The sequence below is a fragment of the Rosa chinensis genome, chromosome 7, assembly GCF_002994745.2.
Source record: "Rosa chinensis cultivar Old Blush chromosome 7, RchiOBHm-V2, whole genome shotgun sequence".
NCBI classification, from domain to species: Eukaryota; Viridiplantae; Streptophyta; class Magnoliopsida; order Rosales; family Rosaceae; genus Rosa; species Rosa chinensis.
In genome coordinates, this window is record NC_037094.1 from 47,001,543 (window position 1) to 47,062,490 (window position 60,948).

The 60,948-nt window shown below is 39.4% G+C and overlaps 3 protein-coding genes and 2 long non-coding RNA genes across 7 annotated transcripts; 2 read left to right on the top strand and 3 right to left on the bottom strand.

Moving 5' to 3' along the window:
* Positions 1 to 9,721: 9,721 nt before the first annotated feature.
* On the bottom strand, positions 9,722 to 10,169 carry LOC112177109. The gene is made up of 3 exons (XR_002927291.2): positions 10,087 to 10,169; positions 9,918 to 9,995; positions 9,722 to 9,791 (listed from the first exon to the last, which is right to left on the bottom strand). It is a non-coding gene; the product is annotated as an uncharacterized LOC112177109 (long non-coding RNA).
* Positions 10,170 to 13,336: 3,167 nt separating this feature from the next.
* LOC112177106 ((+)-neomenthol dehydrogenase) lies at positions 13,337 to 15,435 on the top strand. Of its 2 annotated transcripts, none has more exons than XM_024315309.2 (5): positions 13,337 to 13,495; positions 13,568 to 13,814; positions 14,071 to 14,136; positions 14,535 to 14,711; positions 14,877 to 15,435. In XM_024315309.2, the coding sequence occupies exons 1-5, from the start codon at positions 13,476 to 13,478 to the stop codon at positions 15,252 to 15,254; spliced, it is 888 nt and encodes a 295-aa protein (XP_024171077.1). In that variant the 5' UTR covers positions 13,337 to 13,475; the 3' UTR covers positions 15,255 to 15,435. The 2 variants fall into 2 exon arrangements, with proteins under 2 accessions (XP_024171077.1, XP_024171079.1); XM_024315311.2 differs by having other exon boundaries at positions 14,538 to 14,711.
* Positions 15,436 to 31,237: 15,802 nt separating this feature from the next.
* Positions 31,238 to 33,394, top strand: LOC112177105 ((+)-neomenthol dehydrogenase). 2 transcript variants are annotated; one of them, XM_024315308.2, is made up of 5 exons: positions 31,238 to 31,413; positions 31,486 to 31,732; positions 31,955 to 32,020; positions 32,422 to 32,595; positions 32,761 to 33,394. In XM_024315308.2, exons 1-5 carry the CDS (start codon positions 31,394 to 31,396, stop codon positions 33,136 to 33,138), a joined length of 885 nt encoding a protein of 294 aa, XP_024171076.1. In that variant the 5' UTR covers positions 31,238 to 31,393; the 3' UTR covers positions 33,139 to 33,394. The 2 variants fall into 2 exon arrangements, with proteins under 2 accessions (XP_024171076.1, XP_024171075.1); XM_024315307.2 differs by having other exon boundaries at positions 31,252 to 31,413; positions 32,419 to 32,595.
* Positions 33,395 to 33,583: 189 nt separating this feature from the next.
* On the bottom strand, positions 33,584 to 36,777 carry LOC112177104 (glycerate dehydrogenase). Its single transcript, XM_024315306.2, has 13 exons — positions 36,610 to 36,777; positions 36,436 to 36,519; positions 36,201 to 36,341; positions 35,643 to 35,764; positions 35,424 to 35,505; positions 35,107 to 35,179; positions 34,942 to 35,033; positions 34,743 to 34,817; positions 34,525 to 34,632; positions 34,356 to 34,433; positions 34,184 to 34,228; positions 33,914 to 34,028; positions 33,584 to 33,838 (listed from the first exon to the last, which is right to left on the bottom strand). The coding sequence occupies exons 1-13, from the start codon at positions 36,730 to 36,732 to the stop codon at positions 33,816 to 33,818; spliced, it is 1,161 nt and encodes a 386-aa protein (XP_024171074.1). The 5' UTR covers positions 36,733 to 36,777; the 3' UTR covers positions 33,584 to 33,815.
* A 7,979-nt stretch (positions 36,778 to 44,756) lies between these two features.
* Positions 44,757 to 45,353, bottom strand: LOC121050381. The gene is made up of 2 exons (XR_005802801.1): positions 45,187 to 45,353; positions 44,757 to 44,993 (listed from the first exon to the last, which is right to left on the bottom strand). It is a non-coding gene; the product is annotated as an uncharacterized LOC121050381 (long non-coding RNA).
* Positions 45,354 to 60,948: the final 15,595 nt, after the last annotated feature.

Genomic DNA, 60,948 nt, shown 5'->3' on the forward strand with positions numbered 1-60,948 from the left:
CCTGACGATGAGTTACAGGAGGTAAAAAATAACACGCATCTTTATTGAATGTAACATCTATGGTGACATAAAAATTTTGGGATTGGGGATGATAACATTTGTAGCCTTTTTGATGAGACCCATACCCCATAAACACACATTTAAGGGCTCTAGCATCCAACTTTGACCTCTGATTCTTATACAGATGAACATAAGCCACACAACCAAAGACACGAGCAGGGAGGGTGTTAGACGATGGAATAGAAACATAGTGAGACAGAACCTCAAGTGGAACACGACCTTGAAGAGGGCAGATGGAAGACGATTGATAAGATGAGAAGCACACAAAATGGCCTCTCCCCAAAGATACTTAGGCATGTTAGCACTAAGTAGAAGAGACCGAGCCATGTCCAAAAGGTGATGATTTTTCCGTTCAGACACCCCATTTTGCTCAGGAGTTTGTGGACATGAGGTCTGATGTATGATGCCATAGTGTTGGAAATAATCATGAAAAGAATGATTAACAAACTCTCCCCCGTTATGGGAATGAAAAATCTTAACATGCGCATCATATTGAGTACAAACAAGATTATGGAATGTTGTAAAAGTAGAGAAAACAGAATCTTTGGATTTAAGGAAAACCACCTAAGACAATCGAGTAAAGTCATCAATGAATAACACAAAATATCGCATTTCAGAAAGGGGAGAATGTTTAGAAGGACCCCACACATTTGAATGAATTAACTCAAAAGGCATAGTACTAGAATGAAAACTAGAAGGATAACTAGACATATGACTCTTGGCCAAAGCATAAGTTTCACAATGCAGGCTAGACTCACTAACTCCCAGAAATAATGAAGGCATGGACTTTTTCATAACTCCAAAAGATGGATGACCCAACCGCCAGTGCCACAACCATAGCTCATTTAATCGATCAGAATTCAATGTCAGGGCCAAAGGCAGCTCCGATGCTTGTGCTGGCTTTGCGTACATGCAATCCAAGTGAAACAGTCTTCCCTTCAGGTCTCCCTTGCCCATAATCACCCTGGTGCACAGATTCTGAAAAATAACATACATTGGGTAAAAGGTTACATAGCACTTATTTTGTGACCCCAACTGGGATACAGATAAAAGATGATGACATAACGAAGGTACATAAAGCACATTATGCAATACAATGTGTTTGAACCCAAAATTAACATTTTTTCCCGATAAGGGGGACTCGAAGAAAACCGGGCCAATATCGGTGGCCCAAGTTATATATTTCCTACAAGTTCGGAATATATTGTTTAGAGGCTAAATAAAGCCTACTTGGAGGCCAAGCAATTTTGAAGCAAATCTAAATATTCCTTGATTTACTAGTAATTATCAAGATATTTGATAATTAATGGTGATTTGCTTGGTTGTCAAGACTGTGCAAAATGGGAAGATAAAATATGCAAGCTGTATATATGGCCGAGATTACTCGAGCCATGCAAGGTAATTAGCAGGGTCCTCTCAATCAAAGACGCGAGCGAGAGCAAGTTGGGTTGATATATAATTGCCCATGTAATTAAGGTGGACGTACAAAAGGTCAAAAGTCATGCATGAATCAAGGTTATGTGGGGCTACACACACAATATATATATATATATATATATATATATATATGGGCAATTAAGGTGGGCCACCAGCCAATCAATGCTTTCCCATGCAAATAGTTAGTATATGGAAGGATGCAATTATCCTTAATTGCAACAAACAAGGGATACATGATTGCATGCCACGAGCTACGTAGTGCTCACGATATCCAAGAATCAGTCCTTGAGGCAATTCCGTTGCTAAGAGGAAGATTACGTTCAAGACTCCAAGAGGCAATTAATCTTTGCCTATATTCTAGCAGTGACAGAGAATAATTATTATGATATCAAAACTATTAAGAGTTTTGATTTGATTCAAGACCAATAACTGTGGCCTAAAATATAGTATTTCATTCCTATTTGGAAAGAGTATCTGCAGCAACCTATATATAGAGACTAAAGACGATACAAAACAGACAACTCTAAAATCAATCGATCCCTCAGATTATCAAGCCTCTCCAGAGCAAACCCTCAACCTCGTTGAAACCAGGCGACCGTACTTCCAACCCTAGTTTTCTAAGAGCCGACTGTTAGTGCTACTGCCACCGATACTACCATTGAAGCAAGGGTAACGCCCTCGCAAACCTCGTGAAGCTAAAGTCACGCTTTAGCAAACCCTGTGGTTTCTCCAAACTTCCCAGTGATTTCCCGGCTCAACCTACAACGTTGAGTATCGATTCGGTGACGCGAAGAGATCCCAACCAAAGTCCTTACCAGTAAGGCGAGAAGTCCTTTTCCGAAAGGCAAGAAAAGAACCTTGTGACGAGGTTGGTGCTCTCCTCGTCCACAACGCTTGATCAAGAAGTCAGGTCAATGGACGCCCCGACGACTGCACCCCACGGTGCTGGCACGCTCGGGCATTCAAAAGAGACAGTTTGTACCGCACTGATTTCCGTGCCAAACATTTTGGCACGCCCAGTGGGACCACACTAGAGTCTTTGTATTCACCATCATTAGGATGCTAGGGGAAAATCTTTACCAAAGGAGATTCCTAAAGTGAAAAGATGGCCAATGTTACCACCGATGGCGACACTACGACAAGAGAGGCTTTCGTTCCGAAGCATATTCCAGAGGAAGCGACCTTCGAGGAAAAACTCGCGATCATCATGGAGAATATTGAGAACCATCGTGCGAAGGTAGCTCTGACTTTGACAAGGAAACAGCAAAAACAGATCAGCTCATACGCGAACTGGACTAGCGTATCGCCCAACGGACTAAGGATACCAAGCGACAAAAGAAAATCATGGAGGCCATCGCGACCCAAAACAAGCAGACCTCATCGGAGTTCGCGACCTTGCGCAAGGAAGGTCCTAGCTTGACTACTCAAGTCGGTTCACAGCAAGGCGAATTGGAAAGTCAAGAATCTACACACGAGGAAGTTGTGCCTGAGGTTGGATTGCTATAGGTGGCGATAAACCTGAATGCCTCACTGATGAGTCACAGCCTTACATAGAGGCTGTGCATGGAGAAGATGATCAACAAAATTGTTCTTCTGACAATACAATTGTCTCTGAACAAATAGTTGATTTATCCACTGATCAAGCCAAATACGTGGCTATTGATCAGATGCATGGGGGGGGAATGATATTGCCCAGGTTCACCCCCTGATAACTAGAAGCAGGTGTATGATCAATTTAATTATGATGTTGCTACTAGATGTCATGACCATGCAAAGGATCAAGAGCATGGCGTACTTAATTATCAATTAAGGCATGGTCCACTTTACTATTATCAATTTGACCTTGGCCATGCTACTGGACGTCATGGTGAAGGTGGCCACAATCATGGCCAACTTAACTATCAATTAAGTTGTGGTCTAGAGAAGCCAATCTGTGGCTCTATTAATCAATTCAAGCTGAAGTTCTTCATATATGCTTCAAGGCCAGGCAAAGGCTTTGATATATGTGGAGGATACATATGCGACCCACCTTGCAAGAATGGCCAGAATAATTATTCTAGTGGCCAATTTGTTCTTCGCGACTGTAAGTTTGAATATCATCAATACAAGTTAACTCTTGTTTACAGTTATTCAAATTTCTTGCAAACGGAATTTGTTTATGATACTATACAGTCCATAGAGGCATCTCAATTTAATGCCTGGAAAGACTATGGAGGCAAACAAATATTTGATGTGCCTATTTTCTAAGAAGAGATCAATTCACCAAATTTCGGTGATTCTAAATATGATCTCGATGGCGAGCCAATATATTATGAATATGATGATAATTATAATTTGATTATTGGTTCCAAAAATCATATGCAGGAGTACATGTCTTTTGAAGCTCTTGATCATGAGAATTTTGACCAACAAGTGGTCAAATATAATAGCCAATTTGTGGCTTATTTTAAAGACACCATGTTCTATGACATGGTCGTTGGCGACATAACCGATCTTGGAACACCATCATCTCCAAAATTGTAATTGAAGATCATGCTTCATCAACCAACAAAGATACTTGGGGGGCAATATTACTCCTTCTACGAGCCAAATTTCTTCCAAATTTTTGACGTGAAGTATCTTTGTTGCTTTCCTGCAAGCTCTCATAAGAGAAATTTTCATGCTATAAGTTTTGATGCATCAGAGCTTGGAGTGAAGAATAGATGGCCTCCCCCGTGGCCTTCTAGAGGTTAGCCAAATGCACTGCTGCTAGCTTCTTTCTTTGCTTTTAATTTTCAGTCAATTTTCAGTTTGCATCTTTCTTTTAGTTAGTTAAAAAAAAAAAAACAAAAAAAAGTTCCAAGTTTGTGCATCGCGGAGGATGTAAAAAATTGTGTTCTTGCCTAACAGTGGCTTGAACTTTCTGATATACTTAGAGCAACTCCAACAGTTTCTCCATATTTTAGTTTTTCTCTATTTTAGGGAAAAACAAGCCTCTTTTGCTCTAACAGATTCCCTATAACTTTCTCCATTTTAGGGAAAGTGAGGAGAGAGAAAACAAAATTCCCTAAATTTACAGCAATCTCTAAAATTTTAAGGAAGAATTTGGAGATTTTAGAGATTGCTGTAAACTAGGGAATCTGTTGGAGTTGAAGAAGAAAAATTGCTTAAAGTTTTGACTTTTGCTTCCCTATAATACAAAAATTATAGAGAAGCTGTTGGAGTTGCTCGAGGCCATTGATTTTGGCCTGGGCACATATACAAGAGGCATTTAATATGCCTAATATGGTATCAGCAATGGAACAGGTCGAGTCAATATTTTCTGCCAATAAAAGCCAGCGAAGTGGCTTTAATTACATGGCCTCGCAAAAAATGGTTTGCGAAGGAAAGCTGGTGATTAATATATGTGTGCTCATTATTCACATATATATAATTAAGAGGTAGAGAGGCCATCCAACAGATGTACTTGCAGCAAAAGTATGCATGGGCCATGATTTTTGACGGTACGTGTCATTCCAAGAGGCAGCGAAGGGAAGCAAATAGGCATTCAGTTAAGATGGCGCGAAGGCTACATATTCGATGCCACAAGTGCCCCTTTCGTGTGGGGAAGCAACATATGGGACAGGCATGCACGTGATCATCAGATTGTTCAACATAACCTCTTGCTCTTTAATTGAATGATGGCAAAGTTCCTACAGATGTAGGGCCAGCAAAGTGGTGGCTTTGATAGCATGGGTTTAATTGGCTTAATTGTTCCAACATGGGTACATGTAGCATTATAGGTGCATGCATGATAATTCTTGGGTTGCTTAGTTGGTGGAGCCATACGTGTTTCTTTGCTTTGGCATAAATAAGTATACAATGATGCTCGGATTGGCTCAATGGAACACAGCGCTCAACCTCAGATCTTCCTCCTCACAAGGATCTTCCTCAAGAAGATTTCTCCACAAAGAATTTATGGACAAGATTTCTCAAGTGTTCGCAGTTCGCAACAAGAGTTGAAGTGGCTATTATATTACATGGCCTTGCAATTAATCATGATATATAACAAGTGTTTGCGAAGGCCAATTTGTGGCTTTGTAGAAGTTCAAATGCAAAGGCAGGAGTTTGATGTTTCGATATGCAAAAACCTTCACGAGGAACAGTATTTCACGCAGAACTTTCATCAAGCTCACTCAGATTTCGTCCTCACCAAGATCTTCCCCAAAGGTATTTGCTCCTTACTAGGATCCTCCTTAAGGAGATTTTCGCAAGCTTAAGGAGAGCTTAAGGAGATTTTCGCAAGCTGATAGTCACCAAATCTTCGCGAGGTCTTCCAAATATTCGCGAGGTCTTACAAATCTTCGAGAGGTCTTGCATATCTTCACGAGGTCTTCCAAATCTTCGCGAGGTCTTCCATTTGTTTCTGAGCTCAAGGCAAATATCAGAGAAACCTTCGCGAGGAATGTGTGTTCGCGAAGCACATTTACATCAAGCTTACTGAGATTTCTCCTCAAGGACATTTGCTCCTCACTTAGAGCTTCCTTGAGAAGATTTCTATCTTCCTCGAGGAGATTTCTCCTTATTGAGATCTTCCTCGAGGGGATTTCCTCCTTACTGAGATTTCTCTTCAAAGAAGTTTTGGAGAAGGTATCATTGTTAAGGCCCACACCTGGGGCTTTTAAGTTTTTACCAAAATTTTATTTTGTCATGTGGTGAATTTATTCTGCCAATATTCTTGCTCTAGACTTATGTGTTTTAAGCTCTTTAAGGCCAATTCTAGTGGCCTAAAATTAAAAATTTTCATCCAAGTTGATGATGCTTTATGGAGCAATTCAAAAACTTATGGCGAGTACATCATCCGCAAGTCTTTGTCTATCGAGATTAACATGACTTCAAGCTTCATGGCCTATTCAGAGGCTTATCTTAATCAGTCAAGTGATTTCAAATTATCAATTTTCATTTAAGCTAATGCAAGTGGCTTTAATGCGACATTATTGCAAGACTAGTGTTGACTCAAGACCTCTTCAGTCAAGACGGAGACTTGGACTTGGAGGTCTGAGGGGTAATGTTTGAACCCAAAATTAACATTTTTTCCGGATAAGGGTGACTCGAAGAAAACCTTGCCAATATCGGTGGCCCAAGTTATATATTTCCTACAAGTTCGGAATATATTGTTTAGAGGCTAAATAAAGCTTACTTGGAGGCCAAGCAATTTTGAAGCAAATCTAAATATTCCTTAATTTACTAGTAATTATCAAGATATTTGATAATTAATGGTGATTTGCTTGGTTGTCAAGACTGTGCAAAACGGGAAGATAAAATATGCAGGCTGTATATATGGCCGAGATTACGCGAGCCATGCAAGGTAATTAGCAGGGCCCTCTCAATCAAAGACGCGAGCGCGAGAAAGTTGGGTTGACATATAATTGCCCATGTAATTAAGGTGGACGTACAAAAGGTCAAAAGCCATGCATGAATCAAGGTTATGTGGGGCTACACACACACACACACACACACATATATATATATATATATATGCAATTAAGGTGGGCCACTAGCCAATCAATGATTTCCCATGCAAATAGTCAGTATATGGAAGGATGCAATTATCATTAATTGCAAAAAATAAGGGATGCAGGATTGCATGCTGCGAGCTACGTAGTGCTCGCGAAGGCAATATCCAAGAATCAGTCCTTGAGGCAATTCCGTTGCTAAGAGGAAGATTACGTTCAAGACTCCAAGAGGCAATTAATCTTTGCCTATATTCTAGCAGTGACAGAGGATAATTATTATGATATCAAAACTATTAAGAGTTTTAATTTGATTCAAGACTAATAACTGTGGCCTAAAATATAGTATTTCATTCCTATTTGGAAAGAGAATCTGCAGCAGCCTATATATAGAGACTAAAGACGATACAAAACAGACAACTCTAAAATCAATCGATCCCTTAGATTATCAAGCCTCCCCGAAGCAAACCCTCAACCTCGTTGAAACCCCGCGACCGTACTTCCAATCCTAGTCTCTCCAAGAGCCGACTGTTAGTGCTACTGCCACCGATACTACCAGCAAAGCAAGGGTAACACCCTCACAACCCCCGCGAAGCTAAAGTCACGCTTTAGCAAACCCTGTGCTTTCTCCAAATTTCCCAGTGATTGCTCTGCTCAACCTACAACGTTGAGTATCGATTCGGTGATGCGAAAAGATCACAACCAAAGTCCTTACCAGTAAGGCAAGAAGTCCTTTTCCGAAAGGCAAGAAAAGAACCTTGTGACGAGGTTGGTGCTCTCCTCGTCCATAACACTTGATCAAGAAGTCAGGTCAAGGGACTCCCCGATGACTGTACCCCACGGTGCTGGCACGCTCGCGCATTCAAAAGAGACAGTTTGTACTGCACTGATTTCCTTGTCAAACACAATGGATGGTGTAACCTGAACAGACCCAACACCTAAGACAGGAAAAGACTCACCATTCGCATTAGAAACATGGGATATAGAAGGGGATGACATAGACAGAAAGAATGACTTATCATAGGTCATATGGTCAGACGCACCAGAATCAATTATCCATGTATCACTACCAGTAAAGTCAGAAACATGTAAAGTAACACCAATCTTACCTCGAGTTTCCTTAGTCAAGGAAACATTACCCTTTGAGGGATCTTGTCCCTCAATGCTGTAGAAGTCAAGTTCTGGCACTAATTGGATTGCAGCTTTGCCTCTTTGACCACCACCGCATCCTCCACGACCTCCAATATTATTATTGTTGCCTCTCCAACCAGAGTTGTTGTTGTAATTAAACCTTCGCAACTTAGGGCATTGATTCTTGAAATGGCCAACTTCCTTGCAATAGTTGCAAGTTAATTGGTTATAATTCTGATTCTACTGATATCCCTGTGTCCGTGGTTGATACTGGTTCTGAGATGGAACTAGGGTAGAATTCCCAATCTGAGGTTGAGATAGAGGTGTAGCATGGATTGCTAAACCAGAAATTTCAGTATGAAGATTCTGATAAGCAACCTTGTTACCTTCATCTCTTCGGATATACGCAAAAGCTTGCTCCAACGTAGGTGGAGTGGCAAGACGCAATAACTCATTTTTTGCCCCTTCAAAGTGAGGGTCCAGGCCAGCAAAAAAAATATGAACACGCATCTTGTCCTGCTCACTCCGATAAGAATTAATATCAGCTTCACAAGTCATAGGATTAGGGTTTCTTTGGTCAAACTCCTGCCAAATTGTCTTCAAATTCGCATAAAAGGTTGCAACAGGCTGTCCACTCTGAGTTATTTTGAAAGCTTTGACATTCAACTCATGAACACGAGCAAAATCACTCCCATCATAATATATAGCAGCAATAGAATCCCAAATTGCTTTGGGAGAATCATAGTGAGCAAAGAGTCTCATCACCTCCGGAGTCATAGCTTTGAGAAGAATTCCCATCACATTATTATTTGCCGTATCCCATTCATCAACTTTTTTGGACCTGCAGCAGGTCTTGCTGTACTACTGGTAACATAACTTCACTTCCCAATCCCCTGAATATGGATCTTCATGAGTCTCTGCCATAATTGATAATTGGTACCATCGAGTTTGAAACCAAAACTGGAGTTATCCTTGACATTCTGAACAATTACGACTTCACGAGTCAAAGAACTCGTCTCTCCAGACTCCTGGGATCCCCCACTATTCCCGTCAGTGATCTTCAAATCCACCATCTTCTTTCTTCTTCAAATATTCAATTTAATAACCAAAAATCACAAAGGAACTAATGAAGCCGAAAGGGACCAGTGACTAGCAATGAAACAACAAAGGACCAGCAACAATTGTATGAAAAACAAAAAGCCACGAAATAGGTGGACCACCAATAAACAAAGGCACCGATTGAACCAAAAAAGGGACTAGCAAAGAGACAAAGGGATCGGCAACAAACAAAGAGCTTAAGTCTAGGGTTTAATTGTGTTCAAACCAAAAAACAAAAGGACAAAGAACAAGATCGAATTGATTTTCTCGCAGCGGAAAAACCAATAGCACAACCCAAATGGATCTCAGCTCTGATACCAAGTCACAAATGAACAAAGAAACAAGGGATTTGACGTTCTTCTTATATGTTCTTTATCTTCTCCAAGAATGGAGTATATATACAAGATAAAACATGTCCTATTAGGAAACAAAACATAAGAGAATATTCCTAATAATATACAAGATACACAATCCTAATAATACACGGAATGACAGATCTTAATCTTGATTTTCTTTTTACATTATCCAAAAGTCATATTAGTGACGTACCAGGACATTGAGAGCAGCCAATGTTGCCATTCCTTCTCGAGTCCACTACATAAACAAGTAAGGGAACATCGGGACACAGTTATTTTCAAAATACTAAGCTTGATGAAATGAAAGAAAATAAGTCTTGATCTCTTAACCTTTCAAACTTTAAACAATGCAGATCCATAATACCTTGGAAGCAGAAGCAATGTGAGGTACCACAATGGCATTCTTCAGGTCGGCAAGCCCAGGTTTCATGTAAGGCTCATCCTGATACAGCACCATTGGTGAACCAATCAGATGTTAGACATGGTGTCTGTATTAATAACAGAATTCAACTGAGAACGTGAGTTTTTTGTACCTCAAAGATGTCAAGACCAACTCGAAACATGGGATTTTGTTTCAAATGCTCCACAAGAGCAACCTCATCAAGCACAGGCCCTCTGCTACAGTTAACAAGGACTGCTTCCTGTAGACATATATTACATATTACTAAACACGTAGATACATATAACTTTTCACTTGTGTATATATTCACATGAGAGTTAGAAATAAAATTTTAAAAAAATTATATATATATATATATATATATATTGTTGTAGGAGAATGGAATTGTGTATATTATTGATAATAGGAGCCCTTTAAATAGGGAGTTACAAGGTACCCAAAAAGGTGATAGAATCTGATTACAATTGAATACCTAGAACACATTCCTATTACAACTCCAAAAACCATAGTTTGTAGAGGCACACATTATGTCGATATCCTTCAACACTCCCCCTTGTGCCGCTCAAACTTGGTGATGATGCTTTGATTGTTGCCTCGTTAAAAACCTTGCCAGGTAACAAAAACCCTATGGGACAAAAATAAACCTGGTCGAAGGACAAAAAGAGCACAACACGTCCTTCACTCTTCGAGATCGAACATGTAGACATCATGCCTCCCCTTGATGTCAATATCTCCCCCTGATTGCTACAATCATGGGAGTTCGGATAACTTTCTCAATCCGATGCTCTTCACATGTTTCTCGAAGGTGGATTTTGGTAACGACTTAGTAAATAAGTTCGCTACATTATCTTCTGATCGGATTTGGTTCACTTCAATATTTAGAAATGCTTGTTGTCATTTTGATGGAGGGGAGGAGGAGCACGGAAGGTGGCATTTTGCCTTGTGGGGTCTGATCCCACACTTCCGTCATCTCTTTTCTCTGTAGGGATAGAACAAGCCCATATCAATCGTACCTCTCAAATATCATATCGAAAGATTGTCTTTATACCAATCTAATGGCGTTGCGTTGGCGCGGGGCTATGTCTAGCCAACAAGTTCATAATAATTGAGGTGTCCGGTCTTGTATTGTGCTAAGTACAATAATGCGTCTATTGTACATAAGTAAGCAATTTCGCTATTAACACGTCTTCGTCATCATCCCTGGGACGAAACGGATCCCTTTTAGGGCCAAGACTACAGACGACCATGGGAGTGCATTTTTGACTTTATCAAAATGCCTAAGCATCTATTGACACGGTATACAAGTTTTGAATCTAGACAAACCGTGTTCTCCCAAGGTCCTTCCTCTCAAACTTGGATTTCAGGTGTTCAGCGGTTTCCCTTAACTCTCAAGGGTTCCAATTATGTTTATCAACATAAACCGCGACAATTGCAAATCCGGAACTTGTCATGAAAACGCGTGGGCATAGTTCATCATATCCCTTCCCAATCAAGTAGTCATTTTAGTGAGCATTTCAACCTCATTGCAAATACGCTCCATGGTCTAAAGCCACTTGACTTGGGTAAATGAAGTCCACAAGAACCTTCATTATATTCCGTATCTAGATCCCCATAGACATACGTAGTGACCACATTTGTAAGCTGCATGTTCAGTTATTTGGAAACTACCAAACTGATAAGGTAGTGGAGTGCAATGACATCCATTACGAGAGAATATGTCTTCTCGTAGTCGATTCTAGGGCGTTGTGAGAAACCTTGCTCCATAAGGCGAGATTACCATCTCTTTTTCTCATCACGCTATCTAACGAAAACCTATTAATGTTAATAGGTTTTATGTTAGGAGGTGTTGGCATCTCAGGCCCGAAATCATTCCTCTTCGTTAGTGAATCCAATTCAACTTGGATCGCATCTTTCCATTTAGGCCAATTTTCTCTACGTTGGCATTCTTCAACGGGAGTAAGGTTCGATGTCATTGGTCTCAATAATTCCACGTCCTCATGTACACTAGTGTAGTTCATAGAGATCTCTATATTCTCAGGAATTGGTTCTAACATTGAGGCGTCCCCCAACGATGTCTCTTGGACATAACCACAATCCAAAATATTCTCATGAGACGGATTTTGAGTATCAATGATCAATGGATCAAGTTGTGCCAAACTCGCTCTCTTCTTAGGGCGAGAATCCATTGAACTTATGGGTGTCCTACTCTGTCTAGCGGAAAGGCCATGGGATGACGCCATTATGCCACCTTTGTGGCGTCACCATACCACCATCCATGGTGGTGTTGCCGTACCCATCTTCTCTGGGTGGCACCATGTCCTCTTGTGGGGACATCAATCGTTGCAGGCATGTTTGCAGCAAGTATATGTCTAGGTATTCAATTGTAATCAGATTCTATTACCTTTTTAGGTGCCTTGTAACTCCCTATTTAAAGGGCTCCTATTATCAATAATATACACAATTCCAGTCTACTACAACATATATATATATATATATATATATGTTAAATTCACAGACTCAATCCATTATTGTCATTTGTAAACGTATGCGTAATGTGTTAGTATTAGCCAATTTATGATTTTTTTGTCTGTCTCTATTTGTTAAGTTAAAAACTTAAGAAGTTGTTAGATATGAATGTGTGATATATGATCTGATTCTATGTTGTTCTTCGCATGCTTTCTAGTGAACGGAAGTTTTCGTGCTTTCGTTACAAACTTTTTGGTTGATTTTAGCTTGTAAACATAGCATATATATATGTTATATAATGCTTTTCCCAGTTCAAGACAACATGAAGAGCCAGATGTGGGAAAAGTGCTGTAGTCAAAGGCTCAGATGATAGTAAGAGGGGGTGTCCCTATACCCCAGTAATCTAGCTAATGTGAGGCTTAAAGCATTGGACAGTGTTGAGGAGAATTTGAAGAGTTGAAGTCTGTTTTGAAATACGTAGAAGAGGAGGAAGCTCAAGGGAAAATTATACTGCTCTATGTTCTAAGGGAAAGGTATTCTAGATTGAATTGTGACAATAAGAAATAACTGTTGTTGAAGGAAATCGACTTTTGTGTGCCTAATCAAATTAGGATTAGTTCTATGATTGTAATAGGAGAGAAGGTTCTAGATTCCTAGCCCTATTTGGAATAGTTTTCCTTGTATCATTAGAACATGTACTTTGTAATCCCTATGTTCTAAGGGAAAGGTATTCTAGATTGAATTGTGACCATCAGAAACAACATAGTACTTATTTCTTTTGCTTGGATTAAAAGAAAGGTCCATTTTAAAGTTTATCCCCAAACATGGTATTGCCAAAAGGTAGAGAGAATAGTCAGAGGGGCCAAAAGCAGAAAAAACTGGGTTTGGTAACCTTTAACGACAATATTAGATATTCCCAAATTGATGACCTCATTGCGTGCATAACCAGAAGACAATGGTAATACGTCTAGTAAGCTGAATCTGGCTATAAAGCCCAGCTGTTTGTCTGTGGTTTCTCCACTAAAAAGCTAGTAATAAGCTGAAAGAACATCAACAATGGCAGAAGCCAAAAAGAGGTAATTCTTGGTTCTTATGTAAAGCGACTTTCACATTTCTCGTTGTGTAATAGAGGTTTATTATTCCATCAGGTATGCAGTTGTCACAGGGGCTAATAAAGGAGTTGGGTTCGGAGTAGTAAGACAATTGGCTTCAAATGGGATCATGACAGTGTTAACAGCTAGAGATGAAAAGAGGGGTCTTGAAGCTGTTGAAAAATTGAAAGAGTCCGGCCTCTCTGAGCTTGTGGTATTTCATCAGCTTGATGTGACAAACCCAGATAGCATTGCTTCCCTTGCACATTTTGTCAAAACCCAATTTGGGAAACTAGATATCTTGGTATGATAAGACCCTAATTTCTCAAACTCAGTTTTCTTATGTCTATAAGACAGTCTTAAAATCTGAAGTTGAATTTTATTGCTCAGTATTTTTATTGTGATGCTCTCCATTAGAATTTAACTGAGAGTTTTTTTGTGGTTAATCAGATGAAAGGGACTGAAAAGTTCATGAAATATCGAGCATACATGCCTGAATTTGTTTTGGAAGTTGATTTAACCATAACATAGATGTAAATTGTGGATTCTGGACTCTGTAGGTAAACAATGCAGGAGTGTTTGGATGCATACTAAACCCTGAAGCTTTTAGAGAAGTATCCAGTAAGGTAAGATTCCATATACCCTATTTATCTTCTTCACAGTATATTGAGGACTTTGTTTGATGCAACATTAATTTTGATAATCACTGTCTTTTTTGGCTTCTAAAAGTAAATGTTTTTTTTAAACATATGTATGTAGTTCACTGCCATGTACTCCCCTTGTTACGAAAAAGAACTTGTTCCCTAAGAACCTAAGACCATTCTAGCAGCTATTATATGATACGAGCTGAAGTTGAAACTTAATTTGTTGTAATCTATGCTTTTGATATGAATCTTTCAAATTTGGATGCTGCTGAGTTTATTATTATAGGTTCTCAAAGAAAATCATGCCATATCTAACAATACAGTTTCAAATTTGGAACACAAGTTGTCTTCCATTAGTAACTTTCTTCACCTTGATGCAGAAGCTTGAAGAAGTCAATTGGAATGAACTTGCAGCACCAAACTTCGAGTTATCGGAAGAATGCCTGAAAACAAACTATTATGGCACGAAAGGAATCACAGAGGCACTTTTGCCCCTCCTCAAGCTGTCCGATTCACCCAGACTAGTTATTGTTTCTGCGGCTGTTGCTAAGTTATCGGTATGAACAACGAAAGCTACTTTTATTTTTCACATTCTCCTAAGAAAATCAAACTTTCTACTAGTTGTGAATAAGGTTGCTGAAATTTATTTGTGAATAGGTAAATGCAATTATTCTTAAAAGTCAAATCAATTTAAAGCTCTTCTGTTTTTCATGTTGTTTCAGGATTTTCCAGATGGATGGCCTAAAGATGTATTAAGTAATGCTGAGACCCTAACAGAACAGAGAATAGATGCAGTACTGAGTCAGTCACTAGAAGATCTGAAACAAGGTTTGGTGGAAACCAAAGGCTGGCCTCGATACTTTTCAGCCTATTCAGTCTCAAAAGCTGCCTTGAATGCATACACTAGAATTCTTGCAAAGAAATATCCAAGTTTCTACATCAATTGTGTCTGCCCTGGTTACACCAAAACAGATTTCAACTGCAATTCTGGCTTCTTAACCATCGACGAAGGTGCTGAAAGCATTGTCAGGCTGGCGCTGCTCCCCAATGACAGTCCTACTGGCCAGTTCTTCATACGGAAGGAACCGTCACCATTTTAAGCACATAAATTTATAGAGGCCCTTTCTGCTTTCATGAATAACGATCCTACTTATGATCATTTACAAACTATTTGGATTATCCAGTTTTATGAGACTACTTGAAAATTGAGATATATAGGTTGAGGTTGAGACTTGAGAGACCTACGTTTTTGGACTTGGTCTTTGTAGTTTGTTTCCCTTATTGTTGGAGTCATTGTGTAATATGTGCTGAGTCATTGTGTAATATGTGCTGAGTCATTGTGTAATATTGTTGCATAACTTAGCTTGTATGACCATTTTGGTAATTATACCCAGTTAAAGCACTTTTGCCTTGCAACTTACCAAACACCTAGAAATTGCTTTTCGTTCTCACAGCACTTTTAAAAACAGTTTACCAAACACCTCAGCTGCTTCCTCTCACAGCAAGTTAGGAAGTGCTTCCTCTCACAGCAAGTGCGGAAGTGCTTTCTCTCACAGCACAGCAATCCCAAACTAAGCCTTAGACAGGAAGGAAGAGTACACTGCTACTATGGCTTTTCTTAATTTTTGACTCTAGAACTGATCTAGAATTTTTCGAATCCGACCTATTCCGAATGCCTTCTAAGAGAAGCTAAAGCTCATTATATAGGGAGCGGAACTCAAATTACAATTATAAACAACAAAATGTACAGGACGACTTCATGATTTTCTGCTTTCCTGAGTGCTCCTGCTGGTGGAGGTCGGACGGGGAAAAGCAGATTCCTTTAGGTGAAATGTTTTTCACATGTCTTTTTGAAAAGCTAAAGCATCTTTTGGGAAAAGTCCAAAAGTACTTTCGGTGCTTTCTACACCTGCTGCTTCACATGTTCTTGTCTGTTTCTGAATTGTGACCAAGGACAAATGAGTCGTTATCTGCCTGGGCCATTCGAGCGGTTGTAGCATTATCTTCGACATCTGTATCAACATACATCTTGTAGTGGTTGTCTGTTTCAAGTTTTTCCACCCACTGTAAGCATGCCAGTGTCGAATCAATCTCTTTTCTGGTAAGAGATAAGAATAGGTCACTGCTGACTACGTCAGGATGATCGTAAGCAGTGATAATAGTTTTTTCTCCTGCTGCCAGGAAAGTATTGTTGATATCTTCAGAGATGATCTTCTTGATGTATTCTAGAGCCATGGCTTTCATCCATGGGATGCTTGAGTTTGGCTGGCCGTTGTAACCAACACAGGCAGGTTGTAGATATTTTCTTTGAATAATTCTCACATAATGATATGGAGAAATATACTCAACCTCGCCGTTTGTCTTCTGGATCCATTCTGGAGGAGAGGATCTGAACTTCAGACGAAGCATGCAGTCATTTTTTCTAATATTTTTGACTGTGTTGACAATGATAGGGGGCAAGCCTTTGAGATCATCATTTGTTTTAGTCCATAAATTATGGACAAAACCATTTTCAACAAACCAGAGCTTGTGTTCTTGAGGATGCTCACTCTGAACATGAACTAAGTATCTTCCAACATATGGTCCTGCAATAATGAAGAGAGTTGGAGGAATACGGTCCTCAGAATTATGACTTCCTATCAGACTATGGAATTCATGCCAGTCTCATTCATTGAGTGCCATGATAGGGACCTTAGCACTTTCTGGATCTTCGAGGAAGTGAATTTTTTCTTTTCTAACAGCACTTTGTTGTGTATGGATTTCTTCAAGTTGTGGCCTAGCATTTTCATAGAGTTCTTCAGCTAGCGCAAAGAGAGCTGGGAACATTAGACCACTGCTTCTTTCTTGAAAGGCAAATAAAAGGTTATCCAGGATTGCCTTCTGGTGATAAGCTAGTCTCCTGCCAGTTCTGAACACAGGAGCATCAAAGGTTCTTAATTCATAATTAAAAACATTTATAACTCTAGTTGGAGTTGGTCTGCTTTTTGGCAAAGTAGCAGCCGTCAAAGGTCTTGATGAGTCTTTACCGTCTGCCGTTTGAGACGGGCTAGCCAATCCTTTACCCTGGGATTGATCAGTTGAGGCCAAGCCTTTCGGCCTTAGCAGGAATCTTTTGAGGATTTTTTCTTTAGGATCCTCAGCAGGTTCATGTTCTTTCCCAGTTCTTCTACTTCTGGGATTACGACCTTCATTGTCATCTCTTTGGCTGAACATCGCCAGTTCTCTGGTTAAGGCGTCCAGAAGATAGTTCTTGTTTCCTGCAATTAATTTGACAATATAATCATATTGGTTAAGAAACAATTGCCAGTTAGCTAATCTTCCTCTATCAGCAGCTTTATCAAGTTTAAAATTTTTGAAATTCTTTACTCTTGCACAATCGGTGCGGACAGTAAAGGGTTTTCCAAGAAAAGCTGGAGAATTTAAAATTGTTTTTTTGACAGCCAAAATTTCTTTTTCCCCTGTGGGATAATTCAGTTATGCAGGGCTGAACTTGCCACTACAAAATTTACAGATCTTTTCAATGTTAGTTTCAGGCGTTTTTGCCAGAACAACACCGGACCTTATCACTTGCATCTGTTTGGAGGATAATTTCATCATTTTCCTCTGGTTGTTGTAGAGGAGGGAGGTTTTTGCAGAGATTTTTTATCTGCTTCACAATTTTTTCATCATCTTCTGTGAAGTTCCATTTTCTTTTGGAACTTGTCTTAGGAGATAACATTGCTGTTAATCCTGAGATTTTGGGAATGAAATCTCTCCCATAATTTATGACTCCTAAGAATCTCTCTAGACTCTTGGCATCAGGAATTCTATCTGGGAATTTCCAGATCTTTTCAAGGATATGAGGTTGGAGTTTTTTCACTCCATTCTTGATATTTATTCCTAGGAAATCAACTTCATCGAGGATAAAGAAGATTTTCTTTTCACCTAAGATAATTTCATGCTGAACTATCAGCTTTACAACCTCATGGAGGTGTTTCATGTGTTCTTCTCTGTTTTTGGAGAAGACGAGGATGTCATCAATGTAGACGACGCAGAACTCCGCAACATGTTTGAAGATGTTGTCCATCTTTCTTTGGAAGATTGAGGGAGCTTGCTTTAGACCAAAAGGCATTATTAACCATTCGTAATGTCCTTGTGGTGTTCCAAATGCAGTGAGAGGTACACTCTCAAGATGCATCTTGACTTGCCAAAAACCCGACTTTGCATCGAATTTTGAAAAGACTTTAGCTCCTCTGAGCTGGTTGATCAGTACTCTTACTTGAGCAATTTGATAACTGTCTTTGACAGTCTTCTTGTTGACATCTCTGTAGTCAATCACCATTCTAGTTTTTCCTCTTAGAGTTTCTGCATGATTTTTTACTTAGAATGCTGGAGCATGATGAGGGCTAGTGGACGGTTGAATTAATCTCTTGTTCAGGAGATCTTCAATATCTTTTCTGAATTTTTTTATCTTCCTCTTTGTACTGAGGAATGGCTTTGACATGCAATCTTAATTCACAGACCACTGGGTCTTTTTCCCAAAACTTTGAGGATCTACATCGATATTCTGTTCGAGTAGTTTCTTGATTTTTTCAAGAGTGGGAATTTTCTGAGACTCAAGCTTATTCTGAAAGTGCTTGAGGTTATGCTCATGGATGAAACTAGCTTCTTCTTCTTCACTAGTTTCTTCTTCTTCTTCTTCTTCAGAATATTCTTCAACAAGTAATTCTTCTTGTTGTTTGATTTGGAGTATGGGTTCAAATTTGGGTTTGTAGGGGGTAAGATCACCACTATTCTGTTTCGATCTCTGATACTGAGTAGTAAAACCAGGACCTACTACACTTTTTGCTTGTCTAAGTCGGTCTGCCCAGAACACCCGTTCTCCTTTTCTGAAGCCTATTGCTTCTTCATCCTGAATAAATCTCTGTTGGAGGATAAAATCATTGCCCAACAGGAAATCTGATCCTTGGCCTTCAGATTGCCAAACATTGTGGATGATAAATGTTCCTCCACCAATGGTGATATGAACATTTTTTGCTACTTTATTCATGGTAAGGTGGATTCCATCAAATGTGACACCAGTAATAGTTCTGTACATACCTCCAATAATATGGAGTATTTACTACATCACCAAGCATAAGTAACACCTACTTTGGGACATCCACAAGACATGGCAAGGCCCAACCGAGACATGCATCGTGTAGCCCTATGTTCAGGCTACGCGGCGGTATCCGGAAGTCGCAAATCCGCCACCGGGAAGCCACCTTTCCGCCCTTGCCAAGATGCCCCCATAACATAGCTTTCTACATGTTAAATAGACTAGAATAGTAACTTTGCTTGTCCCACATCGAAGAACAAGTAAATGAGAAGCATTCCTTCATCTATAAAAGGAATGCCTCCTCCCACAACTCAGGACACTCCATTACAACACACTTTGTAATCTTGTTAGGCCGCAAGGCTAGACACACTAGTATAAGCTTTCAAGTGGACGTAGTCTCCCGCTAAGGCGGGAGACGAACCACTATACATCTCGTGTCACTCTCTCTCTCTCTCTCTTAAGCTAACTAGAGATCCCCAACGGATCCAAACGTTAACATTGGCGCCGTCTGTGGGAAGCCGACACACAAAGGCTTCGTCACCTACCACGAACTTTGACCCAAAAATATCGAGTCAACGCTCATTCAACATCAAATTGGAGCCGGTCAACGCCCAGCGGAGCCGGTCAACGCCGGGCTAGCTTGGTCAACGCCCGGCGGGGCAAGTCAACGCCCAACATAGCTCGGTCAACGCCCGGCGGAATTAGTCAACGCCTGGCGGAGTTAGTCAACGCTCGGCGGGGTCGGTCAACGCCCAACTCACAAAAGTCAACGCTGACTGCAAAAAAAAAAAAAAAACTGGGCGGCCAAATTTTCTCTGGACACCCAGAAATCTTCTCTGGGCACCCCTCCAATTTTCAAAGTTCCCGCCAGCCACAAGCAGCGCTCCTGCTCGGCAACTCCGAGTTCCGCCAAACTGCGGTCGCCCACGCCGGGGACTTCCGCTCACCAGCCCCGAGCTCTGCAGCTCCGGTGCTCCTCCGGGAATAGCTCCGCCCAACCTAGCTCCAGTTCCCCGCTGAGCTCCGTGGTTTCCGCCAGACGACAACCACCGTTGCGAACCAGGTCCTCCGCTGAGTTCCAAACACCACAGGAGGCCACCGCCGGACTTCTTCATCCGCCGAACTCCCCCGCTCCGCCATACCCGCTGAGCATGCTCCACTGGGTGCAAAGTTGGTCACCACTGCGCGCATACTCGCTGACCACACGAGCCGCTGACCAAGGGCCACCGCTGGCTATCAACGTCAAGAAGCACCGCCAGCGGTTTTAGTTGAGTATCCTGAAGGTGATCAGTGAACCAGTCAGCGGTCACTTACCGCCACTGCATCATAGCTGCAAACTACCCGCTGAACGAGATCTCCTCTCCGCTCCGCTGGGGAACCACCGCCCAACCTCCTTCGCCGGCGAACACCCTCGCTGGCCAAGTGCTACGATTTACCCGGCGTCTCCGCCACACTTGGATCATCCGCCGATCTCCAGACCCGCCTCAGCGTCTCCGGCAGTAGATCACCGCCGACCTTGCACCGCCGACCTTCCATCAAGCGGCTTCCGAGCTCCAATCATGGCGGCCAACCATCGAACCAGGCCTCCGCTGAGCTCCGGTCCGCTGCACTCCAAGGCTCCGCCGGACTTCTCAGCTAGACCGGCATCAATACCGCCAGCTACCGTCGAGCATCATCCTCTGCCAGCTCCAGGTGCTCACAACCTTGCCGGAGCATCAGTAACCCCCGCTGGTGTCCCGGGGCTCCGCCGGAACGTTCGCTGAGCAACTCATCCGCCGATCTCCATCAGCGGCACACCACCGCTAGCTATGCCCAGCGGTCCGCACTCTCTGCTCCGCTCCGCCAGACCTCCTCCCAGCCTCCTCCGCCGGCCAAAGCTCCGCTGAGCTTCACCGTCGGAAAGCTTCACCGCTAGGCAGCCTCCACTTGATCTGGACACCCATGGAGAGGATCTGGACACCAAACGATCTTTCCTCTCCACTATTACCAGCTGAATCATCCGGCCGCTGACACAGCTTCTATCAAGCAATCTCCAAATCCAGATAAGTGTCTTCAATTGACATCTGACTCCAGTTAATAAAAACTCAACGCTTTGAATATCTCTGTGGTTACTGCTCTTCGAACATATCTGCAATCAGAGATGGTATTTATATTGAGTCTTTGACTGAGTGACTACTTTGTTCGAAGGCTGGGGTGCTCTGGCATGTGTCGTTGCGTACTTAAACAGCTAGCGTCTTAACTTACATGTGTGCACACTGTCGGCTACGCTTTTGAAAGACCCACAACCACACACCTATTATGCTTGCCTTTATATACTAAATTAATGTGACACCACACGTGGCATAGTCAGCTTCCTGCCACAGAAGCTACATATGTATTCTATATACATCACCTGCAGCACACGTTCTTAGGTGATAAGTTAGTCAATTATATATGCAAGCTAGCTAGCTTTTAACTTATCTGCTATTCCAAATATTCATGTATGATTGCAATTAAATATCAATACCATCAATCTCTACATGCAACTCTTATGTGAGCTTCCTATTTGCGCTTGGTAATTGATGACAATTCAAAATTGCAATTGTACACATGATCGAAGTGCTAATTATTTCTTTTATCTTATGTTAAAAAGGAATAACCGCCTATTTTGTTTTGACTTTTGAGGGAATCAACGGGATACATTCCTAGGTGGGCACGGTCAAACAAACTATGAGCGATCACTAGTCGACCACATGGAGCGCCATGCTTGGACAACTCCAACTTCAACTCACTCCAAATCGGCACAAGATAAGTCACACCATCTTGTCTTTACGCTCTTGCAATTTGAGCTACCGCCGATGCCATGACTATACATGTCTCTATAAACATTAAGCATGCCTACAACATGTTATTAGCAACTTTACTACAAGTACATGCTACACACATACATGCTTAAATTCAATTACTTGTGACATGCATCTAGAAGCTTGTGACACTTATGACTTAATTAAACATGCTCGGATAAACGACTTGTTCGGGTTTCGACTCGCTTGGGTATCGAGTATGGCCACGACTTGCGCTTGGGCCACGCCTCGCATGCTCGCACAACGCCTACACACTCAACTACACCCAACTTGCTCGATCATGTCCAACATGCTTTACTTAAGCCCCAAGTTCACAAACGCTTCATACGATGTCACCGGGACTACTCCCACAATTTTATATGGACACCCATTACACTTGCCACTATCTATTGTGCGTGTTATATGGCCATAAGATCCACATATACAACTACCAATATTTTACATGTTCATACACATTAATGGAATATTGAATTCTTCTACCATTTGTTGTTCCCTTCAAATCGAATTCTTTTTCGCATTCCATTAATACGGACGGTAACCAATACAACAAGCATTCTACATATGCGTGTTTTTTGTCTCATTGTGCAGGATTAAACGAGTCCCTTCTTGCTTACGGAGTTCGGGGACTTGTAGGGGCTCCGTACCGCCCGGTTACTTATGCTTAATGACTTCATGATTTGAACTCCCCAACCAAGAAGCTACTCTTACTCGGGGACTTCGGGGACTTGTACATACCTCCAATAATATGGAGTATTTACTACATCACCAAGCATAAGTAACACCTACTTTGGGACATCCACAAGACATGGCAAGGCCCAACCGAGACATGCATCGTGTAGCCCTATGTTCAGGCTACGCGGCGGTATCCGGAAGTCGCAAATCCGTCACCGGGAAGCCACCTTTCCGCCCTTTCCAAGATGCCCCCATAACATAGCTTTCTACATGTTAAATAGACTAGAATAGTAACTTTGCTTGTCCCACATCGAAGAACAAGTAAATGAGAAGCATTCCTTCATCTATAAAAGGAATGCCTCCTCCCACAACTCAGGACACTCCATTACAACACACTTTGTAATCTTGTTAGGCCGCAAGGCTAGACACACTAGTATAAGCTTTCAAGTGGACGTAGTCTCCCGCTAAGGCGGGAGACGAACCACTATACATCTCGTGTCACTCTCTCTCTCTCTCTCTTAAGCTAACTAGAGATCCCCAACGGATCCAAACGTTAACAAGTTCTTTTCTTATCTTCTTTCCAGAGTACTTCTGGAATTGCAAATCTCTTTGCAACAGTAAATCTTGATTCATTATCTACAAAGGCATGTAGATGATATTTTTTGTGATCAAGGAATTTTAGTCCAATCTCTATGTAGTTGCTATATCTACTGGTAGAGACGACTTTCGATTGTTGAAGCTCATTTTCTTGAGCTTGTTCCTTTGGAATGAATGGTTTGCATTCTTCTGGAACAATTTTTGGTGATTCAACCAGTTCAAACTTTTCATTTTCATCGATTTTTTCTTCATCGATGATTTCTTCCTTTATTTTTGAGGAAGATGGTTCCATAATTTCTTGGAACAAGGCTTCTACCTTTTTCTCTTTTTGTTCAGAGAAATATTCTTCATATTCTTGTTCTACCAATTGGCTGACAAGGCCATTCTTGGTTTTTCTTCTTGCTTCAGCTATGAAGCATTCTTTGTGATAAGTCTTTTTTGACTCTTCACAAAACATAGGGAGACCATTCTTTTCATGACATAGGCAGTAGTCACAAACGAATGTACCAGGGTTCACCTGATAAGAAGACATTAGAGACTCTGTCTTGCTTTCTTCCCAGTTTTTGATTTTTAGAACATTCATCTGTCTTGACTCGAAGTACTCTACTTCAGAATCTGACTCAGATTCCGATGAATCTTCTTCTTCAGACCAGGCAGAATAAACTGACCTGTCGTCTTCTTCATCATCAGAATAGGCTATTTCGTAGCCTTTCATATTTGCTGATTCTACTATAAGCTTGTATTCTTCAAAGAGAGTTTTAGTAGATCTTTTACCCTTTTCTGGGCATTCGTTGGCATAGTGCCCTTCAGCTTTACAAAGCCAACATCTGCAAGCTTTCTTGCTTGGTTGTTTGTGCTACTGAGTATTCTTCTTTTTCTTGAAGAATTTCTTTTTAGGATCTTCATCCTGTTGTTTCTTGTAATTGGAACTTTTCTTGAATTTCCAATTTTTTTGTTGATTACTCTTTTTGAATTTTTTAGAGTAATATTTTTCTTTTTTCTTTCTGTGGAATTTGGATTCATGACATCCCCAGTTGGTGGGCATATCGAGTATTCCATAATAGAAATTTTCAACTCCTTTGAGTTGTTCCTTGGCCATCTTAACTCTAAGATTGGCTTTGCATTGCTCTTTTAGTAATTGCCTGATTCTGTCGGTAATTCCTCCAACTGAAAATCGTTCAATTGGTTTTTCTGCTATGCTTTCTCGCATAGCTGTTCTCCATGGTTCAGGGAGTTTCCTGTGCAACAGGTTGACTAGATCAGTATTTTCTAGTTCACCAATTGTACAGTAGTATTCTTGAAATTCATTCAAGTATTCTTCAAAATATCTCATGTCACAGATTTTGAGAGGATAGATATTTGATTTTGCCATTTCTTTGGCTTTTTCACTCAAATTTGAGAGATCTCCACAGAACTGATCGTACAGGGGTACTGCAAAATCATAAGGAGATTTTGAATTTTTGATTTCTTCAAGCCAGTCTTTCCCTTTGCCAGTCTCTTTGAAAGAGAAATAATACTTTTTTGCTACTCCGGTGAGAGTAGTTTCATAGTACACCTGAAGATCTGGTACTTCAAATTTTCGAAGGGTTAGAGCAGAAGCCATCATCAGGCTATCAACCCATTGGTCAAGAGTTTTTCTCTTGTCTAGAGCTTTGTCTAGATTCAACCAGATACCATGAATGGAGATTGGTATTCTGGGTATATTGTCCTCTGGGACAAATCTCTGAGAATTTCTTTCTCCATTTTTGCCCGTAGGGCTTTCTGAAAAGGAAGTTTTACTTTTCCTTTTTCTCTGGTGATGGAAGTTTTGGAGCTCTCGCCTTCTTCCATTTCAATATCCTGATAGGGAAGGAGTTTTCTTTCCTTTCCTGGTTTGAAATTTTTCATTTCTTCAATTAGTTTTTCTAATCGTTCAGGATCTTCGCATAATTCTGCTTCTTCATAAAGATCGTAAAGCTTTTGTGCTCTAAGCATATTTACTGGTCTGTTCAGATCAGCTTCTAAATCTTCTTCAGTGATGGACTTTGATGGTTCTTCAGAGTATTTGGTACCACTAACACTAGCTTCTCTAGTGCTGTAACTTCTTCTAAGAAGATTGTTGTTTATCCTGATATTTTTAGGACAGACGTCACTTTTCCTGTGATCGTCGAATTTTAGACTAATATCTCCAGTCTTTCTGCTTTCATAAATTGCCGCTTTGGCATTTCTGCTGGTTTTTTTCGGACCAGACAATTTCCATTCAATAGGAAAAGTTACTTCATTCCAAGTAACCTTGTGAATCTGTTGTGAATGGTTCTTCTAGCTGGTGAGGAAACCAGTGGTAAGACCTGGGATATTTGATATCCTGGTTTTAGGCTCTACCGTGGCACTCATCAATTTATAGTATATTCTATATACTATTGCCAGTTCTTGCATATCTTTTTTCATGGATATGCCATCTGTCTTGACTTGCAGTCGTAGACAGTGAGCTACATCTTTCAAGCTGGTTGAGAAATTTGGGAAGCAGTTGAAATATGCCACTTGATTGCAGAGAGATGCTTCAAGGGTTCCCAACAAACTAGCTTGAAAATCTGTTAGTCTATTGTCTTGGAGGACACATAGAACTGAACAGTTTATGCCTTCTCGAGCCAAGAGCTTTATGCCTACTTGGACTGCTCCAATATGCATAAATTAATAATTTTTTGTTCTTGCTCGGGCAACTTCTTCAGGAGTAATCATCAGAAGATCTGTTTCTCCTATTGTTAAAGGGGTTGTGAATTCCAATAGTTTGAAGTGGTGGCTATCCAACACATCAAATTTTCCCCTTTTGTAGATCTGTTTAAAATCTAGCTTTGGAATTGAGGCGTTTTTTACCTCTCGTTCAATTTCGTTGAATTTGAATTCTTCATCATTGAGGAGTTGTACTCCTTTTTTTTTTTCCCGAAAATGCTCATCATTTTGATATCTCTTGTGTTTTTCGGGCTTCCATACTGGATACTAGTTTGACTAGTAGATGGTCCAAGAAAAATCATGTTTGGAACAGGATTCTTCTCAGGTTTTTCTAATGGTTTAAAGCCATTAGTTTTCTTTGATTTTACTATAGGCACTTTCTTGTCCTTCAGTATATTTCTCATAGAATCCACCGTTTTTTGCTGTTCATTGATTTTTCTACTAACATCTGCTAGCTTTTCTTCTTCCGTTTTTGGAAATTCCTTGATATAATCCAGTTTATTTTCCAATTTTTCTAATTGGTGGATTATAGCAAGTAATTTTTCTAGATAATTCTTTTAAGAGGATATGATGTTTCTCATCAGAGGATTTTAGTAGAGAATTCAACTTCTCTAATATTAAATCAGATATTGTCCCCATTAGGAGGGATTCCCCTTTGAGCTATTTTACAAGCTCTGATACCAGTGATTTGCGGATCTAACCAATGCTCAAATAATCAAGAGGTTTTTGTTCCTCTTCAAGTATATATAAGAGATTGTCAATATCTTCTTCTATTTTATAGATCCTAGTTTGGAGTCTATAAATAATATCTCAGTAGTTGGGAGTTTCTCTGTTAAGACTTTCTCTATAGTCTTTCAGCTTTTTCAATTTTTCTCTTTCTTTCTTCAATTCTTTGCTTGTGTTTTTACAGATAACATTTAATTCAAGTCTGTCAACAATCGAAATTATGAATAGTAAGGTTTAACTGTTTTCCGTTGAATAGAGGGTGCAATTTAGCTGCAATTATATCTAAACAAATAAATTCAAGATGGGCCCACCACTTTTCATTAAAAGAAAATAAAAGGAAACAAAAGAATAGTAAAAGCAAGAGAGAGGGTATTAATGGGATAAACATTAAGTGAAAAGAATAGTTGAGAGAAAAAGAGAAAACTTTTGTGTGAGTAGGGTTGAAAATAAGTTGGTGAAGTGTATGGGGTTGTATTTGGTATTCTATGGGTAAGTGGTCATTATCCCTATTACTAAACACATAGATACATATAACTATTCACTTGTATATATATATATATATATTTTTTTTTTTATACTAACGAGGATTAGGCGATATTAGCTCCTCTGCAATGGTCTGAAAGGGGTGCCGAAGCACCCACACAACCCCGAAGGGGACCACTACAACCGGGGGCCCACCGCCCTTCCCTCGCTAGGAATCTTATTAATAAATGGTAGCCGAAAGGCCAAAGTACATGAGGAGGGGGACTAGGCCAAAACCACCTCAAAAAAGAAAAGCTACAAATACGAAGGTACTGCACTAGGGCACTCGCTAACTTGAACAAGAAATTAAAAACCTGTTTAAGCAAACCGGTAATCTGTTCTAGCAGTAAAGTCATGACCAAAAGAACTCATTAAAAATTGGGGAATTATGCTCCACCAATGTGTACCAATATTCAGGGCACCGTAATTTGCAAGCTTATCAGCAACACGATTACCTTCCCTATATGTATGAGAGATATAAACCTGCTGTTGATCAAAAGAGTTCATGGAATTCCTCCAACGGGTGCGGAGACGCCATGGGACCATGTTATGATGCCTGAAATAATGCAAAACCAACATGGAATCTGTCTCAATCCACAAAGGAAACCAGTTCCTCCCACGAGCCACCTTAATTACCTCAATAATTGCTAGCATCTCAGCATCAATAGCCCAAGAGACAGATGCTTTACAAGAGAAGGCACCCAAGAATGTTGCGTCGCTGTTTCTAAAAACTCCACCATATCCAGCATGGTCAATATCATGAAAGGAACCATCTGAGTTTGCTTTGAACCAACCTACTAGTGGAGGGTTCCAGACCACTGGGATGTACCTAGGCGCAGAAGATAGCAAAGGAGATAGGCCCAAGAAAGAAAAAATAGGCAGTACTGATGAGGTGGTGGAAGAAGATGCAAAAGCCAAGCCTGCAGATTCTCTTAGAGATAATACAAAGAATTGCTTTAAGCTGACAGGATTGATTTCGCCATTGTCAAACTTCCTTTTATTCCTTACAAGCCAGAGGCACCATAGCAAGTTACACCCCGACATGTACCACAGTAATTTTGAGGAGCTATTAAGAGAAGAAAGGAAATGAGCTTGGAATAAGTCAAGTAGGGACACACCTGGAGGAGGATGTAACCGAAATAATTGCAGAAGCCAAGCCCATAGTGCCGCAGCAATATCACATGTAAGGAAGAGGTGCTGTGTGGTTTCCAGACTTTTACTACAAAATAAGCACCGTGAGCATAGACTAGTGCCACGTGTTTGAAGGAAATCATCAGTAGGAATCTTGTTTAGCAGAATTTTCCACGTTGTAAGACTTTTCCTGGGCTGGATTGCAGCATGCCAAATGTACTTACACCACAACGGCTCAGGTAAAGGAGGAGCAAGGGTGTTGTAAGCTTCTCTAGTTGTTAGAGAGCCAGATGTTGTGGCTGACCAGACCACTTGATCCGCCGTAGGCGCAGTTGGGATTTCCACCGAATGAATTGAATGTGCTGCTTCTGGAAATGTGTGACAAAAACTTGCAGGAAGACACCATTGCCCATTATTAATAAAATCGCAAACTTTGTCATTGAGAAGTTCTTGGACCTCCAAAGCATAATTGGCAGAATTTACTAGAACCTCCCCGAACCAATTATCTCTCCAAAATCTAATTGAAGTGCCATCCCCTACTAACCACTGAACTCCTTCGAGAAGTGATGGCCACAGCTTCTTGAGCCCTAGCCAAATTGAAGATTTTTTATAATATGAACAAGGCTGCAGACCCCCTTTAACAAATCTGTCATAAAGATACTTGGCTGAACTCGATGCGCAAGACACCACATCCCAACATCTCTTCAGTAATAAGGCTTTATTCAAAGTAAAAATATTTTTTAGTCCTAACCCCCCTTGTTCTTTTGGGGTGCAGACCTTGCTCCATGCGATAAGCGCGGATCCGTCCTTGAGAGGATCCCCGTTCCAAAAGAAATTTCTAATCCATCTTTGGACTTTCTTCAACAATGCTTTGGGCCACTCGTACACTTGGAAACTATAGGTCAAAATGCCATGGACCACAGAGGAAATAAGCTGCAATCTACCAGCCTGAGATAATTGTTTCCCCTTCCAAGAACTCAATTTACACCGCACTTTGTCTGCAATCGATACCAGGTGCGCAGATTTTGGGTGCCCAGAGAAGATTGGGACTCCCAAATACATAAAAGGCATATGATGAACTTGGATCCCAAGAACTCTGCAGATTCTATTCTGCCTCAGCGCAGCATACTTCCCCAAGAATAGATGGGACTTTGCCTTATTTATCTCCTGACCTGAATTCAAGGCATACTCATCCATGAAAGAAAGTAAATTACGCAAGTGAGAAACTTTACCTTGAAGGAACACCATGATGTCGTCTGCGAAAAGCACATGAGAGGGTGGTGAGATGCCCAATGGTGATGCAATATTCTTCATCTTGTTACCGACGATCAAAGATGAAAGGCCACGACTTAGAACTTCCTCAGCAAGACAAAATAATAATGGGGACAGAGGGTCACCCTGTCTAACCCCTCTAGAACAAGTGAAATAGCCACATGCTTGCCCATTGACATTAACTGAGATATGTGCAGATTTCAGAATATTATGAATATAAGTTACAAAGTCCTCGCTGAACCCAAAGGCCATTAGAACCCGAAGCAAGAATTTCCAATCTAGTGTGTCGAAAGCTTTGCGGATGTCAAATTTAATTGCCAAATTCCCGTATTTGCACTTGTGGTCCAATAGATTGACACACTCGGAAGTGAGAACGATAGGATCAATGATGGAGCGGCCTCTGACAAATGCACTCTGATTAGGAGAGATAATCCTTGAGGCAATGGGACCAAGTCTATCTGCCACAATTCTAGTGATGATTTTAAAAACGAAATTAGCAAGAGCAATTGGCCGGAAATCCGAAATGGCCTCAGAATCTTGCAACTTGGGAATAAGGACTAGAACATTAGAATTGAAGTGCGGCATAATAAACCCATTACTAAAGAAACTTTGAACTGCAAGGATCACATCTTGCGCCACCACTGACCAACAGAAAGTGAAAAACTCCCCCCCAAAACCGTCGGGCCCAGGAGCACTCTTCCCATCCATGCTTTGTACCGCAGTAAAGACCTCCTCAGGAGAGGGAATAGCTAAAAGTGCTGCATTGTCCTCTGCAGTGACTAATGTAGGTATAACTCTGTCAACTAAACCTGTGTCTAAGATGTGCGGATCACCAGTGAAGCAACGTTGAAAATGTTGCACAGTATGGGCAGCGATTGCGGATTGATTAGTGATTACCACATTATCTACTAGTAAAGAAGAGATTGAGTTGTGAAGACGCCGAAGCTTAATCATGTTATGCAGGAAAGCAGTGTTTCTATCCCCATCCTTTAACCAACGAATTCTAGACTTGTCCCGTAGTAGAGTTGCTTGAAGAGATAAGTCCAACAGATACTTGGTGTGAGCAACATTTTCAATACGTAGAAGAGGAGGAAGCTCAAGGGAAAATTATACTGCTCTATGTTCTAAGGGAAAGGTATTCTAGATTGAATTGTGACAATAAGAAATAACTGTTGAAGGAAATCGACTTTTGTGTGCCTAATCAAACTAGGATTAGTTCTATGATTGTAATAGGAGATAAGGTTCTAGATTTCTAGCCCTATTTGGAATAGTTTTCCTTGTATAATTAGAACATGTACTTTGTAATCCCTATGTTCTAAGGGAAAGGTATTCTAGATTGAATTGTGACCATCAGAAACAACATAATACTTATTTCTTTTGCTTGGATTAAAAGAAAGGTCCATTTTCAAGTTTATCCCCAAACATGGTATTGTTAAATTTATTTGGAGCTCAAGTTTTAACTTTGAACCAAAAGGTAGAGAGAATAGTCAGAGGGGCCAAAAGGAGAAAAAACTGGGTTTGGTAACCTTGATCGACAATATTAGATATTCCCAAATTGATGACCTCATTGCGTGCATAACCTGAAGACAATGGTAATACGTCTAGTAAGCTGAATCTGGCTATAAAGCCCAGCTGTTTGTGTATGGTTTCTCCACTAAAAAGCTTGTAATAAGCTGAAAGAACATCAACAATGGCAGAAGCCAAAAAGAGGTAATTCTTGGTTCTTATGTAAAGCGACTTTCACATTTCTCGTTGTGTAATAGAGGTTTATTATTCCATCAGGTATGCAGTTGTCACAGGGGCTAATAAAGGAGTTGGGTTCGGAGTAGTAAGACAATTGGCTTCAAATGGGATCATGACAGTGTTAACAGCTAGAGATGAAAAGAGGGGTCTTGAAGCTGTTGAAAAATTGAAAGAGTCCGGCCTCTCTGAGCTTGTGGTATTTCATCAGCTTGATGTGACAAACCCAGATAGCATTGCTTCCCTTGCACATTTTGTCAAAACCCAATTTGGGAAACTAGATATCTTGGTATGATAAGACCCTAATTTCTCAAACTCAGTTTTCTTATGTCTATAAGACAGTCTTAAAATCTGAAGTTGAATTTTATTGCTCAGTATTTTTATTGTGATGCTCTCCATTAGAATTTAACTGAGAGTTTTTTTGTGGTTAATCAGATGAAAGGGACTGAAAAGTTCATGAAATAGATTTAACCATAACATAGATGTAAATTGTGGATTCTGGACTTTGTAGGTAAACAATGCAGGAGTGTTTGGATGCATACTAAACCCTGAAGCTTTTAGAGAAGTATCCAGTAAGGTAAGATTCCATATACCCTATTTATCTTCTTCACAGTATATTGAGGACTTTGTTTGATGCAACATTAATTTTGATAATCACCGTCTTTTTTGGCTTCTAAAAGTAAATGTTTTTTTTAAACATATCTATGTAGTTCACTGCCATGTACTCCCCTTGTTACGAAAAAGAACTTGTTCCCTAAGAATCTAAGCCCATTCTAGCATCTATTATATGTTACGAGCTGAAGTTGAAACTTAATTTGTTGTAATCTATGCTTTTGATATGAATCTTTCAAATTTGGATGCTGCTGAGTTTATTATTATAGGTTCTCAAAGAAAATCATGCCATATCTAACAATACAGTTTCAAATTTGGAACACAAGTTGTCTTCCATTAGTAACTTTCTTCACCTTGATGCAGAAGCTTGAAGAAGTCAATTGGAATGAACTTGCAGCACCAAACTACGAGTTATCAGAAGAATGCCTGAAAACAAACTATTATGGCACGAAAGGAATCACAGAGGCACTTTTGCCCCTCCTCAAGCTGTCCGATTCACCCAGACTAGTTATTGTTTCTGCGGCTGTTGCTAAGTTATCGGTATGAACAACGAAAGCTACTTTTATTTTTCACATTCTCCTAAGAAAATCAAACTTTCTACTAGTTGTGAATAAGGTTGCTGAAATTAATTTGTGAATAGGTAAATGCAATTATTCTTAAAAGTCAAATCAATTTAAAGCTCTTCTGTTTTTCATGTTGTTTCAGGATTTTCCAGATGGATGGCCTAAAGATGTATTAAGTAATGCTGAGACCCTAACAGAACAGAGAATAGATGCAGTACTGAGTCAGTCACTAGAAGATCTCAAACAAGGTTTGGTGGAAACCAAGGGCTGGCCTCGATACTTTTCAGCCTATTCAGTCTCAAAGGCTGCCTTGAATGCATACACTAGAATTCTTGCAAAGAAATATCCAAGTTTCTACATCAATTGTGTCTGCCCTGGTTACACCAAAACAGATTTCAACTGCAATTCTGGCTTCTTAACCATTGACGAAGGTGCTGAAAGCATTGTCAGGCTGGCGCTGCTCCCCAATGACAGTCCTACTGGCCAGTTCTTCATACGGAAGGAACCGTCACCATTTTAAGCACATAAATTTATAGAGGCCCTTTCTGCTTTCATGAATAACGATCCTACTTATGATCATTTACAAACTATTTGGATTATCCAGTTTTATGAGACTACTTGAAAATTGAGATATATAGGTTGAGGTTGAGACTTGAGAGATTTACGTTTTTGGACTTGGTCTTTGTAGTTTGTTTCCCTTATTGTTGGAGTCATTGTGTAATATTTGCTGAGATTAAGATTTGGATAAAATATAATAAATCATCGCATACCAAAAAGGTCTTTCAGATTTCTTTACTTTGGAGTTTCTGGAGAAAGCGAAAAATATATGTTAAAACTTGAAATGCAATCCGGCATTTAGACTGGAAAATCAAGAAAAGTGGACTAGATCTAAAAGAACTTGCTGCCTAACCAAAGTTTTATCAATCTTGAAAAGCCTCAACTATAAGTAACCAGCTGATGCCAACTTGTCAAACCAAATTGCGCAGATAGATTGAAACATTCATAAGTAACCTCTTATATATAACAGGGATTCTGAAGCCAGTATTTATGAGACAACATAGGAGATACACGTTTGACCACATACAACTTTTGTTAAAACTCCAGATAATCACAGTATCGCTAGAGCCTGGTTTCCATGCATAACAATAGCTCCATTTGCACCAGGAAGGCTCAAAATGTGGCCATTTACATCAATGCTCAAAGCCTTGAAACTGGTAATCCTGCAGTGAAACAGAGTTTTCAGCAAAGAAATTTGACCTCTGTGAGTGTCATTGATAGTTTTATGATATTATTACCCAAGGCCTTGGCGTTAACAATGCTAGGACTGGCAGCTGGTGGTGGAGCATTCTCATTCAGGAATGGTTCTACCCGGTTCGCATCAGACCAAACTGGATATCCTTTGATTTTACCCTAAACCATAGCATTGTAAATGTTGTCAGTACATTGGTGCCAAAGTGTATTCTTTTCAACTCATATTTAAATGATGTAAGCTATTTCAGATGATATTTATCTTGATTTTCTTTTCTACATTCTCCAATAGTCATATTAGTATATTACTGACGTACCAGGACATTAAGAGCAGCCAACGTTGCCATTCCTTCTCGAGTCCACTACATAAAACAAGTAAGGGAACATTGGGACACAGTTACTTTCAGTATACTAAGCTTGATGAAATGAACGAAATTAAGTCTTGATCTCTTAACCTTTCAAACTTCAAACAATGCAGATCCATAATACCTTGGAAGCAGAAGCAATGTGAGGCACCACGATGGCATTCTTCAGGTCGGCAAGCCCAGGTTTCATGTAAGGCTCATCCTGATACAACACCATTGGTGAACCAATCAGATGTTAGACATGGTGTCTGCAATAATAACAGATTTCAACCGAGAATGTGGATTTTATGTACCTCAAAGACGTCAAGACCAACTCGAAACATGGGATTTTGTTTCAAATGCTCCACAAGAGCAACCTCATCAACCACAGGCCCTCTGCTACAGTTAACAAGGACTGCTTCCTGTAGACATATATTGCATATTACTCAACACGTAGATAAATAAAACTATTTACTTGTGTATGTATTCACATGAGATTTAGAAATTAAAAAAAGAAGTTCAAAAACTTCACCTTCTTCATTGTTGCTAATCTTTCCTTGTTGATCAGATGATAAGTGGTTTTATCAAGAATCGGGTGAAGGCTTATCTAGTATGAGAATCAATAACCACAAAGTAAACACCCCATAAAAAGAGAGAAAAAAAGTGAAAAACAAAGGGATGGGGTTGAGAGAGAGAGATTGTGTGTGTGTGTGCGCGCGCGCATGCCATACCACATCTGCTTCTCGCAGCACCTCATCCATGCTTGCTGCTCTTTTCCAAGTCACAGGGCTTTCGCCATTGGCTTGTAGGAACTGACCATAAGCTGGAACAGGGAGCATACATGTATCAGCAAAAAGTGGGAGCATGATTTATGCAATAAAGTGACTGGGACATGCCTGTAACAAACTTTTCTAGTCGTGTAGCCTGGTACAGATCATAGTAAATTAGGTTCATCTTGAAACCTTCAACCTGTTGAGATCAACACAGATTTTAGTCCCATGAGCATACTTAATAAAGCACACTGATATGGAAAGAATCAGGAATAGGATCATTAGTGAGAGCCTGTAAAGAATCAGCAAAAGAAAGGAAACAATGACCCAAATGTCCTGTTACTAGGTCAGTGTATGCTAATCGCTAGACTAACATAAATATCATGCAACCAGGATCATATCTATCTAGCCAGAGCTTCAAGATGTTGGACCAAGGAAATTACCATCATTCTGGCATATGCAGACCCTATACGACCAGCTCCAATCACACCAACAGTCTGCCCTTTTAGCAAGTTTCCCACAAACCTGCCGTTGTAAAGGAAACAAATCAACAGCGGGAGACACATGAAATGTATAATTCATGTATCAGATAAGTACAAGCAAAGAACCGATAATACTAGTAAACATGGTAGTCATGACAAAAAGTAAAATGGTAGCCATACAGATTGGGAAGCCATCCATCATATAAACCAGCCCTCATAAACTCATCTGCTTCCACTATTCTCCTAGCAGCTGATACTGAGAGTGAAGCTGCCAGCTCTGCTGTAGTTTCTGTAAGTACTCCCTAACCATATCAGCAATAAATTCATCTCAATTTTCCCCAAAAGAAAAAAGAAATTGCTAAATCATAAAGAATTAGTTGATGCGTATAGGTACTTGTTTGCATACATAAAGTCTCTTACAACTGTCATCAACATGAAAACTAGTATTGGTTCTATGAAATTACTGACATAGTTGTGATCATTAAACCGGCATCAGCACTTGGTTATGACTTATGAGTGACAATGACATTCAAGTAATTATATTAGCAAGCATGTTAACTTCTCATTAGTAAAGATGTGTGAAACCAGCTAGTACTAGACAGACACATGTATAAAACAACGTGCACCATCAAAACACATAAACAAGTAAAGAACTACAGCTTGACAAGAAAGCACTGAATTGGAACATTCATCTGTAACTCAAAAAGAACATTATAAGAAAAAAAATTTCAAACTTACAGGAGTGTTTCCAACAGCAACTCCATACTTGTTAGCAGCATTGACATCAACATTGTTATACCCAACAGCCATGTTACTGAAAGCTTTACCTCCAGCTCTGCTCAGTGCTGAGAACAAAGTCTCACCCCAGTCTTCTGTCAACTGACAACCCAAAACACAACTCAACCACTCTCTAACTTCAAAAGTCCTAATCAAAATACCAAAAAGAACAAAACTTCAAGGTAACTAATACTACCTGCCCAATTACTCCATCACACTTGTCACCAATCAGAGCGATGATATCCTCAACAGATAGAATGGTTTTCTTCTGGGTGCATATCTAAACACAAAGTTAAACAATTTCTGGTCATATTCACATACCCAATAGTCCAAAAGTATCAAAGAGACTGAGCAAGAATGAGAATTTTACTTCAACTCTACAGTCTTGTTCAACTAAGAGATTGATCCAGCGAGTTCCAGGCATGGGTTTTGTGCTGACAACTCTGTACTTCCCATTTGGGTTGTACACTTCAATTGAAACTGGTTTGGCCATGAGAGAAAGCTAGTCAGCAACTCAACTGGGTACTACTGGCTTTGCTATAGAAACCAAGCTCTTTAAATTTCTTGTTCCAAGTGTGATTAATTGATAAGGTGGGGTGGGCTGTACAATATGCGGTAGTCTTCACTAGTGAGATTGATGGATCAAGTTGACTATTGACTTTCTGATATGTTTGACCTATCGATCATAAGCGTACAGAATTGTATGGTAGCATTGTGGGTTTTCTGTGGACTAAAGATTGGATAATAAACACATTTTGAGAGGTACAAGTTTTTCCCGGGGTGGTGTTCGTGCTTGGAGCTCTTGAACCTCTCGTTAATGAGTAAGATAATGGTGACATGTCATCCTCTATTGATGACACGTGACCATGGACAATCTTTGGGGACATAAACTTCATTCCTGCACACATTTGAAAGAAAAAAAGAAGAGAGCTTCAATTGTGCTACAAATGAGAACTTTATGTTAGTATTTTATGAATTTGTTACCAAGGGGTTGGAATTTTTTTATTTTTTTTATTTTTGGTCTGATACCAAACGGTTGGTTACCAAATGTAATGTGTATGGGAGGGGAAAAAAAAGAGTAGTGCTAGAGACACCAAAATATTATACTGTTGAAGGATATCGACATAATGTGTGCCTCTACAAACTAGGGTTTAGAGTTGTAATAGGAATGTGTTATAGGTATTCAATTGTAAGAAGATTCTATTACCTTTTTGAGTACCTTATAACCCCCTATTTAAAGGGCTCCTATTATCAATGATAACACACAATTCCATTCTCCTACAACACGTTATCAGCACGAGTTCTAACCCTAACCGAAAAAAAAAAAGAAAAAAAACCCTAAGCAGCCTCACCAAGCAACTGCCGCAAAGCCTGCAACCTCCTCTGCAAGCCTACTGAAGCCTCTGCCTCCCTAGCCTCCTGCCACGCCTCCTGCAGTCCCCTACGGCAGCCCCCGCGCACCCTTCAGCCACCGCCTGCAGCCACTGCACACCGCTCCAGCCTCCTGCCGACCTGCGCCCCTGCGCTGCGCACCAGCCTGCAGCAGCCCACGCACCTGCACACACGCCTGTGTCCCCTGCACAGCTTGCACTGCACCAGCCCAATCACCGCCGATTCCGCGCCACTGCATCTCACCGGCCAGCCGTCCCCATCGCCTGCGCCGCCCACCTAGTGTCTGCGCAGCCCACCCAACCTCACTGCAGCACTCACCCATCCAGCCACCCACCTGCAGATTAGGAGGAGGAAGCACAGAGGAAAGAAAGAAGGAGAAGAACCAGAAGGAAGAAAGAAGACGCGAAAAGAAAAAAAAGGAGGAAGAAAAAAAAAGAAGGAGAAGGACTCGACTCGGAAAGAAATAAAAAGAAGGAGAAGGGCTGGGCCCAAAAAAAAAAAAGAAAAAAAAAAGAGGAAGAAAAAAAAGGGAAGGGAGAAGGGCAGCCCACCAACTGCCAATTTCCGACCAGATTCCAGCAATCCTAATTTAGCTACACGCCTGCATCAACACGCGCGTGTCTTCAAGCCAAGAACAATCACGTAAGTTTTTATAATTAAGGTTGCTGCTTTCTTGTATTTAAATTCCTTTTATTTTCTGCAAATATTGGAATATATGTTGCCAAATGATTTTGATATTTAACAAAGCGGAATTGTGGGGATTCACGCCTAACGACCTAAGAGTGTTCGTATGAACTAAGAGTGTTCATAATTAAACAAACTAAGAGTTTTCGTGTGAACTAAGAGCGTTCACAATGTTTGGACTAAGAGCATCCGTAAGCATCAAATTGTGACCATATTAAAACATCATTGTTTGGTCTAATCCAAAAGAGATTCTTGGAAATTGATTTCTTGGTAGCATAGCTCGGAAATCTTATTGTTTTAGTTTTCGTGGAAGTTTAACTCCGAAACTAATATATCTTCTCTTCCTATTTTCAGGATGTCGAATGAACCTAGACTTGACTTTCCCATGCTTGACTCAACAGGCTCGGATTACCAAAATTGGGTAACCGATGTTGAGAACCATCTCACTTCAAAGGGAATATTACCCATAATCCAGGCACCTAACCCGGATCTTGTGTTGGTGCGAACACCTACAAAGCAAACACCTACAAAGCATGCTCAAGCAGTTATCTTGATGCGACGCCATATGGACAAGGCCCTCATATTGGAGTATATGTCGATCAAGAATGCAAGAGAGCTATGGGTAGCGCTAGAAGAGCGCTTTGACAATGTCCAAGATTCCCTCCTCCCTGACTTGAAGGTTCAATGGAACAATCTGTGCTTTGCTGATTTCAAGTCTGTTGCTGAATATAATTCAGAAGCTCTTCGCATACAGTCCATGTTGAGGTTTTGTGGACAACCTGTCACAGAGCAAGAGCTAATTGAGAAAACTCTCTCCACCTTCCCCTTTTTAGCCATTGTGGTATCAAAGCAATACCGTACTAAAGTCAATGCTGGACGGATCACGAGGTTTCATCAACTTATCAATGTTATATCTGTAGCTGAGAAACATGATAACATACTCGTGAGGAATTATAATTCAAGGCCCATTGGAACTAAGAGCGTTCATGAGGTGAATTATAATGCACCCAAAGGAGGGCGCAAGGAGCGGTACCCTAAGAATGGGGGACATGAGGGATGTATGGGCCCATATAACTGCCCTAACCAGGAAGGAAACCGCAAGTTTGGTGTGGATACATGTGGTGGTAATGCCACACGTGGGAGAGGGGGTCGTGGTATCCCTAGCCGTAATGGTGGAGCCATGGGTCGTGGTAGTGGCACCAACCCCCCTAGGGAACGCCCGCAACATGCACCTCAATTAAAGGGAGGCAACCACAATGATGAGTGTCATCGATGTGGATCAATTGAGCATTGGTTCAAGCAATGCAAGGCAAGCGAGGAACTAGCTGCAAGATATAGGGCATATAGGGACCTGAGAGAGCAAGAAGTGTACCTTGCAGAAGAAGAAGAAAATGGTGGAGATGTCAATCTCACCATAGAGGACTTCAAAGCTGAAGATGAAGTGCACAAGGATGCAGCAGACTTTGATTAAATTAGTCCTTTTATTTTTCCAAGAACTTTTGTAATGGCAATTTGCCTTAGTCAATAAATGACAATTGTATTAACTCTTTCTTATGTGGCGGACCCAATAAAATGTGATGTCTAGGAAAGTCATTGAGATTATTGGTACTTAAAAGAGCCTTGCTCCACCAACATCTCTCTCTACTTTCCTGATCATATTTGATTGGAGTTACCAAACGGATAGAGTGACTACAATGTGTCTTACTTTGATTTTATTTTGGATTAGATTTTGGAAACTTTGATGTAATCATTGGCTATTAATAAAGTGTCAATTCTTTTACTTAATGTCTTGGACATACCTTAATTCGAACTTTATTATATAAGAGCCAATGGTTTTCATGTGGAAACACATTATGAGAATGGACAGAGTCCCTTTGCATCACCTCTAATGACTACGGACATAAACGAGTATTAGAGAAACTTATGTGTCGCTCTAGTGGGTTGTATGCAACCACTATTTGAGTTATTGAATCCAACCATGTCATGAGAAATGACTTATGGGATTCTGACACATATAGGCTTTGACATGATGATCCGTGTATTAAAGACTTTACACGAACATCCATTTTCAGAACGAAGAAAAGTAAGAACCAAGAATTGGTTCGAGGAGCTGCACATGCGCCTCATGGCCCCATGATTGTGCAAAGACAGGCCATACATGGCCGGCGCCGCCTACCCCCTGCGGCCCTGTGGCAAATACATGGCATTGACGCCATAAACTCCTCTCTCTACTTCTCAAGTCTATTGTGACATTGTGGCTTAACCACAACCTTTATTGGTTGATTATAAGGCCCATGTTTCGTTCTATAAAGCCTGTTATTTAGGATTGAGACCATCCTATGCAAAGGAGATTGAGGAAATAATTCGATTCTCACAAAGAATCTAAGGGAATTCTGTGGATTTGATCAACCAACTTGCGGACCGTATAGATGTTTTATAGTGTTGGTTGATACGCAAACACGCTAGTCCCTTGTTGTGCCATTATCCACTCATAATGTTGCTTATACTACACTCCTAGCACATAACATATGGCTACGGGCTCACTACCCAGATCATCCCATCCAGTCAATTTGACTTGATAATGTTAGAGAGTTTACATCGAAAATTTTCGATGACTATTGCATATCATTGGGTATTGATATCAAGTATCATATTCCCATGTACACACCCAATTGGTCTGGCGGAAAATCCACCATTAAAAGACTACGATGGTAGCCTGGACTTTGGTAATGCGCACCAATATTTTCCGCTTGGGTTATGCAATATCGCATACAGCTATGCTAATTTGTCTACGACTCATAGCAGCCACTCAACTTTTATTTGCGTTACAGCTAGTGACTGGGTTTGAGTCTAATATCTCGTATTTATGCATATTTGAGTGTGCGGTTCATGTGCCAATTGCGCCGCCACAGTGCATCAACATGAGTCATTGCAACGAATGCATATATATATATATTGGACATGAGTCTCCAGCTATAAGTCCGCTATGTAGAACCCTTGACAGGCGATCTTTATTTTGCTGGATTTGCGAATTGTCACTTTGATGAGACAGTCTTCCAATCGTTAGGGGGAGATTAGAACGTCAATGTTCAACAGGAACGACAAGAATTGTCGTGGTCTGTCCCCACTATGTTTCATCTTGATCCCCTAAAAGTGACAAGATCACATATACCTGCTGCAAATATGTCTGCAAGGATTGATGTCCCCACAAGAGGACATGGTGCCACCCAGAGAAGATGGGTACTGCACCACTACCATGGATGGTGGTATGGTGATGCCACAAAGGTGGCATAATGGCGTCATAGGCCATGGGTTCCGCTAGAGAGAGTAGGAGACCCATAGGTTCGATGGATTCTCGCCCTAAGAAAAGAGCGAGTTTGGCACAACTTGATCCATTGATCATTGATACTCAAAATCCGTCTCATGAGAATATTTTGGATTGTGGTTATGTCTAAGAGACATCGTTGGGAGACGCCTCAATGTTAGAACCAATTCCTGAGAATATAGAGATCTCTACGAACTACACTAGTGTACATGAGGACGTTGAATTATTGAGACCAATGACATCGAACCTTACTCCGTTGAAGAATGCCAATGTAGAGAAAATTGGCTTAAATGGAAAGATGCGATCCAGGTTGAATTGGATTCACTAACGAAGAGGAAGGATTTCGGGCCTGAGATGCCAACACCTCCTAACATAAAACCTATTGACATTAATAGGTCTTTGTTAGATAGCGTGATGAGAAAAAGAGATGGTAATCTAGCCTTATGGCGCAAGGTTTCTCACAACGCCCTGGAATCGACTACGAGAAGACATATTCTCTCGTAATGGATGTCATTGCACTCCACTACCTTGTCAGTTTGGTAGTTTCCAAATAACTGAACATGCAGCTTACGAATGTGGTCACTACGTATCTCTATGAGGATCTAGATACGGAATATAATGAAGGTTCTTGTGGACTTTATTTACCCAAGTCAAGTGGCTCTAGACCACGGAGCGCATTTGCAACGAGGTTGAAATGCTCACTAGAATGATTACTTGATTGGGAATGGATATGATGAACTATGCCCACACGTTTCCATGACAAGTTCCGGATTTGCAATTGTCGCGGTTTATGTTGATAAACATAATTGGAACCCTTGAGAGTTAAGGGAAACCGCTGAACACCTGAAATCCGAGTTTGAGAGGAATGACCTTGGGAGAACACGGTTTTGTCTAAATTCAGAACTTGTATACCGTGTTAAGAGATATTTTTGATAAAGTCAAAGATGTACCATGGTCGTCCATAGTCTTAGCCCTAAAAGGGATCCGTTTCGTCCCAGGGATGATGACGAAGATGTGTTAATAGCAGAAGTGCTTACTTATGTACAATAGGCGCATTATTGTACTTAGCACAATACAAGACCGGACACCTCAATTATTACGAACTTGTTGGCTAGATATAGCCCTGCGCCAACGCAACTCCATTAGATTGGTATAAAGACAATCTTTCAATATTTGAGAGGTACGATTGATATGGGCTTGTTCTATCCCTACAGAGAAAAGAGATGACGGAAGTGTGGGATCAGACCCCACAAGGAAAAATGCCACCTTCCGTGCTCCTTCAAAATGACAACAAGCATTTCTAAATATTGAAGTGAACCAAATCCGATCAGAGGATAATGTAGCGGACTTATTTACTAAGTCGTTACCAAAATCCACCTTTGAGAAACATGTGAAGAGCATCGGATTGAGAAAGTTATCCGAACTCCCATGATTGTAGCAATCAGGGGGAGATATTGACATCAGGGGGAGGCATGATGTCTACATGTTCGATCTCGAAGAGTAAAGGACGTGTTGTGCTCTTTTTGTCCTTCGACCAGGGTTATTTTTGTCCCACAGGGTTTTTGTTACCTGGCAAGGTTTTTAACGAGGCAACAATCAAAGCGTCATCACCAAGTTTGAGCGGCACAAGGGGAAGTGTTGAAGGATATCGACATAATGTGTGCCTCTACAAACTAGGGTTTAGAGTTGTAATAGGAATGTGTTCTAGGTATTCAATTGTAATCAGATTCTATTACCTTTTTGGGTACCTTGTAACTCCCTATTTAAAGGGCTCCTATTATAAATGATAACACACAATTCCATTCTCCTACGACACTAAATTTTAAGCTCAAATGATGTGGCATTTGTCACCTCATCCGTAGTAATTTTCAACATGTAATTATGTCAATTAATTATCATTTTATAGTTTCCAACATGTATGTAATTAATGTTGTAAATATTATTATTTATGTGGCTGTTCACGTAAATACTCATTAGTTATGTACTTTGATGTAAACTATACCTCTATATAAAGGAGGCTAATGAGACTGAATGAAAACACTTCTACTTCCTCCCAACTATTCTCTCTATCTTCTTCCTACTTTTTAACACGTTATCAGCACGCTTTGTTCTTATTCATTTTTCTGAAAAACTCTATGATCATCTAAGAGTTTTTGGTGTAAGCTGGTTGCTTTTTGACCTAACTCATGATCTATGGGTTTATCCTTTTAGATTGACTTATGCAATTGCATATTCTTGTGATGATTTTTTTTTTTAACATTGTTTGCGATACATGTATATTGCAAGTCGGTTATATGCATAGATATAGAGTCCGATACCATATACGCCTGCCTTGATATCTACATATTGCAGGACTGCTTAACTTTTCCAATTATGCAAAAACTGATATATGATTTGTTTCTTAACTCCTAAATGACGAACTGGCTTGATTCTCTACATATTATATAATTGCTTAACTTTTCCAACTTGTTGCTTTTGACCGTACCTTATAATCACTACTGTGTTATATATGTACCATCACTACTACAATAAGTTAATCAGACGACGGGTATTTGTAGTTGTGTGATGACCAGCCTCACTGTGGTCTAAACGAGTGTTGTGTGATTGAAAAATCAGACAACGGTGATTTCACCGTTGTGTGACAATACTTTGCTCAACAGAATATCTGTTTCTGTTGTGTGAATTCTGCGCAGGCATGTGCCTAGCATGGCATGCACGGGGATGTGTCGGTACATTCAGACAACAGAAGAAGAAATTCACTGTTGTGTGAGATTCATAACACACAACAGATATAACTCATTCTTTGTTGTCTGAGGTTCATAACACACAACAGATATTACTCATTCTTTGTTGTCTGAGATATGTAACACACAACAGATATTACTCATCCTTTGTTGTCTGATATTAACAACACACAACTGAAGTGAAATTATCTCTCTTGTCTGTTAATTACTCAGACAACAGATATGATTTCATTTCTGTTGTGTGTTATGAATCTCACACAATAGAACTTTGTTTTCTTTTGTTGTTGGTTGTTAGTTCACACAACTACTCTATTTGGTTAGCTGTGGTGTGAATATTGTAATCAAATTGGGTAGTAATTACCACAAAAACAATACTCTAATTCATATCATTCCATTACCATTTTTCAAACATCCATACATTCAAGTAACTAGATAATGTACCAAACAAGAAATCATTCCTAGCTGCGTACACTTGAATCGAAAGCTGATATAAAATTATTCCTAGATATCATTCCAACTGCTGTTCCACTGACAACTACTTGGCGACCTGATCTGCAACTGCTTTGATGAGCCCCTCAATATCAGCATCTTCATTTTTTGCATCATTTTCTGCTATAAGATGCCAAAATGACATGGAATAAGCCATTTTGATACATCAAACAAACTTCAATTGATTCACCATATACAATTTTATAAGCATTGCAATAAATTTCAATTGATTCACTGTATTCTTGTTACAAAATTGAAATCATGAATCAAGACATGAACAAAAGTGAGGAAACCAGGAAGCAATTTTGGGTACCTTCCATCCATGCTAATGATCATGATGATATTCTTCCGCTTGCCAAAGGCAACAATATGCTGCAGACCTTCCTGCAAGTGAAATTTGGCCACTGACCATTCTGAGCTGAAATACTTTGGCAGCACACTTGCAAAAGATGAAACCCAGAAAATGGTAGATCAATAAAACATGTAATGAGGTCTTGAGAGTTGGTAGAAGAGGCAGACTAGATAACTATCAGATTAACCAAAAACATAGAATTGCAATCAGTCAATTTGTCAACTATACCCTAACCAATCAGAAAAGTGGGAAATATTGACGTAAATCAAAGGAAAGGAGAAAAGGGGGGGGGGGGGGGGGGGGGGGGGGGTTAGTTCACAGCTTTATGAAAGGTCAAACTAACTCTCCTATAAGAGCTGTTGCTGCTTCTCAAAGTGAATGCATCACTATGTATCCAGTTGCTTAAAATTAAATATATTTGGCTAGTAAATATATTGCTTAACAGTAAAAACATGTGAGCATGGAGACTTTGGCTAGTAATCTCAGTTTTAACTACTCATACCAATCCAGTAGGACAACAACACAAGGGCATCAATTAAACTCATAGTTTTACCCAACATTAGCAACTAGAACAATTTCACTACCCAACTAATAGACTAAACTACTAAACTTCAAGAGAATAAGAGCCTGAAATTTAGCAGTCTTTCATATATATCACACATCCAATACCAGAAGGGAAGGCACACAACAAAAAAAAAACAATCTATAACCCTATTTCAAAAGCATGTCTAGGTCCATGTTTCATGACAAAAGAAGCACAACAGAATCATATACACATGAAGAGACAAAAATACATATCGAAGTAGATATTGTCTTGATCCCTTAAGTTGCATGGATAAGACATCTGTATATCACTATCTTGACCAGCAGTTTTCATTTTATTCCTCTGCACCTTGGACTTCAAGGATGCTGAAATAACAAGATTGAAAAGTAATTAGCCATTTGAAATAATACTACTAAGACAATTCTCGACAGCATTCTGAGGAGCTACTAAGACAAACGGGTCATTAGTCTCATCTACATATATTGGCACCTGCACTTGCAAAAAAAGAAGCTAAGGCCATGGCATACAATCATTTATTAGAGAGCTGAATGATGAACTCAACAGGAACACAAACACAAACACAACACTAAAAGAATGAAATCCTTGAAATCAAATAGGAACACAAAATGTCTATATCCCACCTCACGAGATGCCACAATCCATTACCTAAAGAAATTTCTCTGAGTTGAAAAGGAACATCTCCAACAGAAAATTACCATTTGATATACCAGTTGCATAGCTTCTTGACCTAGGAGATATCTGCACATATAGCAACATGTCAGGAATTGACACAAGCTGGACATGCACTTCCAACAAAACAGAGGAAGGAAAACAAACGAGCTCACGCATTGAGATATTATCTTACGTGTAGTTTCTATGCACACATATTGTAATGGACAAAGAAGAAGCTTGATGTAAACCCAATAGAAAAAACATACCACTTTAATCCTTGAGCTACATATTCAAACTCATTTAAGATCCAAATAAGCCTATAGAAGCCCATATAAGTTTTAAATGGCAGCACAAGGCCTTAAGACTTATTTCAGATTCAAAGAAGCTCAGACCAAGCAAAAAAAGAAACTAAGGAGTTGCTTCTTCAGTCCAGACCATACTCGACAGACAAGAACAACAAATAAAAGTACTTGAAATTTAAAAACCATCTCAGAAGTTGATTACTAGGTTGTCCGGACTCACATTCTTTATCCCATATCTGCAAAGGTTTGCTCCTAATTATCCAGAAAAATGCACAGCTTAAGCATCAAAATTACAACAAGTATGATAAACGAAAACTAAAAACACAAGAGCGAAAGACGATGAGGCATACCCAAGGCTGCATAGAATGGAGAGAAACCCAGATTGGAATGTGTTCTTGAACATATTTAACTTGCTTCTAAGTCAAGCTGCAATCAAAGCCATTTACACAATGAGCCATTTGAATGATAGAAAAAGGGTAAATAAAACTACAGTGACAAGGTAATAGTTGGATCTAATATCCAGTCCATCTCATTAGAAACAAAAAAAGAAAAGAAAACAAACAAACAAAGCCACAAAAGGTGTCAAGAAACTGCCTTTGGGGTAAATTTCTGCCAACCTAGTCAACTATGGACAACGAAAAGCACTAGACTCCTTTTGCTAGATAGCACATTCTATGTAAATTCATGTAAAACTATAATATAGTTTAAAGATAGAACTCTCACACAAATTTTAATGGCCCATATCATTAATACTCTTATATAGTTATGTGGCAAAATCATACAGCTTTCATTTGTGTTTTCTGCAATGTAAAGTATCAAATTATCACTGCAACCTAAGGGCCTGAATGGAAATGAGGTAATATAGTTTGAAACAAACCCTAAAAGCTTAACAACTAGATTGAATGCAATTCCTAAGTAAAGCTCCAACAATTCAAATTTATGCAATTGATTAAACAATTCCAATCTACCTCTCCTACAATGGCAGAACGATCAAACACGAGTTATTTGACACAAAAAACTACAATTGACCCTCATAAAAAGTAAAACATAAAAGAAAAAGAGAGGTACCATCATCCGAAGAACCATTGCAAGGAGAAGAGCCCTGTGATTTCGTTGAGTTTTCAACATGTCCTTGACCAATAGAACAAAAGCTCATTAAGTATTCAGATACAATCTCAATTCAAGTAACTGCAATGAGTTCTGATAATGCATATATGATCAGTTTTTTGGTTAATGAAACTACGACTGCTCCAGATGCTCATATATAAACTAAACAGAGGACAAAAATGAAGAGACAGCACCATCTATTGAATGCTTTCCAGGCATCAAGCTCTCCTTCTCTATAGCAACACTGAAATCAAATTAAAATTTTAAGTCTAGACTTTTTTCTTTTCCTGCAATTATTGGCAATTAAACACGACATTAAAGAAAAAGAGTGAGTGCCCAGAAGAGGAAGAGTGACGAAGCTTGATGAGGGAAGCGCAAGACTGAAGGTGAATTCTAGATTAACTAAAACACATCTTCAGTATCATTTCCTCTCAATTCCATTAATCACAACACAAAATCCAAAATGAACACATCAATTAAAACTTGACCAAAAAAGCACCATACTTCGAAAAAGAAGGAAGAGATAAGCTAGTACATACCTTCTGGAGGTGGCCTTGCTGACCCAGATTCGGCATCAAAATGCTCTCGTAGGCCTCGTTCCTGCCGTCCTTCACCGGCGACGCCTTGTTGTTCAGCCCAAACTGGTGGAGCCTGGACGACGACCGACACGAAATGAATCTGTTGCTGCACATCGAGGTCTTCGACGAAGACGACCAGAGGCTCGAGATTCCCCAAAAGAGTCGAGTCGCGGATGGCTACACTCAACCCGTCTCAACACCAGAAGAATCGAAAATTTAAACTCTCCGGGTTGTTGCTCATCTCACTGCTGCTAGATTACTTGGAACCCTAGAATGTTCAATTAGCAATCCGATTTTTTCAATTGAGGAAAAATTTGGTATGGATTTCGAAAAATTGAGAGGAAAATGGGGAAAATTGAGGGATTGAATTAGTGGTTTGGATTAGAAGTGAGGAGGGCACAGGAATTTCATTTTGTATAAGAAGCGGAAGAGAAAGTGGTGAAGAAGATGACTGAGAGGGTTGAGAGTTGGTCGAGAGAGGTTTTGTTTTCTTTCTTTCTATAGAATCGGAGAAACTGAAGAGTCTTCTGCATCTCTTTGGATTTGGAGGGGAGGAGGAGAGAGAAAATGGATCTAGGGCACTCTATCTCCTCCATCGCTAAAGAGGATTTGGATTTCAGGAGATAAAGAATAGAAGCAAGGAAGTTGGGGTAGGCGGACCTAGGAGTGGAGGAGGCGGTGAGAGAAGGCTTGGCTAGCGACGACATCTTCCTGGAGAGGAAGGTGGCGAAGGTGTGAGGGAAAGGATAGAGTGAGAGATAAGGGAGTATTGAGAGGGAGGGCAAGAGAGAGAGAGTCGGGGAAGACAGAGAAGTTTATTGAAACGTGGTCGTGGGTAAGCTAGTGATTTTTTTTTTTTTTTTTTTAAGTCTGTCAGACAACGTATGGTTAAGAATCTGTTGTGTGAATGTATATAGGTAAAAATTTAGACAAACAAGGGGAGGGAAAATTGCCGCCTATGCCTACATATGTTTGATTTGAGTGAAACTTTGCCGCGCTCTGCAACCAAGTTCCATGATCAGACAACAGATCTTTAACAATCTGTTGTACAAATTTGTGCATCTTGCACAAGGTACACCTAGTAGGATTTTTCGAACTTCATACAACATTCAATCACACAACGAATAAGAAAAAACTGTTGTGTGTAGAGTTCAAATTCCATGTTGGTGAGCTTGTTCTGAGAGGGAATTATGAGCTCAGAATGGAGGGAAATCAGCTTCCCATTTACACAACAGAAACGTCTTAACTCAGTTGTGATATCTTCCTAATTTTTTTTTTTCAATTTGCTTACATTCACACAACAGAAACATAATTGTACTGTTGTCTGACAGAGTTTGTGTTAACACACAACAGCGGATTTCTGTTCCGTTGTGTGATGAGTGTTGTGTGTTTCGATTTTTGTAGTAGTGCATCTATGTTTTGTTTAATTTCACTTGCAGCTCCTGTTCCTTTTATTTAGACCATGACATTTTGTTTTTGATATTTGAGCTAGCATAGTGGATCTTTTATAGTATAGCATATTTTATTGTATAATCGGTGCTAGCTAATGGTACTACTGTGTCTTATGTTTCAAAATTGATATTCATCATATCATATATGCAATACCCGAATTGAAATATAGTGTGGTATAGTGCGAATTGAATCACATCATTGGAACTACACATAATTGAAAGAAACTCAGGTATGTTGGTATAGTTTCAATCTTAATTTACTCTCTTTACTATTAATTCCAGCGATGAATAAAGTCACATATGGAACTGTGAATTTTGTAATACAAAGTGATTAAGATCTGAAGTCTCTTACTCTAATTACTGAGGGCCTGAAGTTCCTCGAGAGTTGCATAATGATAAAATTGCAACATGAAATTTCTCAAAGCTTAACGAGGGCCAAAAGTTCCTCAGAATTATACAATGATCAAAATCGCATGTTGCTTGATCCCTGATCGTATGGGGACCTGAAGTTCCTCTAGGGTCATGAAATGTAAATTGGAAAATTGTGACATGAATCTCTTCAGAGTTTATACAATTATGAGGGCCAGAAGATCCTCAGAGCTAAACAATCGAATATATAAACTCATCTTAATCCCCAAATTATAAGAGGGCCTGAAGTTCCACTAATTTTTTTTCGATAATGGGGTTCAAACCACCTCCAGAAGCTGTAGTTCGAGGATGGACACCAAGTCAATGCCAGAAGCCTCTTGACTACACATTTTTTTTATAAAGAGAATTTGTCTAAAAGACAATATTACTTTCTTGTGCAATTTGAAGAGAGATAGAAGATTATCATGAACCAGACCAGAAGTTCTGTGTATTCTCTTCATTAATGGAACCAGAAGTTTCCATTATTATTTTATTTATTTGCTCGCATTCTATTAATTTCTTTTCTTTCATTAAAGTAATTTTTTTTATATAGACAAGTAGTCTGATATCTCGAACCTCCAAATTTCGAGTGTACATTATTTAAACCAGAAGTTTAAAGTACCACATAGTAGAACCCGAAGTTCTAACAGTAAAAACTCGAACCTGAAGCTTCGAGTACAAAATAAAAATTAATTCAAAAGTGAAATCAAAACTTCACTTTAATTGCCTCGAGCCTAAAGTTTCGAGCATCAATATTTATTTGAACTTGAAGTTGAAGTTAAGCATACGAAATCTTAGAACCTGTAGTTCTAATAATAAAACATTTGAACCAGAAGTTTCGAGTGAATTTTCGCATGTCAATTGATACGTTTCTTTTTATGCTTACCTAAAACTTTCTTATTGTTATCCTATAAGTGTGCAAGAAGTTCACTCCACCTTAGAACTTAGAGTTTTAATTGTGCAGACTCGAGCCATAAGTCTCGAGTGAATATATAAACAATTTATCATAAAGTTTTAATTTGGGTCAACCTCAAACCTGAAGCTTTGAATGGATTATTTTGACACCAATTTAAAAGTAATTAGCATATATTCAACCATTGGTTTGTGACGAATGAGTATGAGTATACCCCAAATTTGTGATTGTGGATTTTGTAATTAAAAGAGATCAGAACCTGTAGTTCCTTGATCCTTAATTACATGAGGACTTGAAGTTCTGAGCTCAATGATCAAACTAACTAGATGACCATCTAAAGTCCTTCACTCATAAGTTATGGTCATCAAGTTTAAACTCGACATTTCGAGTATGTCATTTTGGCCAGAAGTTCAAAATAAATTTGATGTTAATAACAATATAGTAATTGAACATCAAATTTTACATGAATAACACAGACCAGAAACTTCGTGTATATCCTATGAGATCCACTGTTCAATTCTTACAAATTTGATTTGTGTCATCTTCAAACTAATGTTTTGAGTGACTTTCAGACAATGCAATTTATCCATGGTGTCCAGAAAACATTATTAAGGCTTATGCTTATGAGGCTAATATAACAAGCATCTCAAATCTTACATATCTGATTGATGGCTCCAGAAGAGCACACATTATTGTCTCTTTGCATTCTGTGCCTCCAATATTACCAGACATGTATAATCTCCTCGTCTCATGGATCTCATTGTATAGCAAGAAAGCCGATTGACATGGCTATACCATGAAATGCCACCAGAAGTGGATCATGGCAAGAGAGAAATCATGAGTCAATGTAAATATTGCCCTAATATCCACGCATGTGAGGAAATTAAAAATTGGGCGTGTGTCGCCTATGGTACACTATTTGGTGAATGTTTATCAAGCCGGTTTCAAAATGGCACTAGTCAAATTAAATTGCATTGACTAATAAGAACATTGAGATTATTACACATCCCTGATGTCTTTTGCTCATAACAAGCAAAGTGAAAGCACTATTGTGTTATTCCTCAGATTCATTGTAACCTCTTGAGTTTTCATTGAAACTAAATGTTTTTAAATTCGATTATCTAGGAACCTGATGTTCTTTAAGAGGTTGTTATAAATTGAAAAAAATTGAAACCTCAAAGTTCTTGGATCTCCAATTATATGAGGGCCTGGAGTCCCTCCTCTTTATGACTATACAAAAATATACGTGACAGTGAACTTGAGGTTCTCCACGTGATAAAGTTACTTTTTATCATGGATTGTAGTCTTTAACTCGAAATTTCGAGTGTACATTTTGTCAACAGTTTAAAATGAATTTGGTCTATTGCAATTCTTAATATTTCACAATTGATGTTTACTAAAGGTAAAGTAACATTCAAATCAAGAGTTGTAGATCTTGATTTATGGCTCCAAATGAGCTACTATCATGTTACCAAATTTGAAATATTGTTGCACTAAGTGCTTCCTATATCGTTGGAGAAGACTTTATGCCATCGGATATATATTGTATTGAATTTTCTGCAGTAAATTAAGGCATATGATGTCATGAACCTGAAGTTCCTTGAACCAAATACACTATTTTGGCATGACCGGTTACGTCATCTTTGTCTACCATGTTGCATAGAATCACTTACAAGTTTTGATGACTACTAACCTGACTCACAAGTAAATTGTTTATTTACCAAATATTTACGAGTTGTCACTTTAATGAGACTATCCTCCTACCATGAGGAGGAGAAAGTTTGTTCCTGAAGAACAACATGAATTGGTGTGAGATATTTATCCACCGTCTCATTTTGATTTTGGGAAATATCTAAGCTAGTGATTTGATTAAGATAGTGACAACATTATATGCTAAAGGCCAAGACCATCTGTTTGGGTTAAAGTCCCTGAGACCAACCATATTAATACAAACAATGTAGACTCCATTTGATTTGTGGGATGCAAGTGTATCCAATTGACATGGTTCTCCTGAAGAGAATGTCATTAAACAATATCACAGCTCCTAATATGGCTACACATACAAAGGGTGTAAGTACGCCATTTGGAAATGATGTCTTAGTGATGCAATAATAAACCAATATGGTTGATGCTAATGGACAAAATATTTTTGACCTAAAACTTGGTTTGGCTTCGCCACCAACCAATGAAGATCTTCACTCCAAACAAAATGATAGATATTTGAACGCATGTTTTGTGCGTGGTCATAATAAGACAGTCTTCCCGCCGTTAGGGGGAGGAAAGACTATTGTCAATTAAATAACGGCGTGAATTTGTGTGGAATGTATCCACCAGGTCTAAAGTTATAAGCTTCCAAAGAGGAAAGTTCATACAAGCCCTATAACGCTCTACAGGAGATTATAAGTAATAAGATCCACATTCTCTACATAATTCTTCTATGAGAGATGATTGTCCTAGAAGTGACAATATATGCCCCAGAAGTGGCATGAGTATCCAATATCAATAAGCTTATTACAGCTAATGCATGCATATAAGAATGTGTGGGATCTATGATTAATGATCATCGATGATAATTTACATATGGTAGCTACCAAAAATCACTAAGGGCTGTATTTATGCTATACCACATTTCATTATGAATGTCGACAAAGTATATTATTGGCCAAATTGGAAAGAGGCAATTCCAATGAAATTGACTATTTGAAACGTGATGAAATACTTGGACCTTTAACCCTACAAGTTACAAAAGGGTATTTACTAAAGTGAAGATAAATCACTACGACACAATGTCTATTTATAGATACATGAGATTATGAATAACTTCCCTTATACCAATGACAATTTTCTATAAGTACAGTGTTACATATAGCTATTATACTGATGAGAGATTTATGGCACATGGTCATTGTACATTATGAAGATCTTAAAGACACATTGCTAAAAGCAAAATCTCAAAAGTAAAGTGTCATTATAAGCGTATTGCTTATCAAATCCTCAAGAGATTCAAATAAATGAATAATTCAAATGCAAGTCCATAACAGGTTGAAAAAGCCTGAAGCTCATTCATGGAATCGAAGAGTCTTATGCTAGCTCATATGTACTCATTTCGTTATAGTTAACGAGACCCAAATTGCATCGATGAGTACTATGACAAGACTACGAAATCGAATTTGAATTATGATTATAATGTTGCAACATATTCTAACTTTCGCAAAGTTATGAATTACTTAAAGCTCTTAAATAGCTTATATATATGAGACGTATCGATACATAAAAATATTGATATGTATGGTGCCATGATTATTTTTTAATGTTTTTAACTGTACAAAGTTAAATGTGTCAATTTCTTTATATTGTTTAGCTATTACTTTGTGTATGAATTTGAGCATGTGAGATTGTTTCTAACCTTATCATATGAAGTAAGGCTTATTGAAAATAGTCTAGCATTGTTAGCATTGCCTAAACTTTGTAGGTATGAAAATTTGTGATGAGCCCCTACATGCAAAGCACACATGGTCTCACTTCAGTGATAGACACATCAAACTACTATACATGGTACATGTAGCTTATTGCATATATGAATGAGGCTTGCAACAATCAGAGGGAGATTCTCATCAGGGGGAGCATCCAAAAGCATGCTACCTAAGACATATGCGCGTTGTGCTCTTTTTGTCCTTCGACTAGGGTTATTTTTGTCCCACTGGGTTTTTGTTACCTGGCAATGTTTTTAACGAGGCAACAATAAGCGCGTCCAATACCATCATTCATTGGTGGACATCCAAGGGGGAGTGTTGTAAATATAATTATCTATGTCGATGTCCACGTAAATACTCATTAGTTATGTACTTTGATGTAAACCCTACATCTATATAAAGGAGGCTAATGAGACTGAATGAAAACACTTCTACTTCCTCCCAACTATTCTCTCTATCTTCTTCCTACTTTTTAACAATTAATTAATATTATAACTTTTAAGGAAAAAATGAGAAAATAATGTTTCCCTGCAGTCCCAAAAATTGATCTTCAAACACCAGGGATATTCTCATATACCACTGATCATCATCATCCTCATCTCACGCTGCATCAAAATTTGGAACCCAAGAGATGAAAACTCATCTAGAATTTGAATAAATAAAAGAAGGTGTTGCATATGAAAAATCCAAAATAAAGAAGATGATCATGAATATAGCAACCACAAGGCATAAATTGGCTTTGTAAATCTTATAGGGATTATAATGAAAAACTGTGAGTTAGCTCTTACTAAGAGATTAAGATTATCTCTGCACTGTGATAATCTTATTTTTGTTAGTGCTAGATTTGCATCATTCCAATAAACATATCTTTGGCAGCAAATACAAATCTATAGAGAAGTTAAATTTAGCCATTTGAATCCATTGGAATGGTTTCAGGAATTAAAAGAGAGGTACATTCTTTTTTCTTTTTTCTTTTTTCTTTTTTCTTTTTTCTTTTTTCTTTTTTCTTTTTTCTTTTTTCTTTTTTCTTTTTTCTTTTACTGAGTGGTGGATAGTGGCTGCGATATATGGAGGATGAGGTTTTGGATTTTTTAGGCTTTATCAAGAAATGAGTTTGTGCGCTTGCTGGATTGATTAACTTCAACATATTTTTCTACTTCCATTTTCTAATATCTTAGAGATGAATAAACTAATTTAAACACATGCTCTAAATAAGAAAGTAAAAAATTGCAGCTTGAATTGTTGGAGGTTCATTTAGGCTGATCTGGTCAATGCCATGTCATTTGGGATGATTTTTTTGTATAGAATTTTGGGATCAAAGAATTTTCCAAAAAAAAATGAATTAAAAATTGTTTGATATTTATCACTAAAATTACAAATTCTAATGTTTACTGATATTAATAAAGTTTCATTTCAATTAAGCTCCTCATGTGGTTTTTAAGATTACTACAGTTTTGACAACAGACTTTCGGGTTTTTGGAATCAACTTATCTATCTATTCTGAGTAAATAGACAAACTTGTAGGTTTTTCACTTGTTCAAGAGGTGTATGTTAAGGGGATCTGCTGTCACCTCTCATGTTTTGTTTAGCTAAAAGTCAAACAGAACAAATGCAAAGAGAAAGTTTAAGAATTTCTGATCGTGTGTGTATTGATCTTCTCCAAAAATATAGTATATACACGTACAAAGTATGCAAACCTAATAGGAAAGTGATTACCTAATTACATCGTAATATACTCCCCCTTAACTACATAATATTCTAAATAATTACACATTCCTAATTACATAACAATTGCTACAATCAAAGGATACAATTAAAGAGTGACTCACTCCAACACTAAAGAAGTTTTAAGTCGTGGGATTTCATTGTTGGTTTATGATAATTCGATTGATTGCATTGCTGCTCCTACAACTATTCTCCTCCCTCCCATGTGCTTTTGCAGAAGTTATGATTTTAATGCAAGCCTCCTCTATTGGTATTCAAGCTCTTAATGAAATTTTGTACGAGTATCCTACTAAGTATTAATTCAGGTCAGGTGGTGAATAAAAATAAGGGGAAATGATCATTTACCCAATTTCAACTTAAAAATTGCCCACTTGCACCACTAACAGTTTTTTAACCTCATTTACCCAAAACACTCTAAGAGATTATTTCCCTGATACCCAATAAAATCTTTTTTTATTCTTTTTATTTATTTTTGGGACTTTTTTGCCCTCTCCTTCTCTCTCACTTAGAGAAAGAAGTCATCCTCCACCTTGCTGTGCTCCGGTGACCAGTGGCCGGCCGCGGTCTCCGGCGACCGGTGACCGGAGTGCAGCGTCCAGTGACCGGAATCCAACAACCAGTCACCGGAATCTCGAATCCGACTGCCGGACTGGTGACCGGATTCCAGCGTCTTAATTTATTGCCCCCTAATATTATCCAGTAACCATATTATTGCCCCCCAGTAATCATATTATTGCCCCCTAATACTCATATTATTGCCTCCAATAATCATATTATTGCCCTCCAGTGAATTGCATAAACTCCCAAAATCAAAATGAATACACTACAGGCACAATTGATCAATTTATATGCATATTATTGCCCCCCAATACTCATATTATTGTCTCTCAATAATTATATTATTGCCCCGCAGTAGACATGTATAACTACTCAATAAAACCTTTTTTTTCATTCTTCATTCTTCTTTCTTCTTTCTTCTTTCTTCTTTCCTTATAGTTTACCAAAAAAAAAAAAAAAAGTGGACACCCAGAATTTGCTCTGGGCACCAGTCTTGGGCATTGTCTATGACTAATTCCTCCTGCTACGCAAGACCACATGAGAAAGACCCCAACGCCCAACCCTAATTTCAAAACCAAATCCGCGTCGTCCACAATCTACTATTCCCGACCCCCAATTTCTGCGATGCAAGACCACATCAGAGAGAACCTAACCCCTAAACCCCACGCCCAGCCCCAATTCCTACCAAATCCGCGTTTTCGATTCTCTATTAGTTAAACCCGAATTCCTGCGATGCAAGAGATTGGGAATTTTCTTCGACATGCGATAGAGCAATTGGAGAGGGAGATTAAAGAAAGAAAAGAGAAGCAGATTAGGGAACTTCAAGAGATGGAAGAGGAGCAGACTAGGATGGCGGAGGTTTTTGCGAAGAATGACACCGATTGGGACTAGGAGCATATTGTCGAAGAAGATTGCGCTTGGGACATGTTTGCCGGCGCCGATCTTGGAGAAGGTGTTGAAGACGTCGCTTTGAGTCTGGGCGGCCGGCTGTAGAGAGAGAGAGAGAGAGAGAGAGAGAGAGAGAGAGAGAGAGAGAGTCTGATCGGTGGAGAGAGAGAGAGAGAGAGAGAGTCTGATCGGTGGAGAGAGAGAGAGAGAGAGGTTTGTAGTTTATTAATTAGATTGGGGGTAAAAATGTCACTTACGTTTAAATTGGGTAAATGGGGTTAAAAAAATCTTAGTGGAGCAAGTGGGCTATTTTTAGACTAAAATTGGATAAGTAGTCACGGCCCCAAAAAATAAATATTTGTTGTTTTTGGGTATGCATGATATGCCATGGATGTCAGCTATTCAAAGTAGTTTGAGGATCAAGATGGGGCGCTGCCTTTTAATTATCTGGGAGTTCCTATCTTCTAAGGATGCCCACAACGTGATTCTCTGCGTCCATGTAGACAAAGTCCAATGCAAGCCGAGTGCTTGGAAAGGAAAGTTCCTATCTCAAGTACCTAGACTTTAGCTAATTGATTCTATTATTCATGGCTTGTTGAATTATAGTATTAAGGATTTACTCTCAGCCTAGTTCTCTCTTAAAGCATGTGCAAAGATGGATACGTAATTTCTTCAGAAGCGGGGATCCCCTTAAAAAAGGAATAGCTTTGGTGGCATAGGATCAAGTTTGTGTACCTAAAGAAAAGGGTGGATTGAATTTGAAAAAAAATCTGTATGTGTTCAAGTAAATCCAAAGCATGTGTCTAGCCCAAACTCTAGGTTACTTAACCTAGTTGTAATATGATTTTGAATTAGAGATATTCTCTAAGATATTCATAGATATCCGATTAATTGTACTATTATTTTTCCTTGTACAACTCTGATTCTATGTCTTGTAATCCTCTATATAAAGAGGCCCTTTAAATCAATGAAAGTACTATTCAATTCTCTCCCAATTTCAGTTTTCCTTAAACACGTTATCAGCACGAAGCTCTAACCCTGAAACAAATAGCCAAACCCTGATTCAAGAAGCTAAAACCTTAAATCCGAATACAAAGCCTTGAACCCTTTTCTGCCTCCACCACACAACTTGAAGCCCTCGACCCCAGGAATCTAGAACCGGTGGCAGAACCATCAGAACCGGTCGAAAACCAACCGAACCGGCCACCGGAAGCTCCATACACCCCGTTGCAAATATTCCACCGGTTCACCATCTTCCAGACCTCCAATTTCAATCAAACTTTGCCAGGAGAAGCCCCTCAGACCAACAATTCAGGAACAGGAAGAAATAGCCCAAAAACTAGTCTCAAAGATCCGATCTTTAAGATCCTGAACCGGAAACGAGAACATCAGGCAGAAAAACCGATAGAAGAAGAAGGAAAAAAAAAAGGAGGAGGAGGCAGCCCACACTGAACCCAAGCCGCCCACTGACCCAGACCCACTACTGGCAGGCCTACCAAGGTGACACGTCAGCAGCCACATCAGCTGATCTGCCACGTCAGCAACTCAGTCAACCCTCCAGTCAGCACTGATCAACGACTTCCGGCGACTTTTCCAGCTAGTTTTCCGGCGACTTTTTCCTGCCAAATTTTCTGGCGACCTATTTCAAGGTATTTTTTTTAAAAAGTTCCCGTTTTTGAGTTTTTATTTCAATTTCTCTTATTTTTCCAGGGACTTACAAACTCCATTCTTCTACCCCCCCCCCCCCCTCCTTTCTTCATCATAGGGGAGACCTAATTAAGCCGAACTGTGGAGGTTCGTGCTCACTCCAAGCTTGGAGCTTGTTGAGATCTCCAAACTTAGAGTTTGTAGAGAATTTATGATCGACCACTTACATCATTATTTCAATCTAATCCAATACTTATTGGAATTGAATTTCTTGTAAGCGATTACGCTCAGAAATTCCAAATTTCTTGGAAGTGATTACCCTCAGAAATTTTATATGTTTCCGTGGTAGCTTTTTCCGCTCCGAAACTAACCATTTTTCTTGTTCTGTTTCAGGATGAGTAACCTGAATAAATTGGACTTTGCTCCATTGGGAACAACTGGCTCTGGATATCACAGGTGGGTTCGTGATGTCCGCCAACATCTCAAGGCCAATGGAACCCTGGATATATACGATTCTCGAGCCTAGCCATGACATGCTAACTATTGAGCAAGCTCAAGTTTTGGAAGAAATTAGAGCGGCCTTAGAGGAAAATAAGGTGAAAGCCATCATCCTAATGACTCGTCATATGGATGATTCGCTCCAGTGCGAGTATATGAATGAAGAAGACCCCAGAAGGTTGTGGGTCTTACTCGAAGAAAGATTTGGCAACGTCTATGATTCCCTGCTTCTTGACCTAGAAGTGAGATGGCATAGCCTTCGCTTCTGTTATTTCAAGTCAGTTCTTGACTACAACTCGGAAGCACTTTGCATTAAATCCTTAATGAAATTCTGTGGTATATCACATATGCGATGTTGATTGAGAAGACTCTCTCTACCTTCCCCGTCTCTACATTGATGGTTGTTAAGAACTATCAAATCGATGTTATTGCAGGAAGGATCACAAGGTTTCATGAGCTCATTGGACTATGAAGATCGCTGAAAAGCCTATGACAACATCCTTGTGAAGAACTATAATTCGAGATCCTTGGAAACAGAGTATATTCGGAAATCCAATTATAGTCGTGCCCCCAAGAGAGGGCACCAAGAGCGAAACCCTAATCTTAGGGATACTTCTGGATGTTCTGGTCCATATAATTGCTCTACTTGGGAAGGTAACCACCAAAATAGGCGAACATGGAACCGAACAGGTCAATGTAGAAAGAGAGAGGGAGGCAACACCTCTGGCCATGTTGGTGGCCCCACCAACACTAAGAGCCATCTAAATGACGCTTTCAAAGCGCCTTAATCAATGGAGTCTGAGCAAAGAGATGTATGTTCTTGATGTGGAATATGCGATCATTGGGCACACATTTGTAAAGCTCGTGAAGAAATTGTCACCGCCTACAATACAAAGCATATTGTGAAGCAAGAAAAGCTCACTATGTGAAACAAGAAGATCAAGAAGATGATCTAGAGT

Coding starts and splice junctions, on each gene's coding strand:
- LOC112177106 (XM_024315309.2), top strand. CDS start 13,476: ATGGCAGAAGCCAAAAAGAG. Junction 13,496..13,567: donor ATGGCAGAAGCCAAAAAGAG/GTAATTCTTGGT, acceptor TTATTCCATCAG/GTATGCAGTTGTCACAGGGG. Junction 14,137..14,534: donor TTAGAGAAGTATCCAGTAAG/GTAAGATTCCAT, acceptor ACCTTGATGCAG/AAGCTTGAAGAAGTCAATTG.
- LOC112177105 (XM_024315307.2), top strand. CDS start 31,394: ATGGCAGAAGCCAAAAAGAG. Junction 31,733..31,954: donor TTGGGAAACTAGATATCTTG/GTATGATAAGAC, acceptor TGGACTTTGTAG/GTAAACAATGCAGGAGTGTT. Junction 32,596..32,760: donor CGGCTGTTGCTAAGTTATCG/GTATGAACAACG, acceptor ATGTTGTTTCAG/GATTTTCCAGATGGATGGCC.
- LOC112177104 (XM_024315306.2), bottom strand. CDS start 36,732: ATGGCCAAACCAGTTTCAATTGAAGTGTACAACCCAAATGGGAAGTAC. Junction 36,520..36,609: donor AACAAGACTGTAGAGTTGAA/GTAAAATTCTCA, acceptor CTTTGTGTTTAG/ATATGCACCCAGAAGAAAAC. Junction 34,818..34,941: donor TGCTGCGAGAAGCAGATGTG/GTATGGCATGCG, acceptor TTCTCATACTAG/ATAAGCCTTCACCCGATTCT.